General features: G+C 43.5%; 1 protein-coding gene across 10 annotated transcripts; it reads right to left on the reverse strand.

Moving 5' to 3' along the window:
* Positions 1-16999: 16999 nt before the first annotated feature.
* On the reverse strand, positions 17000-59105 carry LOC139267156 (serine-rich adhesin for platelets-like). 10 transcript variants are annotated; one of them, XM_070885031.1, is made up of 5 exons: positions 46246-46331; positions 40192-40274; positions 28332-34457; positions 20241-20345; positions 17000-19124 (listed from the first exon to the last, which is right to left on the reverse strand). In XM_070885031.1, the coding sequence occupies exons 3-5, from the start codon at positions 34447-34449 to the stop codon at positions 19006-19008; spliced, it is 6342 nt and encodes a 2113-aa protein (XP_070741132.1). In that variant the 5' UTR covers positions 34450-34457; positions 40192-40274; positions 46246-46331; the 3' UTR covers positions 17000-19005. The 10 variants fall into 10 exon arrangements, 9 of the variants coding, with proteins under 9 accessions (XP_070741132.1, XP_070741127.1, XP_070741128.1 ...); XM_070885026.1 differs by having other exon boundaries at positions 28332-34488; XM_070885027.1 differs by having other exon boundaries at positions 28332-34488; positions 45827-46293.
* Positions 59106-72089: the final 12984 nt, after the last annotated feature.

The following is a 72089-nucleotide window of genomic DNA, read 5'->3' on the forward strand; positions in this document are numbered from 1 at the left end:
TGACATACCGCCGGGCAGTATGCACACTGCCCGCCCATGCAGACCACTGACATACCGCGCAAAAGTGCAATATTCATGACATACCACCAACACACTGCCGGAAATGCATACCATCTTGAAGAAGGTGCTTTTAAGTGGATCTTAAGCGGGCAGTATGTATACAGAGCTGACAGGTTTGTTTGATCTTTATAGTTCTCCACAGTTTGATATATTTTTTAATGGATTGTAGTATTTTCTACTGTTAGGCAATAATATAAATGGTCTAATAAAGCCTTATTTAGTCCTTTATTAATGAAGTATAATAAAAATTTTATTAGTCTCTCTCACCCCCAGTCTATCCTATTGTGTATGTAGGCACATTTGGTAATGACTCCACGAGGCAGGGTATGGTACTTAAACTGTGTAGACTGTAGTCCTTTATTTGCAGCTCCTCGAGTGAGGATACCTGGAGGTGAGCTACCTTTTATCCTGGGTTACCTGCAGTGTGCAGTGTGCAGGTAACCCTTAGGTCTTCAGCAGCAGCACCCTCTGGTGTACAGGTAAGGTACAGACATCATATAACAATACAAGCATGCATACATAACACTCCCCCCGAAGCATTTTTCAAGTCCTTGTTGTCATGACCTGGGGAGGTGATCAATAGTAGGCTATGGGAGGTTGTGGTGAGGATTGTGTGGGTGCCAGGTGTGATCCCTGTACTTGAGGCTGGCCTCATACATTCCTCCCACCCCCCCCCCCCCCACCGCCTCCCCTGCTCACACACAGACCATTTGGGTGTCACTGTTGTGGGATCACTCAGTGGGGTAGCCATTGCAGCAGTGGGTAGGGTGCATACTCTGTGATGTAGTTAATTGTGTGGTGGGCAGGGCCACAGGACTGTGTGGACCAGTGCCCTGTGGCTTCCTCCACAGCGCCAGCACCCTCTGGTGTACAGGTAAGGTGTGTACAGTGTAAGGGTACATTCAATGTTACAAACATCATATAACAATACAAGCATGCATACATAACATCTCCCATACCCCAGTCTCTCCCACACCCCTGTCTCTCTCTCTCTCACCCCCATCCCCCCAGTCTCTTCCCTCCCCCCCTCCACAGCGATCTCCGCCCCCACCCCTCCTCAATACAGTTTGCTTAGAAGATGTGTGTGCCCAGCAATGTCCTTCCTATGTGTCCAAAACCAAAAAATTGTCAATTCATAAATATACATCACGTAATAGAGAATAATGGATAAAATCCTGCATGGTAGGATACAATAACCTCTATATATCCATCAGACATTGCTCATCACCAAACTCCAAAAGATTATTTTGGACCCACAAAAAGTCCCTATGAGCGATAATGTTGGTATAATTTTCATCTCAATTATATATCGCTTGTTGCATATTAATATTTCCAAGCTACTGGTAGGCATTAGGAAATATTTTGAGAGAAAAAAATGTATTCCTCTTATTACCAGACAAGGTGAACACCATCAAAATGAACGCAAGACCCAAATATTGGGTAGAAATTAAATTAATGTCATATGAATGCGTAATGTACTTGTACCTAGTTCGCCCTTCTGCTATTTTAATGGAGACATTAACCCATTTATTTTAAAGGGAAAATATTAATATTTGCATAATGTGCACACCGGACTATGCTAGCAATTGTTATGAGTTACAAACCTCTGCCTTTGTGATGTTCTATAATGGCCACTGGTCTACCTGAATGACTGAACGTCTCAATCTAACATCGATGAACAACCCATTCTGATGATAGTTTCTTGGTTTATTACTTCAGCCACAAGCAACTCATGAGAACTTGGTCACATTATTATAATCGATTTCTATGAAAATCAACTTGCACTGGTTTCCAGCACAAAATGGATGGTGTGATAATACCACACGTCTGAAGACATCAGCCTGAGGCCTGTTCAAGATTGGGCCTTGGACTTTATCTGTATGAAACCAGTGAGCTGCAAATGGCAATTAGGCATCCTGAATCAGAATTTCATTCAGATCCAAAGCCAGGTTTGCCCACGATCCTGTTTCGTCTGGCTCCTTAGAAATGAAACTGTTAAAAGTGCCCTTACCTTTTATTGGATGGCCACCAGTGGTCCCTTTAAGGACCATTGGTTAGGCCACCAACGACGCTGAGCAACCGGGTGGAGCATGTGCTGCGTATGGTACACCCATTTTTTCACCAATTTTGTATTGCCAGCATTAGGATCCCTGTTTCAGGCAGGCACCCTGCACACTTGGGAATCACCGAATACCAATTTGGCATCTGCACTAATCCAGGAGAGATTGGGTAGGATTGATCACAACATGAAATTCATCCCTCCAGGTCTAATTTTTCACCCAGAAAATCAATGAAACAAGGTTGAATTTACCCCCCATCATGATGCACTCGAGCGCATATACCTATAAAGAGAAAGTTTGACGTTTAGTTATGAAAGGGTAAAAAGGAATACTTTCTTTTGATGGAAGGAGTGTATTATAAGGTTGTCTTTGATGTTGACAAGAAGACCACACAGGAAGGCTGAGTTTGGATCTTAACTTACTGTAAACTTTTTATCATGCGGTCAGGGAGCGGGGGACCTGCATTTTGGACTTCAAAACTCAAGCTGCTGGGTGTTTGAGTTTGCCCTTCCTAGTGCTGTGAGTAGCTAAATCAGTGATGCTTTGATACAAGGTTTGTGTGTAAATGCACAGGTTTGCTATCATGCATAACTATCTAATTGGCATGTCAAATTCATTATGGTTTATGATAGTTATATTTTATTATATATAGTGAATTAATGCAGTTATGCATATTCAGATAGAATACTTACAAACTGAAATCCTTCATCGGCAGATCATTATTCAAATTATTTTCAGGATACATTGGTATCTATAATTCCTGAAATCTACATTAAGAACAAGGAGACAGCACTGCGTTCATCAATATTTGTATATCAAACACTGCTTTCAGACAAGACTGATAGTTGGTTCTACAGTGGCTCTAACTAATTTAAACTTATAACTTATGTGTTATGGTTAACTGACTGAGTCATGAGGTAATTGTCCCCATGAGAATATACATATTTTTCTGTTCTCCATAATACACTCTATTTATATCTCAAGCTTCTGATTAGATCTAGTCAAATTAGAAAATGTTCATATGAATTTCATGGTTTTATTTTAATTTTTCTTGATTACTTAAGTAACAACTGAGTAGTGGCCTGGTACCATAATAGCATTATCTGGAATGAGACTGTCAAGTAGAATATAAGGTATTATTCATAACATTCTTAAAGAAATTTGTCAACATAACTTGCTTCTTCCTTATTATGAAACAAAGGATTTGTTTTTATTTATTCACAGGATGTGAACGTCACTAATTGCCTCAAGAAGGTGGTGGCGAGCCGCCTTCTTGAATGCAACTAAGTGGCTTGCTAGGCCATTACAGAGGGCAGTTAAGAGATAACCACATCGCTGTGGGTCTGGAGTCACATATAGGCCAGACCAGGTAAGGATGGCAGATTTTCTTACCTAAAGGACATTAGTGAACCAGATGGGTTTTCACAACAATCCGGTAGTTTCATGATACTAGCTTTTTAATCCAGATTTACTGAATTAACAGAATTTAGCTGCCTTGGTGCGATTTGAACTCATTTCTCCGGATGATTAGTCTAGGTTTCTGAATTATTAGTCCAATAACATAACTACTATGCTACCGTGTCCTTAGGTATAAAATTGCATTTATATAACATCTTTCACGACCCAAAGCACTTTACAGCCATGAAGTGCTTTTGAAGTGTAGTCACTGTTGTAATATAGGACACACAGCAGCCAATTTTTGCACAGCAAGGTCCCACAAACAGCAATGTGATAATGACCAGATAATCTGTTATTAGGAATTAATTGAGGAATAAATATTGGCCAGGACACCGAGGGAAACTCCCCATCTCTTCTTTGAATAGTGCCATGGGATCTTTTATGTCCACTTGAGACAGCAGTTGATTTAAGTACTCATCCGAAAGATGGCACCTCAGACAGTGCAGCACACCCTCAGTACTGGCAGTGGGAATGCCAGCCTTGATTATGCGCTCAAGTCTCTGGAGTGGGACTTGAACCCACGACCCTTCTGACTCCAGAGGTGAGATTGCGACCAACCAACCATGGCTGACAAACGAACATCAATCGTTACCTTTTTCAACTATACTTATTCTCTTTTAGGCTTTCCATATACCGTATTAGTACTTACATAAATATAAAATATGCAGATATTACATTTTCTCATCCTTGATCCCTTTCCAGGAATGTAAGCGTAGGCTCATTGGATGTGAAGTTCTTTGAGACATCCTTAGGACGTAATGAGGCACTCTGTAAATGCAAGTTCATTCTTTCTTACAGATTTGACAGCTGAGTACAGGCCCAGGTAGCACTTATAGTGCCTGGCAGTGTGTCATCTACTGACCCAGCATCATCATCATTATCATAGGCCCCTCAAAATGAGGATGACTTGCTTCCACGCCAAAAAAGGATGAGTTCACAGGTGTTTCAATGAAGGACCCGAACTACATTCTTAAGGATGGAAGATACCTGTGCATGGATTTTTTTAACATGTGGTGGTCGTTGTACACCAGCCACCACATGGGCTTGCCAGAACTAGGTCTTGGTCCAGTTGCAAGGATTACCCAAGACGACTGGAGACCAGCTCTGCTGCACGGACCTAGTGCGCACACATATCGCAGTGTGGGCTGGCCCGTGCTGCCCCTGGGCCCCTGGCCCCGAACTCATGCTTCTCCTGGGCCCCAATCACATCCCTCTACAGTCTCTCACTGCTCCTGCTGTATCTGCCCACGCTCTAATCACTGACCTGGACCTTGATGATGTCACTCTTTGCTGCTGTCGCCCTCCTGCACCTGCTCGCGCTGCTCCCTAGAATAGTATGCCTCCATGCCACTCCTTTTATGGCCCCGACCTGCCGCTGGTGTTCTCACACAAGTTGGGACCTCCACGCTGCTCCCCAAGGCTTCCACGCCACTCCTTTTATGACACCGATCTGCCGCTGGTATTCTCACGCAGGTCGGGGCTTCCACGCTGCTCTATCTGTAATAGTGTACATCAGTAACAGTCAGCATAAGGAGGGATTGTACCATCCTATTCCTAGATGCAGCCATTGAAATGCCAGCTCACTTCCTCTTCTCGTGTAAGGAAACACTTAGAAGATGCACATAGTTCGGAAACATAGTTAAGACGTACATCATACACTGTCACAAAGGGGAAGGAACAGTCCCCGGCATCCAGGTAAGTTGGAAAGGTGGGAGAGCCTGGAGCAGGAGAGACCTAAGTTTGCCTTAAAAGAAAAGCAAAATACTGCAGATGCTGGAAATCTGAAATAAAAACTGAAAATGGTGGAAATACTCAGCAGGTCAGGCAGCATCTTTGGAGAGAGAAACAGAGTTAATATTTCAGGTAGATGACCCTTTGTCAGAACTGGAAACAGATTTTAAGCAAGTGTGGGGGCAGGGAAAGGTGGGGAGGGGAGGAAAGAACAAAATGGAAGGTCTGTGATAGGGTGGAAGGCAGGAGTGATTAAATGACAAAAGGTATGATTGTACAAAGCAAAAGCAGATGGTAATGGGACAAGTTAAGAAACAAAAGCTGGGTCTAGAAAAGGAATGGGAATGGCAGAATCATCAACAGCTGCCATCAGAAAAAATTGGGGCAGAGGTTATGGACTGAAATTGTGGAACTCGCTGTTGTGTCCAGAAGGCTCGAAAGTGTGGAAGATGAGGTACTTTTCCTCGAGCTTACATTGAGCTTCATTTTGCTTTGTTTGTTGGATGAAAATGAAGCAATCAGAAGGAACTTTTTGACAACCCCTAACTTGACTTTTGATTTAGCTTATCAGATAGCTATATCGATGGATATGGCCGACCAATACTCCTAAGAATTTTGCAACATTTCCAGTCATCAGACAACCGAGGTGAATTGCCTGCAGGTTAAAAGTAAAAGGCAGTTGGGCCCCAAGGCCTCAGCAACTGGCCAAGGCAACAGTACATTTAAGTCATGCTATCGGTGCCTGGGATAACACATTGCTCAGAGCTGTCCATATGTGAAGGCAGAATGTTTCTACTGCAAGAAAACTGGGCATTTTGCGAAGGCATGCCGACTAAAGAGTAAACTGATTTTCAATGCTATAAGCAGAAATCGCCAGAGAATACATAGCACTGAAGAGAAGCAACAGGACAAGGAAGTTCTGGAGATATATGACATCAGGAGCATGAGGGTATCTATTAGCAATTCGCGATAAAGATAGACATTGCAGGAACTAGGATACCCATGGAAATCGACACTGGTGCATCCGTGAGTATAATACCAGAATCATTGTATCTCAACAAGTTGAGTGATTTTCGACTAGAGAAATCGAAGATAGAGTTGTGAGGCTACACAGGAGAGCAAATCTCTGTTGTAGGAAGTATCACCATATCGGTGAAATAAAATAATCAGTTTCCGAGCTTGCCTCTCATAGTAATGGCAGGAGACAAGCCTGCCTTGACAGGTAGAAATTGGTTGGAATCACTGAAGCTGGATTGGAATTAGATTTTTCGTGTGGAAATGAAATTTGAATCGAAAGGTGACATTATCAAGCAATATCTAAAGGTATTCCGCAAACAGGCAGTCCGATCCAAGACTTCAAGGCGAGTGTCAGAGTACAGAAGAACGCTAGACCAGTTTACTGCAAGCAGCGTCCGATATCATACACACTCAAGGAGAAATTTGAGTAAGAACACAAAAGACTAGAGGCTGAAAACATTATCTCGAAGGTAGATCTAAGTAATTGGGCTATGCCCATTGTTGTTGTACCTAAGTCAGATGGTAAGGTAAGGTTGTGTGGTGATTATAAAGTAACCATAAACCTGGTTCTAGAGGGTAATCTCCCCAATACATTGCCAAATTTAAGAGATTTGTTCACAACACTGACAGGTGGCCAGATCTTCTCGAAGTTAGATCTGACAAATGCCTACTTACAACTTGAGCTAGATGAGGAGTCCAAGTAATGCTTGACTATAAATACTCACCTAGGCCCAGATCGGTTTAATAAGCTACTATTTAGAATGTCTATCGCCCCCACAATATTCCAAGAGTTGATGAACCAGATTTTGCAAGGTCTTGAATAGGTGATATGTTATTTAGATGACATACGTATATCAGCACCAAACAGGCAAATCCATAATAACGTATTGAATGACGTGCTCAAACGATTGGAGAAGCACAGAGTATGAGTGACTGTTCACAAGTATGAGTTATGTCAAAATTCAGTGGAGTGCTTAAGGCACAGAGTGTACAAAGATAGTTTACATCCAACCAAGGGAAAATTTGGATGCAATCAGAAATGCACCCATTCCTAAGAATGTCACTGAACTTCGATCATGTTTTGGTCTTTTGAACTATTATGGGAAGTTCCTACCAAATCTGTCTACAGTGTTACATCCACTGATTGAGCTGTTGAAAAAACAGGTCCTCTGGAAGTAGTCAGAAGAATGCGATGCAGCATTCAAGGAGTGTAAAAGCCTGTTGGTAAAGAGTACCATGTTAGTTCACTATGACGTACCTAAGGAGATCAAGCTAGCATGTGATGCCTCTCCATATAGAGTTGGGGCAGTGATCTTTCATGTACTAGTTAGTGGGGAAGAGAGACCAATTGTTTTTGCTTCATGCACTTTCAGTGCCAGTGAGCATAATTATATGCAGATCAAAAGAGAAGCTTTAGCATTGATTTTTGGGGTCAAGAAGTTCCACAAATACTTGTATGGTCATAAGTTTACCATTGCTTCTGGCCATAAGTCCCTGACAGCAACCCTCCATCCAAAGTCCCCAGTTCCAACCTTAGCTACAGCCTGAATGCAGAGATGGGCTTTGATTTTGTCAGCATGTACGCATGACATTGAGTACAGATGTTCAGCTGATTACAGTAATGCTGATGCTATATCCAGGTTGCCATCCCCAACACAAGTTACATCCAATAGAGAAGAAATGTTCTATTTTTTATACATTGATGAGCTGCCAGTCACAGCTGAAGAGATTGGTAAAGCAACCAAACGTGCCCCAGTTATGTCAAAGGTGTATGATTACATAGCAAATGGATGGCCAAACCAGGAATCAGAGGAAGATATTCATCCATACTTCGTTCGTAGGAATGAATTGTTCGTGGATAAAGATTGTATCATGTGGCGTGCAAGAGTGGTTATTCCAAATAAATTCAGGTCCAAATTATTAGAAGATCTTCATGACCAGCACCTGGGCTTGACCAAGAGTTTGCACGCAGTTACTAATGGTGGTCAGGTTTAGATAAAGATATAGAGTACATTGTTAGTCAGTGTACAACATGTCAATCGGTAAGCAAGAAACCACCATCAGTACCATTATAGCCATGGAAATGGCCTCCCAGGGTGTGGCAAAGGTTACATTTATATTTTTCTGAGTTAGAAGGACAACAGTTGTTGATAGTAATTTGAAGTGAGTAGAGAATTTTCCGATGTGGTAAATAACAAGTAAAACACTTGACATTTTGCGAAAATTCTTTTCTTCCTATGGTCTCCCAAAAGAAATCGTGGCTGATAATGGGGCGCAATTTTGTTCAGAATAATTTACACAGTTCACAAGCAGAAATGGTGTGAAATATACCAAGGTTCCACTGTACCACCCTGCTTCAAATGCAGCAGAGTGCACAGTACACATTGTAAACCATGCTCTCATCAAGCAAATGTTGGATCCAACTCCAAGGAAACGGCAGTTATTGTTGAACCACAACTAGCAAACTTTCTGATTACTTATCGTAATACTCTTCATACAACTACTGGTAGAACATTGGCAGAGTTGTTTCTCAAACGACAGCCATGAACCAGGTTCTCAGTGTTACAGGTGAACACATGCAATTAGTTACTCATAGGAGGTAGTCTTCTACAGATCTCACAGCTGACAACTGCAGAGAAGGAAGCGCTGGAGATCAGTGGTGTTTCAGTGTCCCTGACCATCGAAGATGGAGAGTTGGGAACTTCCCAGCTACCTGGTAACAGAATTAAATATAATCGACCCACATGTCATACAACACTCAATTATGTTCACTTGCTTTTAGCAGCGAATGAAATATGATCACCTTCGTAAGGCAAAGTTATAACATTCTTACCTTGCCAATACTAATTCAAAACTTTTCTCTGCCAGGGCCTTCACACATATAGCAGTAGTCCGTGGACCTTATAGATGATGAATCATCACAGGAGCGTATTCCTTCTGAAGGTGCACCATCACTGAACTCATGTTTACCATGTACCAGCATAGATACTCGCACTAGGGTGCATCCAGTTAGACAGATAAATGGCTTTTGACTCAGTGAATCACAGTTCACAAATGAATGAGAGCAGACCATTGCAGCAGGTAACAGCTGTGGAAAGTCCATGTCGGAGGTTGCAGCCTTTTCCAAGATCTGCTCAGCTGGACACAGATAATGTAACCCAGGGGCCATTGATGATAAGGATAATCATTGAGGGCCAGCAGAAAATCTGTGACATACTGACAGGCTTTCCAAGCACACTGTCCATGATTGCAGAGAGAATGGAGGAGTCTACCTCAAGCATGCATAGGTTGGTGTCACCGAGCATTGCGAGGATATCTTCTTCCATGGATAGAGTGGCCAACTCCATGGAACATCAATCACAACAATCAAATTAGTCCATGTAGGACTTGGCCATGGCCATGCAGACTGTGGATGCCGGTGTCTGGCGCCTTAAATAGAATAACAGACACCTTAGACTTGGCCTTACAGTGCGTCACTGATCTGTCCCAAGCTGCGCTTCAGCAGAATATTAGGAGTGAAGAGCAGCTATGAGGGATAATGGTGAAAGGGGACATGGAAGTGGGAACTCTGAGCAATAATCTGAGCAGCCTGCCTCCCGGCTCACGCCACAGGGGTCGCACCATGTAGGAGCATTAGGAAAAGGAAGAGTAAAGCTTTGTAGTGGCACAAGTGTATGCACACGGGTGTTTGAGAAAATGTTATGTTGTTAAGCTTCCGTTCTTTAGTCGAAAATGTATTACATTGCAACACTTTCCCATGTTACCCTTTCTTGGTTGCTGGGTGGCAACTCATCTTTTCAGTTGTTTGTTGATGAATGGGAAGACATGAATTGATGGGGACCAATGGAGAGGATGTGCAATGGGTAGATTGTTGATAGCAGGACTGCTTGGTGCTAGTGGGATTGGTAGGGAGGGGGGGTGGTGAGGGGAGTGGGATGGTGAGGGGAGTGGGATGAGAGTGGCCATTGGATTTGGTTGTTATATGTGTCCAGTGGTAGTTACAAACTGAACCTTACAGATATAAAGGAATCCCTGGCATCCCAGGCAACAATGCCAATGGCTGGTGCTCCACTGGGGTTGCCGTCTTCCTCCTCCTCCTCCTTGAATTTGTCTGCAGACTATATGTGCTCAGTACCTTGTTCCTCCTGCAGCTTCAATCCGTGCTACTGTGCAATATTGTGCAGAGTGCAGCACACCACAATCATTCTGAAGACCCTGGCTGGTGAGTACTGAAGGGCACCTCCAGATCTGTCCAGAAGGTGCATTGCTTGCTCAATGACACATCTGGATATCATATGGCTTCCATTCTACCGCTCTGGGGCTTCATTGGTTGGATATCTTACAGATGTCATCAGAGAGCTGCTCGTGTATTTGAGCACCTTACTGACCCTAGAGAGATGAAAATCAGCCAGCTGGAGCTAGGTCAGCCATTTAAGGATTGCTGGTCAAGCCACTCAATGCCCAGTACCAATGGGAGGAATGTCCGCATTCTCTGCCTATTAGTACACAAAAAGGCATGGTAATCTCTTGGGTTCCTACAACTGACATAGGACCCTGATTTAAAGATTGAAATAAGGCTTCGAGCAGAAACGCTGGCTATCCATTTCAAGGCTTGTTCAAAATCAGTGGCAGCTGGGCACTGGGCAACTAATGGGCAAGAGATTCTTGAAAAATAAATTTAATCTGTTGCCACGCCGATTTTGAGCATGAACAAGGGAGTAGGCAGATGAAAATCTCTCCCATCTTTGCTAGGAGCATGGTAAAAAGATAAGGCAGCTGTATCTTTCACTGCCATTCACATAAATTGAATTAACTGAAACAGTGTGTGTGTACACACAATCTATGTGATCACCTTGCTCTTGAATCCAAATCTCTGAGGCACTTTCTTTCTAAAGATTAGTCATTTGTCTAGCTCATTAACTTTCTTCCTCCATCATCACTGAATTTGCTGCACCACATGTTCTTCCTCAGACAAAACAATTGCAGCTATCTCAATCAAAGATATGTTCTTCAAAGGCAGATACACAGCAGACATTATGTGTGGATATAAAACCTATTGAATAGTTATAAATTTCACAGATTAAAAGAGCTTTAGTACTGGTGGATGATCACATCAGTTTCTGGGTAGATTTTGTGCATTTTTACTAAATAGCTAAATGGATTGTGGGATAAACATTATACCCATTTTAATGCAAGGTCCAGAATTTGAACTCATCTGATGGAAACAGGCAGGGCATTTATTAACTTCCGGAACATCAACTTGATAATAAATTCTATTGTATTCTTGAAACATTAGGGGTGATTTTAACCCTGCCCACCTGGCAAAAAATGGGCGAGTAGGCAATTAAAAATGATTGGGAGACTTACCTGCTGAGCTCCCGTCCCCTTACCATATTTCAATTTTAACCTGTTCTTCTGAGCTGGTGGCAACGACAGCTGCTGAAAACTGGTGGGGTCTTTTTTTAAATATGCAGATCGAACTCCGATGTAATCGGGGCACCACTGCTATTTTAACCAGTAGCCTGAGTGGGGAAGCCATTGTGACTTTCCTGTTAGGTAAAGATAGTGCGAAGAGCTGGGATAAGAAGAAGCCCAACGAGCTAAGTTTTCACTTGTTTTTTCACTTTGCTTGTGGGGCCAGGAGTAGGAATGGTCCTCCGGGCACAAGATAAGCTTAGGAAATAAAAACCTCTTCTACACTCAACTTTTGTTTCTTTACCTGTTCCATTACCATCTCTTTTTGCATTGTACAATCATACCTTTTGTCATTTAATCACTCCTGCCTGCCACCCTGTCACAGAATTTCCTTTTTGCTCTTTCCTCCCCTCCCCCTTTTCCTGCCTCAGCACTTGCTTAAAATGTTACATCTCTAACTTTTTCCAGTTTTGACAAAAGGTCATCGACCTGAAATGTTAACTCTGTTTCTCTCTCCGCAGATGCTGCCTGACCTGCTGAGTATTTCCACCATTTTCTGTTTTTATTGCAGATTTCCCAGCTTCCGCAGTATTTTGCTTTTTCATTTTCTGCCTTGGTGCCAAACCTGAAAACCCCTGCAAGTTCCATTTTTGGACTGACCCTTTAAATGCTCCAATTGAGATTGTGTCATGCAGGTCCGCACTGAGAAGTGCAGAGGAATAGAGGGACCTTGGAGTGCATGTCCACAAATCCCTGAATGTAGCAGGACAGGTCAATAAAGTGGTTAAGAAGGCATGTAGGATACTTGCCTTTATTAGCCGATGCACAGAATATAAGAGCATGAAGGTTATGCTTGAACTGTATAAAACACTAGTCAGGCCACAGCTAGAATACTGTGTGCAGTTCTGGTCATCACGTTACAGGAAAGATGTGATTGCATTTGAGAAGGTACATAGGATATTTACGAGGATGTTGCCTGGACTGGAGAACTTTAGCCATGAGGAAAGATTGGATAGGCTGGGGTTACATAAGAAATAGGAGCAGGAGTAGGCCATTTGGCCCTCAAGCCTGCTCCGCCATTCAATAAGATCATGGCTGATCTGATCTTGGCCTCAACTCCACTTTCCTGTCTGTTCCTCATAGCCCTTGACTCCACTGTAGTTCAAAAATCTGTCTATCTCCGCCTTGAATATATTCAATGATGCAGCCTCCACAGCTCTCTGGGGTAGAGAATTCATAAGATTCATTACCCTCTGAGAGAAGAAATTCCTCATCTCCGTCTTAAATGGGTGACTCCTTATTCTGAAACTATGCCCCCTAGTTCTAGATTCCCCCACGAGAGAAAACATCCTCTCAGCATCTATCCTGTTAAGCTTCCTCAGAATCTTATATGTTTCAATAAGATTAAATGTTAACTCTGTTTCGCTCTCCAAGGATGCTACTTGACCTGCTGAGTATTTCTAGTATTTTCTGTTTTTATTTCAGATTTCTAGCATCTGCAGTATTTTACTTTTGTATTAAGGCAAGCTTAGGTCTCTCCTGCTTCAGGCTCTCCCACCTTCCCGACTTGCCTGAATGCCGGGGATTGTTCCTTCTGGCCTCATATCTTCTGACATCCTGCTCCTGCCTGTTGGCCAGCTGCTGCTTTCCCGCTGGTATTGGGTAATCAAATTACCAGGGGCATGCAGAAATGGGGGGAGGGGGAGCGGGGAGGGTAGGGGAGGAGGGTTGTCACTTGCCTGAATCATGCCCAGAGTTAAATTCAGGCCTAAATTTTTTTTTCATTAATTTTATATGCACTGTTTTTCCAGTGATACACATGATCTCTTCTTAATTGCAGATTCCAAAACGATCAGATTTATTAATGTTCACCAGTAAGACCCCCATGGCATTGCTTACGGTGAGTCAGATTACTAGGGGCACTACTGAGGAATGGAAATGAAGAAGGGGCACACAGCCGCCATGAAAAAAATTAAGTGCATAAATTCTGCTTCTGTATACTCAGGACTTGTCGGAAGTGTATATTGTGAAATTGCATTCCCACCAGCCTGTAATTTTTTTTAATCCATTAATTTTAATGAACAGTATATTATAGCTGGGTTGTGTAATGTTCTGTTATGTGTTTCCTGCATACACCATGAGTACAGAAGTAGAATCTTTACCCAATAGAAATAAGTTTTTAAGAGTTATATCCAGACAATGAAGTTGGTACTTTTGATTGGTTCTTACAAGCTGCACAAACAAGTGACATCTACTACTGACCCCTGGAAATTGGCCCATTGCTGCCAGATAGGAGGGATTATCTGTTCCCAACAGAAAACAATCAACATTTCCCCCCTTTGTCATTCTTTTTAAAGGTGCTGCATCAACAAATATCTTTAAAACTTTCTTCAAAGGTCCAGGCCATGATTCAGGCCTGTTTTCACTGGGTATAGTGGCAGCTAAGGATCCACTGGGCCTTTGCAAGACCAGAGCTGCAGGACCTCGAAGGCTTAAGAGTCCTTGTATGCTGGATCAATTGCATTGTTTGAGATAGCAGAGGCATCTCCACCAACAAAGGCCATGGGAAACTCCCGGGCAAAGGTTGGAACCTGACATATCTGGGTTCCGACCTAGTTTGAAGGAACTCAGGATCATATTTGATCTTCATTAGCCGTGTTTAATCTTTCCTCAGATATATTGCAGAAAGTTAGATCTATGGATATTGGGGAAACACATTGTTCAAGTTCATCAATTTGTTGTTTAATCCGGGCTTTGCTTGTACCACAATAAGACTTCAACACCATGCTAAAGGCTTGGTCCTCAAGGTGGCCTTTCAGCAAGCATAGGAATATGGCTCTAACATATCTTAGCATCATTGAAAAAGTATGAAGCAGATTAAAATATAAAATAAAGTTGTGAATAGAATATGCTTACCTTTAGAACTAAGGAATCTTCTAATCAGTGATATTTTCAAGAATTATTGGCCCGTAATTTGAGGTCAGCGGCAAAGCAAAGGCACTTGCCACTGGCCCTGAAGAAAGCTGCCTACAGTGATCTTGTGATCTCTGTGGTGAAAACTTGAGGTTTCCCAATGTGTAATTGATTACAGCGCTGTGAATAGGGGATTCCTTGAGCGATGCAGCAGTGATGTCATCAAGCTGTCTAAGCAGCCAATCATGTTGCAGAATTCTCAGAGACAGGAAACCAGGAAATAACAAGTTGTTTTAACCCGGGGGGCACAGTGCAGCCATGACTGACCGCAACTTTAGAATTTCCACATTTAGATGCCCATGCGCTAAATCTTGAAACTGCGGTCAGTTTTAGAGGGTCAATGTCGGCGAACACTGGTAGTTCGCCGTCATTACCCACCATACATTCTGGGCCAATATGATGTGACAATGTTTTACTTTACTTATTGCTTGGCAAATAAATTTTTAAAACCTGACTAGATTCTATTTTACTTGCCAAAAACTTAAGCTCAACTGTAACGAGTGAAAATTAATCAAAAAAAAGAAAAATGTACTGTGTGTAATCAAAGAGCTTAGTCAATGAGGTAGGGAAGAACTTTGACTGTCTGCAAAGGACTCCCGGTGGCACGGTTTTGTATCAGTAGAACAATTTGTAAAATTAACCCTCAATTTTCTACTTACCTATTTTTCTTTCTGTTTTTTTCTAGTCAAGATCAAGAATGGTTGTGCTGGAAAATAAATGCTTTTCCACTTTTGCAACTAGTTCCACCATCAATCACCCTTGCATCAGCTAGCTACAACATGCCCAGATGAAAAATAAAGCCCTTTCTAAACACATTCAGCATATTTTAAACCTATGGTAACTTCACTTAGTCCATTCCTTATTATTTCCACAACACTTTTCTCATTGTCAGCTATTATATGGATGAATTGGTCCCATTCTCACACCTGACCAGCATTTCTGTGGCCATCTCATTTTTGTCTCTTTCTATTCTGTATTAAAACAATAGTGTAAGAATCACTGCTCACAAAATCCTGAATATATTAGTATTAAAATACTGAAACACATTTTTTATGTGATAGCTGTTTAGCTAGTAAATAAGAAATATTTCAATCAATTTCAAAACAGGTTTATTTTAATTTTGCTGAAAATCTGGAATTTAACCAGAACAACATTTTATTGCCCAATATTAACTACATATATAAAGCATGACATGCACTATTGATGCTGTTGTCCACATTAACTTTAAGATACAACTGTTGGTTGCAACTTTTTTAAATATCGCAATATATTGTATAAATAAATATATAAATTACACTGCTGATGAATTTCAATTACAAGTTAAATTGAGTGTGGATCACAGGTAAAATAATTATATAATAGTCACTGGCTATTGTAAAATCCCAGTTCATGCACTCAGAACATTAAATTCAAATTCCAATTATGCTTTCCACATGTTTTCCTGAAGCGGTTTGCTTTTTAAAAATATTTTTTCAATATAAACATATTTTCTTGTGTAAATTGAATCAATTTGCAACCTTATGGCAGAAATGAAATTCAGGATGTATGCATGCTAGCCTAGATTTCGAGGTATGCATAATGGCCAGGATTTTGCGGTCATCACTGAACAAACGGTGCTAGTCATTCACTAGACATACCCACAAGCTTTCTGTGGGCTTTTGCACTGTGACTTGTGGTAATTAGAGAAACATTGCGGCACCCTCTGCAAGAGATCAGGGATTTGTGTGAAAGCAACGGTGTGTCTCCTTAACCAATCAGATTGAAGAATCCTTACTGAATCATGCAGGGCTGGAAATTCCCCTTTGCTCCGATTGAGGGCAGTAACCTTCCGGGACATCCTGCACCCAGCCTAGAGGTCCCGCCCCCGAATTGGGCCGTGTACCCCTCAAAGGAAGCGGAGCGCTGTCAATTAAAGGGGAGGGCCACTGCGCACTCTGCAGACCCTTTGGTGGCCACCCAAAGCGGAGTGCCGGGCTGCACTATGGCGGCCCAGTCGATGCAAAGCCGCCATTGTCGGGCTGACTCAAGAGTCGGACGACAAATAAAAATGGCGGCCCGGAGTGGGAAAGTCCTCCCCTTTAAGGGGTGCACCGGCGGCGGCAATTTTCCCCGCGGGGTGCAGAGGGGTTGGCGTAGGGTCAGCACACACGCCGATGACGTAATCGCCATTTGCGTGCCAGCCCGAGGCGCTAATCACAATGCTGCCAGGACAGCACGCGCCCCCCCCACCCCCCAAACCTCTGTGACAATTTCCCCGAAGGGCGTGGATCCCCCCTCCCCGGGATAAAACGCCATTGCACCCCATTAGCGACCCTGGAGGCGCTAACAGGACTATAAAAGGGGGTAATTTTGGCCTCGCAGAGTCTAAACCAGGAAGTGCAAGTTAGAATATTTAATTTAATGCCAAATTATGTACAGAAAGAGAAATAAAGAGAGGGAAAGAAAGATGGGACTAAGAGAGAAAGATAAAAGAGACAGGAAGAAAATGTAAAGACACTTTTAAAAATTATTTTAAATAATAAAAATGTGCAGGAATGAGACTCCACACTTTTAAAAGTAAATTTTCAGTCACAGAGAGAGTGTTTGGCAGTAATGAATACTTATCACAACGTTAAAGTTCACTTACAAGCCCTGATGTTTTCTGGCGTTTTTAGTGGGTATCTATCACGTAAGTACCACAAATGCACGGCCTTCCATGTATTTGAATGCTGAGTCTCTAAGCGAGATACTGTAATAGAGAAGCTTCGGGAGGAGCAGGGCATTTCAGACACTAATTTCCTGATTTCCGTGTTTAACTACGCATATGCGGAAGCCGTAAATTGCAGTCCGATTTACTCCCTAATAATGGTGAGCGCCGATAGCCTCACCATTATTTTCACAGCAAAATCTGGGCCATTATTCTTTTTTTAATCTTGCTAGTAATTGCTAAGCACTAAGTTTTGTGTTCTGCTAAAATTATCATCGATATATGCATAATGCACACATTGTCATTCATTACTGCCCAACTTAAATGTATTTATTTTCTAGACTATTATAGTTATTTTAATACCTACAAACCAATCAAACAGCACTACAAAAATAATTAAAAATATCTGAAGAGCCATCCTGAAAAAACATTTTAGAAGAATGGTCTATTTCTTTATTTCAGATTTTCTTCCCTAACCTCCTCAAGAACCTGATCTCTGCCATACAGTATTCTCCGCCTGGGCAAAGTTAGGTAGTATGGGCCACAGACTTCTCCATGAACAGTATCAAAACTGGTTTGTGATTGGCTGTTAAAGAGTAACATTTGCCAAAAGCTAGGAGATCACTTTTTTTTTTCTTCACTTTAGTTGTATATTGTGATTCTGTCCCTAGCGAATCTGAAAAAAATCTCATACTCTCAGTAGTGGTAGATGGATTGATGTAACAATCAACCTCAGGTATCTCATCTGCATTAGGAAGCAAATATTCTGCTGTCTGTGATACAGGTGCAGTGTCGAGAATCCGGAACCTTTGGGACCTAGGCCGTCTGGATTCTGGGGTTTCGATCGTCTTTCTGACATCACGAATCTGGAAACACCCGAGCCCAGGTTCAGGTATTTCCAGATTTCGGAACGCCAGAAAGGGGAGAAGATGTTCGGGTCGCCGGCTCTATCAATTAGGTCGTCAGGCGGGGCCCCCCTCCAAGGAGGTGTTCGGGCAGGCCCCGCCGTGGTGGAGCTGTTCGGGCAGGCCCCGCTGCCAAGAAGGTGTTCGGGCGGGCGCCGCTGTGGGAGCTGTTCGGGCGGGGCCCCGCCGTGGAGGAGATGTTCGGTCGGGCCCCGCCATGGAGGTGTTCGGGTGGGCCCCGCTGTGGAGGTGTTCGGGCGGGGCCCCACCAAAGAGGAGGTGTTCGGGCGGGAACCCGGCATTAAGGAGCTGTTCGGCTGGGCCCCACTGTGGTGGAGCTGTTCGGGGGCGAGGAGGCCTCGAGGTAAGGACAGCGACGGCGAGCAGGGCAAGACAAGGACGGTGAGGCGAGGCCCGAGGTCGGGCAACAGTGGGACCCTAAGGTCGGCAGGGTCGGTGGGTCCAGATTTCGGAACATTTTACGAATTCCGGACGACCCGGCCTCCGATCGTTCCGGAGTCCAGATTCCGGATTCCGGATTTTCGACACTGCACCTGTACTACATTACCATAAACATACAAATAGGAAAGAAGTATGATTAACAATAATTTTTAAATTTTGATATAACACAAAATTAACAAAACATATTTACATCACTCAGTGCCCAAACACTCAGATAGTTCCAAACAACATATTAATTTCATCTTAAATATGGATGTAGATGTTTGGCTTTGATCCTTTTAGACAAACCGATCCTTATGGGACCAGAACAAGTTTTAAGAGGTTCAATTCTCTGCAATCCACTTGACAAATAAGGTCCTGAATATGAAACAAAAGGAATGTAGTCATAATTCTTCCAGGAAAGAATGTAAGATTCTGTATAATATACACTAAATATCTATTTTTTTTAATGTTCCATTGCCCAATCATTGGTAAGATTACATTTAGCAACCAATTTGCAGACAAAGAAACTTGAGCCTAAATAATGTAAATATTCACCAAACATTAATCAGCCATGTGACACAATAGGGGAGAAATTCATCATCGTTTTGCTCAATTTTTAGGGTGCAAATTGAAGAATTTCAGGTTGTGGTGTCCCACATCCAATCTCCCCCGGAAGTGATCCAGCCGTCAATTTGGAAGCTGGTGACTTTTAGGTATCTTGGGTGCCTGCCTGAAACAGTGGTTAGGCACCTTACATATGTACCTCGGGATCCAAATATTGGTTGCAGGACCCCGATTGAAACTCATGAACAAATGGGTGGAGCCTGCACCGTGCAAGCTCCATTTACTTGTATAAGGTCTTGAGTGACCGAACCAGCATTCTGTGTAGTCAGCAGTCCTTAAAAGAACTGCTGCCAGCTGCTCAAGAAATGGGCATAAAACTTTTACAAAGTTTAATATCTGTGGAGCCAGGAAGAGCAGGAGTGATTTTCCTGCTTCCACAAAATACTGGCCCCAATATTAATGGGGAGGTGGGGAGGGGCCCGGTGGTGGGAGAAGAGCCCAGCAAGGCTGGGGACGTGCAGGTCATGCTGATCATAATGGCCAGACTTCATTTAAAAAATCACTGCAGATTCCCGTCTAACAGCTGGTCAGATTAACAGCCTGGCCAGCAGGTGGGAGCAGAAATTAGCGACAAGTGGTTGCAGCCAGGGATCCTGGGGAAAAGCTCAAGTCAACTAAAAAAACTCTAAACCACTGTTATACTCCTACCAAGTGATTGAGACCATCACTTGCAAGCACCTGGAGGGGTAGTTCTCTCCTGAGAAGGAAAAGGGGCATTCATCAACCTTATGGGAACTGCAAGAAAAAGATTGCATTTCAATTTAATAGACAACTAATAGTTCTAAATGTATATAAAGGGAAATTAGTCATCAGGCTTCATTGTTGTATAAGGACATGTGTTGTAGTATTAATAATGCTAATTGTTACCTGTTTTACTCTGTATACTATCAGCCACAGTTTTTTCATAGTTTATCTGGAAATTAAATGCTGATGACCAGGTTTTAGCTTCCCTGGACTCCTGGCTATCCTGTTCTGTTAAAATGACAAAGCATGCTTCTCATTAAAACAACAATGAAAAGAAAACAAATTATTTTGTTTCATTAATTTTCTCTGTGAGCTCCATAATTGTTCAAATTAATTGTATAATATTGTTACAAAAGATGCATTACTAAGCTTCACTTCAGGAAAAGTATTCCAATTTTAGTCTCTCAACAGAAAACACCTTGAGGGAAATGTTTAAAAATGTCAAAAGGAAATAGAATCACCTCATTGATATGGATTTCGATCGAGAGTCAGCAGCACCAAATAGAGAACTTGATTTGCTTTTGTAATCTACTTCAACCCTATTGCAGACCTCCACAGAGATTGCCAATGATTTTAGCTATAAACGGACTAAAGGGGCCAGATTAAGTCTGCCCCAAAATATCTACTGGGTAAACAGAACAGGAACAGTTATATATGAGAACTCAGTTTCAAGAATACAGCTGAATGGCTTTTAGCAGAATAACAGAAGGAAAGCATAGAGGAAATAGTTCCTTCAGGAGCGATACACGGGGGAGGAATTTTAACCCCCAGAACAGGTGGAAGATTCAAATATTTGATTTTCAGAGCAGAAACAGAACTCGGCTCCAACATGCCCATTTCCGGGTTTAACAAAGGTTCAGTTTCCTTGACCTCTCAGAAGAGCAGTGTTTCTGCAGGCTGAGGTTGTCACATCAGGTGGAGGCAGACATCTGCAGCCTCCTAGAGTAACACCTGCTCCCTACTGGACATGGTGGTCATGCATTAGCAGGGTGCTATTAGAGACATAACCAGGAGCTCCCAGTCGGTTGCACATAAATGCATAAGGCAGGTCACTGATGATTTGTTTGCCAGGGCTGACAATTATGTAAATTTCTCATGATGACAATAGCCAGAGTGAACATGCTCTTGGATTTGCATCTTTGGTCAGATTTCCACAGGTACAAGGTGCCATCAACAGCACAAACATGGCAATCCGAGCACTGCCACAGCAACCAAGAGTTTTCATAAACTGCAAGGGATATTTGTCCATTCATGCGTCGCTGGTGTGCAACCACAAGAAGAGGTACATGGAGGTCTGTGCTGGATGCTTTGGGAGCTGTCATGATGTAGTCATTCTGTGGCAGTCCAACATACCAGACCTTTTTGTTCCAAGAAGCAAACTTAAGGGCTGTCTCTTGGGGACAAGGGATATCTCCTTCAAACTTCCCTCATCACACCTGTGAGGAACCCTACCAATCAGGCACAGGTTACAATGAGAGCCACAAGACCACTAGGTGTGTCACTGAGCAAGCCATTGGAATGTTGAAGATGCGCTCCAGGTGCCTCGATAGATCTGGAGGCACCCTTCAATACTCACCAGCGAGGGTGTCCAGAGTAATAATGGTGTGCTGTGTCCTGCACAACATTGCACAGCAGAGAGGATTGCAGGTGGAGGATGACGAAGGGACTCATCAATCATCTTCAGATGAGAACATAGGAGGAAGAGGAAGATGGGGCACTCATTGCCAGATTATCTGCTTACATTGCTGCCCTGGATTCACCTTTTGCAAAACATAAGAAATGAAATCCTGAAGTCTGCTCCAATCACCTGGACCAACCTTGGCTGGGGAGTCTAGAACCAGGGGTCACAAGCTCAGAATAAGGGGTCGCCCATTTAGAATTGAGATGAGGAGAAATTTCTTCACTCAGGGGGATGTGAATCTTTGGAATTCTCTACCCAAGAGGGCTGTGAACCTCAGTCACTGAGTATATTAAAGATAGAGATCGATAGATTTTTGGATATTAAGGGAATCAAGGGATATGGTGATAGTGCAGGCAAGCAAAGTTGAGGTAGAAGATCAGCCATGATCTCATTGAATGGCGGAGCAGGCTCGAGGGGCCAAATGGCCTACTCCTGCTCCTATTCTTATATTCTTATGTTAAACCCCCACCTCCCTCCCTTTGCACTAAACAGTCCTTCAATCATCCACCTAATGGATACAGTCATGTATTGACATTCATCCTGAAACAAGTGAAAGGACGAGTTGACATTCAGGAGGAGCAAGATGTGGAAGTGGTGCTAATCAATAAATTTTGTGTGGAATTATAAAAAAAGGATTCTTAACAATGTAACATTTTGTCAAACACCCCTGTGCATACCCTTGGTGAATTACAATTACGGTTCCTAATGCTTCTCTGTGATGCATCTTGTGTGGCTTCAGCAGAGGTAGAGGCAGGCTGCTCAGATCCCTGCCCTGACTGCTATGCCCTCTGGGTTTCAGAGCCCCTGAGGGCCCCACCAAAGACTATTCCACCTGCATCTGTGCAGCGGCAGACTCAGCTATCAGGAGAAAAGGCAGCAGGTCGGGTACTGGCTGAAGGGCCTGGGGAGGTGGGGGTGGGGGGCAACGGGTGAGAAGTGGGAACGCTTTGATTGGAGTATCCACTTCCATGTCCCCTTTCGTCATCATCTCTCTCCTGGGCCGGCGCCACATCACTCCTACCACTCTGCTACACACCAGCTTGATGGAGATCAGTGAAGCATTGTAAAAACACAGATATCTATCATCCTGTTTAAGGTGGCAGCCAAGTTGACATCCAAAGTCTGCACGGCCGTGGTCATGCCTGTATGAACTCATTTGAGAGCCGTGCTTGAAGCTTCACGGAGGCGGCTACTCTCTCCATGGCAGACATTCTAGCAATTCCCTGTGCCACCAATCCACTAGTGATCGAATTGGACTCCTCCACCCTCTCCGCTATTGTGGAGAATGTGAGTGGCACGTCTGTCAGTACCTGGCTACGTGCCGATGAGAGGGAATCTCATAGAAACTTACAAGATTCTGATGGGATTGGACAGGTTAGATGCGGGAAGAATGTGCCCGATGATGGGGAAGTCCAGAACCAGGGGACACAGTCTTAGGATAAGGGGTAGGCCATTTAGGACTGAGATGAGGAGAAACTTCTTCACTCAGAGAGTTGTTAACCTGTGGAATTTCCTACCGCAGAGAGTTGTTGATACCAGTTCATTGGATATGTTCAAGAGGGAGTTAGATATGGCCCTAACGGCTAAAGGGATCAAGGGGTATGGAGAGAAAGCAGGAAAGGGGTACTGAGGGAATGATCAGCCATGATCTTATTGAATGGTGGTGCAGGCTCGAAGGGCTGAATGGCCTACTCCTGCACCTATTTTCTATGTTTCTATGCACCTCTAGCATTCTCCTTCTAAACGATAGCCCCAGGGTTCAGCATCTGTGTCCAGCTGAGCAGAGCTTGGAGAGGTCTGCACCCCAAACACAGACTCTCCACAGCTGTCCCTGCCACCAGTGTCTGATCATGCTCACTTGTGAGGTGTGAATCACCAATGTCTAAGTGGATCCACCGAAGTACAAGTAACTGCGCTGGTGCATGGCTGTACGTCCTGTAATGGTGTACTCTCAGATGGAATGAGGTCTTCTCCGAGGAATCGTTCTCAGGGATGTCCTGTGACACTTGCTGTCGGCCCTGGAAGACAAAAGGGATACGATTTAGTTGCGGCATAGTCACAATCTTGACGATCACCTTATTCAGTCTTTTTATAGTTCAGTCATTGATGAAATAAAGTCAGCATATGTTTGTCAGAGATAGTTGTAATTCTGTCACCAGCTATCTGAGAGCACCCGGTCTCTCCATCTCCAACTGAGAGTGGCGCAGAAATGGCACTTATCTCCAGGGCGTCTTCCTCTGCATCGTGCGCTGGACCATTTGTGGTGGCCCACCTCTAGGCCTCTCCCTCTCCCTTGTGTTTTGTGCTCTTTTCTCCTACAAGGGGAGAAAAAATAAACCGGTGAGTGATTGAAGGTGAGGTATTCAGCCGACAGATTCAGTGCATTTGGTGAGGGTGACTGTGAGATAGATGCACCGCATTGCATAAGGATTGGGGTGAGTGACAATGGTGGGTGGATAAATGGGGAGGTGATGGAGTGCACAGATAGTGGAGGGTGCTGCTGAGAGTAGAGTGAGTGTGAGGAGTGATGTGATGGAGAAACCTTTGGAAGACAGATTGAAAGGTGGGGGCTTAAAGCACAGGAATCAGCAAATGTACTCACTTTTCCTGGTCATTAAAACACTTTCTACATTGCATCCAAGACCTAAGCATCACTATCCTGATGCCCACCTCCTCAGCTACCTCCAACCATGCTTTCTTGGCAAGAGCTGCAAGTTACTTCCTCCCATTGGTGGGAAAAATTATGCCCTCCTGCTCCTGACTGCCTGCAATAGTAATCCCAGCGATGCATCATTGAATCTATATCCACCATTCATATTGAACGCCTCCAATCTCCATATGTGCACTGTCCTTTTAAATACAGCTCAGATCACATCATGCAGGTGCGCATCACACACAATGAGCAGCTTGGAAACGCGAAACCCGGGAATCCAAATTCATTGGTACAATTGAGTTGACATTACAGATTCAGACCCGCTCATTTGACTTCTGGGTTTCGCCCATGAAGCTACCTTCATATTAATATCGGGGCCATATTGTCTAGTAAACAATTCCTGTGATTCCTGAATCAGAAGTGGGTAACTTCATATTTGTGCAATTTACAAATAGGTCCGTTTGTGGATAACTCATCGTTCGAATGATGATCAACAATTTCCAACTACAGGGATTGCTCAAAAGGTTGAACTGAGCTTTGATTCAGGGTTTGAAATATAGAAACATAGAAAATAGGTGCAGGAGTAGGCCATTCAGCCCTTCGAGCCTACACCACCATTCAATAAGATCATGGCTGACCTCAGTACCCCTTTCCTGCTTTCTCTCCACACCCCTTGATCCCTTTAGCCGTAAGAGCCATATCTAACTCCCTCTTGAATATATCCAATGAACTGGCATCAACAACTCTCTGCGGCAGATAATTCCACAGGTTAACAACTCTCTGAGTGAAGAAGTTTCTCCTCATCTCAGTCCTAAATGGCTTACCTCGCATCCTTAGACTATGTCCCCTGGTTCTGGACTTCCCCAACATCAGGAACATTCTTCCTACATCTAACCTGTCCAGTCCCGTCAGAATTTTAAATGTTTCTATGAGATCCCCTCTCATCCTTCTAAATTCCAGTGAATATAGGCCCAGCCGATCCAGTCTCTCCTCATATGTCAGTCCTGCCATCCCAGGAATCAGTCTGGTGAACCTTCGCTGCACTCCCTCAATAGCAAGGTTAGGAGACCAAAACTGAACAGAATATTCCAGGTGAGGCCTCACTAAGGCCCTGTACAACTGCAGTAAGATCTCCCTACTCCTACTGCCACAGTATGTTCCCAATAGATGTTGAGCAGAAATATTTCAGAGACCAATTTGTAGAGTGCAGGATCTGCAACCAGATCCCACTCTGCTTGTTTGCAAAAGCATTTATTTCCTTTGCAAAAACAGACCAATTGGTAGAATTTTATGAACAGCAAACATCTTTCTCTGAACTATTTTCAAATCAAACTAGTTGAAATGCAGGGTCGACTTCTCTGAAATCTCTGTGCCCTATGTTCAGTCATCTTTTAAACAAGCGTTCAATATCACAGTGATGTATCAGTTGCTAAGGAAATTAAATAGAAGTGCTTTACTTTGTGTACTTCAAAACATTAATGCTACTCCAACTCCACCATTACTTTCTGAAGTTCCTGTGGAAAGCCACCTCTGGTTCTGGACCAAAAGAAGGTGGCATCAGAAGTCAGAAGGAGCTTCTGTTCTAAAGGGTCATAATGCCTCAAACTGAGAGCAGCAATGTTCAACAAATTCATGCCACCACTTTACACACACATGATAAAGGAGACCATTTTATAAAAGCGGTCACTTTTATTTTGAGTACTTTGTTGCACCCAGGGAGCTTCACTCTTAATCTGTGCAAAATGGAACATTTCAGGATGGTATCCCTCTTACTGACTTAATGGGAGTAATTTGCAATTTCTCTTTAACTGAACACCCTGTTATGGTGATGCTGTTATTTTGTCTGTCTTTGACCTTCAGAACTTTAATGGTGGCCTTTAAAAAGCATTACTTCAATAAGTGTAACACTTTTGTTGAAGTTGAAATCAGAGGCACTTCTGATGGCTACGTGAATGTCTGCACTCTTTGGGGGTGAAATTCCCCATCGCCCCGTTTGGGGACCATAACCCAGTCGGGGAGGGAATTCCTGCGCCTGGCGAGGAAGTCCTGGCCCGGTCGCGAAATTGGGTTTGCCTCACCTCACAGGAAGTGGAGCGCAACATCGCGCACTCCATTTCCTGTTGAGGTGGTATCCAGGGTGCTACTCGGGCTAGATCAGCAGTGCTACACGGCTTCTCCACATAGCGCTTATGCGTTTCAACACCCCTACCCTTCCATTAAAGGGGAGGGCCGCTGCACACTCTGCAGGGCCTCTGATGGCTTCCACTGGGCAACCAGGGCGGCGTGGTGCTTAGCCGCAGCTCGGCACACAAACGGAATGCTAGGCTGAACGATGGTGACCCAGATCATGCCACGGAAACTCAAGATGATCCGACCGGTGAGTCGGCCAAAACGAGAAAATGGCGGCGTATGGCGCAGCGCACCTCCCCTTTAACTTCCGCCCAGTGTGTGGATGTCAGCCCAGTTCGCGACCCGCGAGGCTGGCGCTGACACCGCTTGCAACATTTAATGTCATGAGCCCTCTGAAATTCAAGATTTAGCACATGCACATCTAAACTCGGAATCCTTAAGTTGTGTTCAGTCATTCACTGCTCCGATGCAGGCTGTGCTGTGGACTGCTCCTATGCTCCTATAGCTGGCAATCAGTTAAATCAGAGGAACTGACGAAAACTTGAGCTTTCCGCGTTAATATCGCTGTTAAATACCCAATGAAATGTAAGTCTTATTGGAGTTAGTGTAACTGGGGTTTTAATAGCGCGTTGACTACTAAATAACCATTCTGGCCCTGAAAAACTAATTTTTATAATTGTGGAATGTCAAATTTCTCCATGATGATAAATATTACAATTAAAAAAAACAAATGTAACGCTTGTTCATGATATTTCAGCTTCTACCTTAACCCTATGCATATGTCTCAATCATTATCTCGCTCTCTGTTACATTTTTTTTAAAGTGAGGATAAATGCTGCTTATTATTTCCTGGTTTTCTCTCTGAGAATTCTTCAATGTGACTGGCTGCTTAGACAGCTTGATGACATCACTGCTGCATTATGCTCGGAATCCCCTATTCACAGCACTACAATCAATTACAGATCAAGAAAGCTAAAGCTTTTACGATCACTGCCACATTGCCGCTGACTGCAAATTACGGGCCTATGTCTCACTCGGCCCCTAAACACACATCAGGGATGTCCCCGATTCCACAATCTGTCCCTCACAACCAAACCAGCACATCTACAGTTAAGCATGATTACTTATTCCAATGGGATTCCTGTCATGAGGGAAACACAAATGGCAACAAATAGAAACACAAACATTTGGTGATAAATTAATGGAAATCAGTGAATTGTTTTAAATGATATGAATGTGGGAGACAAGCAGATGACTGCAATTCCAATATTTAGGACCCCTCAACTAAAGTGGGTGTACATAAAGTTTCTTAACCCTATCATCCTCTCTGAGCACAGATACTTCAATTTGTCCACATCTTCAACTGTAGCAAGAAATAGTTTGGCAGTGAAATCTAGATGTATATCCCAGGCACTTAAATTGCTATTTAAAAATATCGTAACAAAAATTGGAGGCATAGAATTTGCAAACAATCCCACCCTTACATCTTTCTCCCATTTTGGGTCTAACTGTATCATACAAGAAAACAAGTAAAATGAGTAGAACAGGGTGGTACTCCCTAATCCATACTGAGATAGGATATATATTAGTCCCCTCACTATATTTAGCCTTCAGTTTTCAATTTATTTACATTCGAAAATGCAGGAATTCTTTCAGTGTTAAAAAATTCAGAGTACCAAATCTTAAACAGAGATTTGCCTTTGATTTCTTCACGTCATACTTGAATACTAGGCTATACAAACTTTCTTACCTGAGACTTCATGTGGAGTATACATTGATTCCTCCCTTTCTGTTTCTGATACATCAATTGCCATTGGTACCTCCTGCTCTCCTTTAATGACCGACACCTTCTTAGCAAACACAGGACATGTATGTTGTAAAGCATCTTGTCCTATTAAGTGGTCATGATCTTTTTGACTTAAAGCATCTTTCCCATGTGGAAGAATAGAATGCTGTAAATCATCATGCATTAGAAGCATATGTAAATTGTTCATTTTATCAAGTCTACCTGGCAATTCATTCAAATCTTTTGTGTTGTTGACAATCTCAGTTACATTTTCTTCAGACACACTGTCAGACCATTCTGATTGTCTGCTGATTTCATGAAACAGACGAAGCTCCTCTAGCACAGCATTAAACTGCTCCTTCATTTCAAAATTTGCAATATTGTTCTTTGAATGTATAAACTGTTTCTTGGATTGTCTCACATCAACATTAAGCACTGTTGATCCTGTAGCAGAATTAATTTGTTCAAGGGAATCATTTCTTTGATGACCAATTGTGCTGTCAGGTCTCTCTATTTGGTGATCTGAAGAGTCTTGTGACATTAAACAAGTAGATGTTTCATACTCACTGGATTCCTTCGTATATGAATCATACATAGTTTTTCTCTGACAAGGTAAAGGGTCTTGAGTCTTTATTGTAGTGGAAACAACTTGCTTAAGTTCCTGCTTCGGAGTAAAATTCGGTTTGAGAGGTTTCATATCTTCTTCCAAATTATGTCTACAGACAGCAGGAACATCATTTGTAAGGGACGATCCTTGAAGGATTCTTGCTGGATCTACACTCAGACCAACCGATGTACTGGCCTTTTCACTTGTCTTCTGCTTCTGTCCCTTTTGGTCCATTTCGACCAATACTGTATCTGCACAAGAAAAATGTACTAAAGACTGCAATAATTCCTCTTTCTGAGTATTGTGCAAAGATGTCAGATCATTCTGAACAGTATTAAGTATATCATATGATAATTCCTTACTTTCTTCCTTATTCTCATACCTACTGGATTCTGTGTAGACTTGCTGATGGTCCACTTTGTGTTGCTGTAATTGATCTGCTGCACTGCCCAATTTATAATTTGTAACTAAAGGCTGAGAAGTTTGAACATAGCATATATTGTTTACTTCCTTAATTCTACTTTGTAGCATGTCAGGTAATCTTAAATGAAAATATTCCTTTTTATCTTTTTCACGAACAATCACACTCTTGGTTTCTTCAGCAGAGTTATTTATGTTACTCTGATGGCCTTCCACTGAACTGGATTTAATGCTTGACATTTGAGATAACCAAACCTTGTTTGATTTAATATTATCATAAATAATCTGTTTTGTCACGCTCTCATTCTCATTATACATTTCCTTGTTGCAGCAGTTAATCTCTCCAATAAGTCTAACTGTATCTAGTTCTTCAGTATCAGTATTGAGGGTAATTTTTTCAAAATTGTCAAAAGCAGATCCATAAGATGAAATTGTTTCAGAAAAGCTGTTAATTTTTATTCCTGGCTGTTTGCTTTCTTCTTCTTTCACTAACATAATTGATTTTTTATTCCCTTCAATTTCTGATACAGTAAATGCAGCCTTTTCATTTACAGCAGCATCAGTGCTAAATGTAACAGCAACTGTTTCATTGCTATTGCATCCTTCCAGCTCTTCTTTCATTTCACAATCCTGTGGAGTATTTATAGTACTATTCAAGCCTGAACAATCTTTCAGCAAATTACAAATATTGGAACACCGTACTGTTTTATCAGTACACTTCATCTGAGCCATATGCCTATTGCTAGCCTCAAATTGAGGAGTTTCATGAAATACATTGACTAAATGTGTAGGCACATCATCACTGCCATTTATAAGACAACTAGGGTCATTCACATGTTCGGCATAATTTTCTGAAGAATCATTTACAGTAGTATCTTCAATCATCATGTTACAAGTGACTGGTGTTTGAATATTTGCATGCGTTGAAGAACAAATTGTGGTGTTTTCTTCAATATTGTTCTCAACATCTAATACAGTACTAAGCATTTTACCACCCTGATGTTCTTCCAATATTTCATTCTCATGACTAAGGGGTGAAGTACTTACAGGGCTACTCAATGCCATAGTATCTTTGCTTGAATTGCTGAAAAATGAAAATTGTGCTCGTTTATATGAATAATCAGTCTGAGATTCATGTGTATTTTCAATATCAAAGTGAGGCACTGTATGTAACATATTTACTTTTGCTGAAAGATCATTATCTGAATGTTTAATATAATTACAGCTACTTGTATATTTCTGCAGACACTCCATTTCCTTTTTGGAAATGTAATTCAATCCAGTCCTTGTATAACTCAACAAAGATGGTTTTTGTCTGCCTAAATTTTCTGGAAAAACAATCTTTGTCGCTTCTGAACTATTCTCAGCACTAAGCACAACAGTAGAAGCACAATGCTCATCCAGTAGCTTATTTTGATGATAAAGTAATATATTAGCAGTGCATGCTAATGATGCATTGTCTTTTGTCAAATTGCAAACACTAGAGAATTGTACTGTTTCATTTGCATACCTAATTTCAGTCATCTTCCCACTGTCATTCTCTAACCAAGGGACTGGATGTAACACATTGACTGCTACACTGCCCACATTACTGGTAGTGCTTTTTAGCCACTCAGGTCTGGTTAGATATTTAAATTGGCATTCTGCTTTATTTTCTGAACAATTATTTGTTCCAGTGTCTTTAGTCATATTATAGGCAACTGATGTTTGAAGACTTCCATTTTCTGAAACTCCTACTATGATCTCATTATCAGTACTATTCTCGGTAGTGCTAAGCATTTTACTGCAGTGATGTTCATTCAATACTTCTTTCCCATTATTGAAATGTGGAGCATTTTCAGGTATACTCAATGCTGAATGTTCTGTTGTTGACATGCCCAAAATGAAAGATTGTGCTAATTTGTCTGACCATTCAGATTGAGACCCACGCCTACTCTCAGTATCAAAGTGAGGAATTCCATATAATACATCTAGTCCTTTGTGACAATCACTATTTGTATGTTTCACACAGCTTGACTTACTCACATATTTCTGCTGATACACTCCTTCCCTTGCAGAAATATTATTCACTTCAATCTTTTTAGAACCTTCCAAAAATGTGTGTCTGTCTGTATTCTCTGAAAAAACAATTCTGGTCTCTTCTGTACCATTCTCAATACTAAGTACAACAGAAGTAGCTTGTTGTTCACGTAGTCCCTCGTTTTGATGACAAGGTGGCATGTTGGCAGTACAACTCAATAAGTTATCTTTTGTCAAACTGCACACTTTGTTCACACATTCAGTTTCAGACTTCTGACCTTTGTCACCATGCAACCACAGGGTTGCTTGTAATACATTGACTACTGCACAGTGAATATCACTATCGGTACTTTTGAGGTAATTAGGAGATTTAAGCTGGCATTCTGCTTCTTTTATTGAAAAATCATTTACTTCAGTGTTTTTAATCACATTACAAGCAACTGATGTTTGAATGCTTGTGTTTTCTGAAACACAAATTGTGATCTCTTTAGTACTATTCTCTGTATTATATGTGGTGCTGAGCATTCTACTAACATGATGCTCCCCCAATATTTCTGGCTTCTGACTAAGTAGTAAAGTATTTACATTGGTACTCAACTGTACTCTATCAGTCACTGAATTGCTAGAAGTGGAAAACTGCTGTAATTTATTTGTACAATCATTCTGCATCCTATATGTACTGTCGGTATCAAAGTAATGGATTATACTTTGTGTGTGAAAGTTACAATCTCTATCTTTCACATAATGAGGGCTGCTCAGATATTTCGGCTGACATTCTGCTTCATTTTCAGAAATATTTATTCCAGTTTCTTGAGGCCATTCCACAATAGAATCTGATTGTTGTCTATCTGTATTCTCTGAAATTATTTTGGTTGTCCCAGAACTGTTCTCTGCACTACTCTTAGCACTAAATGCAGAAGCAGGAATTTCTGTTGCATAACTGCTTTCATGGGAGAGCAGTGAGACATCATTGATGTTAATCAAATCCACACTATCCTGTGATGAACTGTTAAAACTGGAAGATTGTTCTATTTTGTCTGCACATTCAATTTTCAGCACATTCCCATAATGATCCTCGTAATGGGGTACGCTATCATTGTTTTTCTCAAGGAGAAAATCAGGTCTAGGTGCACACGTCAGTTCATGTTCTCCCTCATTTTCTGAGGTGCCATTCTTGTCACTGTCTACACAATAGGCATTCAAATTTTCAGATGGCTCATATATTGAAATCATCTGTGACTTTTGTTCAAATGCTTCACTAGAATCGATCAAAAGACATCTAGATCGACATTCATGGTTATTTGAATGTATTGCATCCCAAGAGGTCAAATCTACTGTTGGTACTGTTGAGAAGTCATCAGTTTCAGCATTACTATGACTACGCAAATACTGCAGTATGTCACAAACTGGCTCATCATCTTTTTCTAAATATTTTTTTTCAGTCAATGAAGTAGCTTCCAATATTTCTAATTTTATCTCTACTTGAGAACTGCCAAGGTTTTCATTTTCACTTGAACTGGTAATCTCCCTTATATGTCTGTTTTTACTGTTTGAAATTTCTGGCACTTTTTGCATCAATTCTGCTTGTTTTTCTTCTGGTAACTGCAACTGGGCTATCAAAGCTGCTTTTTCATCTTGCTTGCCATATACAGATTGGTTCTTTTTATCAGGACTTTTAGAAATGCCTTCATGAATCAGTTCTACCACTTCTTTAGAGGCATCTACGCTGTTGCATTTGACATTTAAAATTCCACTTGTTCCAATAAATTTGTTGACATACAGAGGGTTGTTTATCTTCCGTGTCTCATCAACATCTATACAAGTTCCACCACTGTTATAAATTTGGTTTATAACAGTGGATTCCTTATTAGCAGTAATATCATTATCTCCATGGTAATACATGTTGACTATTGCAGTCTTTTCATTCTCTAATATTGCATGAATCTTTTCTATGAAAAGCCCAGAGCTATTCTCAGAAGAGGTGTATTTCAAAGGTACATCTACCATTTTCTGAGTGTCCATTTCATAAGCAGTTTCATTCAAGCTAGAACTATTAAGTGAGTATGAACTTTGTACATTTACTGGTTTTATATCAATACCCATATCAACAGCAGGTGCCTCAGTCTGATTAAACGTCCTCGTGTCTTTTTGGATCTCAGTGTCCTTTATTGTAAATGGAACTACCAAAACTGCCTCTGTATGATTCACAGTTTCATTTTTAGTACTTGCAACTGATATGGAATTCAACTGTGTTTTTTGTCTGCATTCTTGTTCCTCATGTTTTATGTTGCACATTTCCCTCCTTTCATCCTGTGGTCCACATACTTTTACAGATTCAACGCATATCTCACTTGCCTCATTATCATCTGATTTAACCGATTCACAATTCAGCAAATTGTCAATCTTGTTTTCATGGCAAACAGATTTGCTGCACATGTCTTTTTGGCTTCTCTTATCTTTGGTAATAGTAATGCCACTTGAAATCATTATTTTATCCCAAATCTGTTCATGTTTCATTGTTGTACTATATGGCATTTTATTATCCTGAACATCAGTTTTATAGCCAAGCAACAGTATGTCAGTTTTAGAAGCCTTGCTCTCAGCAACACCTGGAGTTAACACACCCTGAGACCTTTTATGCTTCATTTTTTCAATGGGTTTTTCCATTTGTAAAGGGACCATTAAATCTGTTATCCCTAAATTGTGATCTTCACAATTTGTAGAATGGTTTTCAAATCCATATTCATTATTTGTATATCTCTCTGGTGCAATAGCACTACTACCGATGTTTCTTTTCTCATCTGTAGCCTTTGGCTCTGTATTTGAATCAATGAAACACCCTTTTTGTTGTGTAAATTCATTTCTATGTTTCAACAAATCCTTACTATTTGCACAGGACAGATTTTTTTCAATTGACTCTTCAATTGTATTGCAGGGACCACTAAAAAGTTTCACTCGCTTTGAAGCTGGATGTTCCATGTCATTCTCAGAAACGTTGTTTGTAGAAAATAACTGTTGTACAATAATATCCTCCATCTGAAGACCTTTCAACAGAAATTTGGGTTATGGAATAAGCTAAAACAAAAAGCAGAATGTAAAGTTTAGCATAGTCAATTTGAACTGTTTCAGTTTTTAAATATCCATACTGTTTTTTTAAAGTTTTGTAAATATCAACTAAAATAACAGTGTACAGTAAGTTACATATATAGACCCCACCACTTACACCGTCCCCGTTTATCCTGTAGACAAATGGTACCAACCATCTAGAGAAAATAGCCCAAGCCTTTTCAATCTTTCCTGATATTTGTACTCTCTCAGTTCTGGTATCATCCTTGTAAATCTTTCTGCACTTTCTCCAGTGTTCTCCATTAACGGTGAGTAGACTATTTTCTGCCTCATACTGAAGGAGGTTTGAAAGTCACAAGTTGCAAAATGTGCATATTGATTGGACAAATCAAATTGGTCAGGGTAGCCTTGAGGAGTTGTTCATAGAATGCGTAAGGGATGGGTTCCTTGAACAGTACGTAACAGAACCAACCAGGGGCAGGCTATCTTAGATCTGGTCCTGTGTAATGAGACAGGATTAATAAACAATCTCTTAGTCAAGGATCTCCTCGGAATGAGTGATCATAACATGATTGGTTTTCAAATTCAGATGGAGGGTGAGAAAGTTGGATCTCTAACCAGCGTACTAAGCTTAAACAGAGGAGACTATGAAGGTATGAGGGCAGAGTTGGGTAAAGTGGACTGGGAAAATAGATTAAAGTGTAGGATGGTTGATGAACAGTGGTGTACATTTAAGGAGATATTTCACAACTCTCAGGAAAAACATATTCCAGTGAGGAGAAAGGGTATAAGAGAAAAGATAGCCATCTATGGCTAATGAAGGAAATAAAGGATGGTATCTAAATAAAAATAAGGGCGTACAAAGTGGCCAAAACTAGTGGGAGGACAGAAGACTGAGAAGCTTTTAAAAGCCAGCAAAGAATGACTAAAAAAATGATTAAGAAAGGGAAGCTAGACTATGAAAGTAAATTAGCGCAAAATATAAAAACAGATAGCAAGAGTTTCTATAGGTATATAAAAAGGAAAAGAGTGGCTAAAGTAAATGTTGGTCCCTTAGAGGACGAGACCAGGGAACTAGTAATGGGGAACATGGAGATGGCAGAAACTCTGAACAAATATTTTGTATCAGTCTTTACAGTAGAGGACACGAACAATATTCTGACAGTGGATAGTCTAAGGGGGGGCGGGGGGTGCGGGGGGAGGAAATTAACACAATCACAAAGGAGATGGTACTCAGTAAGATAATAGGACTAAAGGCAGATAAATCCCCTGGACCTGATGGCTTGCATCCTAGGGTCTTAAGAGAAGTAGCGGCAGGGGTTGTGGATGCATTGGTTGTAATTTACCAACATTCTCTGGATTCTGGGGAGGTCCCAGCAGATTGGAAAACTGCAAATGTAGCGCCCCTATTTAAAAAAGGAGGCAGACAAAAAGCAGGAAACTATAGACCAGTTAGCCTAACGTCTGTGGTTGGGAAAATGTTGGAGTCCATTATTAAAGAAGCAGTAGCAGGACATTTGGAAAAGCAAAATTCGGTCAGGCAGAGTCAGCATGGATTTATGAAGGGGAAGTCATGTTTGACAAATTTTCTGGAGTTCTTTGAGGATGTAACGAACAGGATGGATAAAGGGGAACCAGTGGATGTGGTGTATTTGGACTTCCAGAAGGCATTTGACAAGGTGCCACATAAAAGATTACTGCACAAGATAAAAGTTCACGGGGTTGGGGATAATATATTAGCATGGATAGAGTATTGTCTAACTAACAGAAAACAGAGTCGGGATAAATAGTTCTAGAATGTTTTGAGGATGTAACGTAGGGCCCAAGTTTCCACACGATAAAAAACGGGCGCCTCTCCGAGCTGGGTGCCCATTTTTTGCGCCTAAAACGGCGCCTAAAAAAATCCTCGCAATTCTGGAGCGTTCTGCAGCTCCTTGTCTGCCTGGCGCGGCACCGAGGGGGGCGGAGCCTACACTCGCACCGATTTTGTAAGTGGGAGGGGGCGGGTACTATTTAAATTAGTTTTTTTTCCTGCCGGCAACGTTGCGCGTGCGCGTTGGAGCGTTCGCGCATACTCAGTGTGAAAAAAACATTGGCACTCGGCCATTTTTGTAGTTCTTTGTAGCTGTTTAATTTTTGAACATTTTTTTAATAAAAGCACATTAACACTTGCAGCCTTCTCACTGTCTCCTTCCCCCCTCCCCCGCGGGAACGAAATGGCTGTTCCCTTCCCCCCTCTCCCCTCCGCGGGAACGAAATGGCTGTTCCCTTCCCCCCTCTCCCCTCCGCGGGAACGAAGCGGCTGTTTAATTCCCCCCCCTCCCCTCCGCGGGAACGAAATGGCTGTTTAATTCCCCCCCTCCCCTCCGCGGGAACGAAACGGCTGTTTAATTCCCCCCCTCCCCTCCGCGGGAACGAAGCGGCTGTTCCCTTCTCCTCCCCCCCCCCCCCCCGCGGGAACGAACGCCTGCAGAATTCTCCGTGCCTGAAGCACTTTCACACAGGTAGGAAGATGGTTTATTTAATCTTTTCTTTGCTTATAAATGTTTATTCAGGTTGGATTTATTTGTATAATATTTGTAGAAGTATAAATAAGAATTTATTGTAAAATTTAATGACTTCCCTTTCCCCCCCCTCCCCCCCCCCACCTCATTCTGGACGCCTAATTTGTAACCTGCGCCTGATTTTTAATGTGTAGAACAGGTTTTTTCAGTTCAACAAAAATCTTCACTTGCTCCATTCTACTTTAGTTTGGAGTACGTTTTCACTGTGGAAACTTTGAAATCAGTCGTCAGTGGCCGGACACGCCCCCTTTTGAAGAAAAAAATTCTGTTCCAAAGTAGAACTGTTCTACCTGACTAGAACTACAAAAAAAAAAATATGGAGAATTACGATTTCTAAGATAGTCCGTTCTCCACCAGTTGCTCCTAAAAATCAGGCGCAAATCATGTGGAAACTTGGGCCCGTAGAGTGGACAAGGGAGAACCAATGGATGTGGTGTATTTGGACTTTCAAAAGTCTTTTGACAATGTCCCTCACAAGAGATTAATGTGCAAAATTAAAGCACATGGTATTGGGGGTAATGTATTGACGTGGATGAAGAACTGGTTGGCAGACAGGAAGCAGAGAGTTGGAATAAACGGGTCCTTTTCAGAACGGCAGGCAGTGATCAGTGGGGTGCCGCAGGATTCAGTGCTGGGACCCCAGCTATTTACAATATACATCAATGATTTAGATGAAGGAATTGAATGTAATATCTCCAAGTTTGCAGCTGACACTAAACTGGGTGGTGGTGTGAGCTGTGAGGAGGATGTTAAGAGGCTGCAGGGTGACTTGGATAGGTTAAGTGAATGGGCAAATGCATGGCAGATGCAGTATATTGTGGATAAATGTGCGGCTATCCACTTTGATGGCAAAAACATGAAGACAGAATATTATCTGAATGGTGACAGATTAGGAAAAGGGGAGGTGCAACGTGACCTGGGTGTCATGGTACATCAGTCATTGAAGTTTGGCATGCAGGTACAGCAGGCGGTGAAGAAGGCAAATGACATGTTGGCCTTCGTAGCTAGAGGATTTGAGTATAGGAGCAGGTAGGTCTTACTGCAGTTGCACAGAGCCTTGGTGAGGCCATACCTGGAATATTCAGTTTTGGTCTCCTAATCTCAGGAAGGACGTTCTTGCTATTGAGGGAGTACAGCGAAGGTTCACCAGATTGATTCCCGGGATGGCAGGACTGACATATGAGGAGAGATTGGATCAACTGGGCTTGTATCCACTAGAGTTTAGAAGAATGAGAGGGGATCTCATAGAAACATATAAAATTCTGACGGGATTGGACAGGTTAGAGGCAGGAAGAATGTTCCCGTTGCTGGGGATTTCCAGAACCAGTGGTCACAGTCTAAGGATAAGGGGTAAGCCATTCAGGACCGAGATGAGGAGAAACTTCTTCACTCAGAGTGGTTAACCTGTGGAATTCTCTACCGCAGAAAGTTGTTGAGGCCAGTTCGTTAGATATATTAAAAAGGGAGTTAGATATGGCCCTTACGGTCAAAGGGATCAAGGGGTATGGAGAGAAAGCAGGAAAGGGGTACTGAGGTTGAACGATCAGCCATGATCTTATTGAATGGTGGTGCAGGCTCGAAGGGCCGAATGGCCTGCTCCTGCACCTAATTTCTATGTTTCCATGTTTCATTCACTGGTTGGCAACCAATAACTAGTGAGGTGCCGCAGGGATCAGTGCTGGGACCCCAACTATTTACAATCTATATTAACGACATAGAAGAAGGGACTGAGTGTAACGTAGCCAAGTTTGCTGATGATACAAAGATGAGAGGAAAAGCAATGTGTGAGGAGGACACAAAAAATCTGCAAAAGGACATAGATAGACTAAATGAGTGGACAAAAATTTGGCAGATGGAGTATAATGTTGGAAAGGGTGAGGTAATGCACTTTGGCAGAAAAAAATCAAAGAGCAAGTTATTATTTAAATGGAGAGAGATTGCAAAGTACCGCAGTACAGCGGGACTTGGGGGTACTTGTGCATGAAACACAAAAGGATAGTATGCAGGTACAGCAAGTGATCAGGAAGGCCAATGGTATCTTGGCCTTTATTGCAAAGGGGATGGAGTATAAAAGCAGGGAAGTCTTACTACAGCTATATAAGGTATTGGTGAGGCCACAGCTGGAATACTGCAAGCAGTTTTGGTTTCCATATTTACGAAAGGATACACTTGCTTTGGAGGCAGTTCAGAGAAGGTTCACTAGGTTGATTCCAGGGATGAGGGTGTTGACTTATGAGGAAAGGTTGAGTAGGTTGGGCCTCTACTCATTGGAATTCAGAAGAATGAGAGGTGATCTTATCAAAACGTATAAGATTATGAGGGGGCTTGACAAGGTGGATGCAGAGAGGATGTTTCCACTGATGGAGGAGACTAGAACTAGAGGGCACGATCTTAGAATAAGGGGCCGCCCATTTAAAACAGAGATGAGGAAAAATTTCTTCTCTCAGAGGGTTGTAAATCTGTGGAATTCGCTGTCTCAGAGAGCTGTGGAAGCTGGGACATTGAATAAATTTTAAGACAGAAGTAGACAGTTTCTTAAACGATAAGCGGATAAGGGGTTATGGGGAGCAGGCGGGGAAGTGGAGCTGAGTCCATGATCGGATCAGCCATGATCGTATTGAATGGCGGAGCAGGCTCGAGGGGTGGTATGGTCTAATTCTGTTCCTATTTCTTATGTTTTTATATTCACCTACGACTCCCACATTTAGCAATGACTCTTTGGAAGTCTTGTTATGGGAGGTGCGGTGAAGAAGGGTAGCACTCTTTACTGCCAGGAGCAAGCTGCTGGTGCGAGTGTTTGAAATCAGTATCTAAGCTCACTATTCCCGAAGCAAAAGGTTCAGTGACAGCAGGAGTGCCAAGGTAAGGGTACACACCTTTTTACACATACTTACTCTTTGTCTATAAAAGCATCTTCAGGAAAATGATATGCAGAGAAAGCATTTATGAATTTTATACAACACAAGCTGTAAGGGCCCAATTGTAGTGGGGCACAATAATATCTTTCACATTGCAGTTCAAATGATTACTGCCAACAGAAACACCATGAAAGCTTATTTGTAAAGTCCTGCCACTGGAATATCCTTCTTATAGTGGCTCACTTGCTTAATCTTCACTGCATCAGCTACACTTGCAATGTGTTACTCACAGAACGTATTATATTATCTCTCATTGAAGGCTTTGTCTTGGAGGCGTGCGGTAAACCTTCTTCCTTTTCTCTTCCTGTAGGGTCTTCACAAGATGAGATCAGAGCAAATGTCAGCATAGATCTTAGCACATCACAGCTACCTACATTCCCCCGCTCTCTACATTAGCACAGCTACGAGAACCCAGAGAAAGCAGAGCGTGAGCCTGTAGATGTATTGTGATTCACAACTAACAAGTGGGGAGGAGTAAGTGGAGGTGGCAGGAGAGGAACAAGAAACACTTGGTCAGACCCCGAGCCTTCCAAGTATGTCTACTCCATGGGTAAAGAGTTGGTATCCTATTGAATCTACCTTCAGAAGGGAGTTAATACAGGAGCAAGTTGCAATTTTCCACATCCTATGATTCTGCTGTGAGCAGCTTTCAGCAGCTGGTGGAAAATGTGAGACACTATACCTCTGACATCACTACAGACCTGTATAAGGAATTCTAGAAATGCAATGCCAGAAAATGAGTTGCAGATTCATAACCATCTGCAGGGAGGCCTCAAAACACAAAGGAATCAAGTCCGAACAACAATCTTCCACAAATGAGGATGCTGCCTGGAATAGAGAATCTTAGCTATGAGGACAGCTTGGATAGGCTGGGTTTGTTCTCCTTGGAACAGAGGAGGCTGAGAGGAGACTTCATTGGGATATTTAAAATTTTGAGGGGGCCTGGATATAGTCGATAGCAAGGGCCTATTTCCGTTGGTGGAGGGGTCATTACGAGGGGTCATAATTTTAAAGTGGTTGGTGGAAGGTTTAGAGGTGATTTGAGGGGAAGCTTCTTCACACAGAGGGCTGTGGGGGTCTGGAACTCACTGCCTAGAAGGGTGGTAGAGGCAGAAACCCTCACCACATTTTAAAGGTGCTTGGATGGGCACTTGAAGTGTACGGACCGAGAGCTGGTAAGTGAGATTAGATTGGATAACGTCTTACTGGCTGTCGCAGATACATAGAAAACATAGAAAATAGGTGCAGGAGTTGGCCATTTGGCCCTTCGAGCCTGCACCATCATTCAATATGATCATGGCTGATCATGCAACTTCAGTACCCTATTCCTGCTTTCTCTCCATATCCCTTGATCACTTTAGCCTTCAGGGCCACATCTAACTCGCTTTTGAATATATATAACGAACTGGCCTCAACAACTTTCTGTGGTAGAGAATTCCACAGGTTCACAATTCTCTGAGTGAAGAAGTTTCTCCTCATCTCGGTCCTAAATGACTTACCCCTTATCCTTAGACTGTGACCCCTGGTTCTGGACTTCCTCAACATCGGGAACATTCTTGCTGCATTTAACCTGTCCAATCCCGTCAGAAGTTTATGTTTCTATGAGATCCTCTCTCATTCTTCTAAATTCCAGTGACTATTAGCCTAGTCGATCCAGTCTTTCTTCATATCTCAGTCCTGCCATCCCGGGAATCAGTCTGGTGAACCTTCGCTGCACTCCCGCAAGAGCAAGAATGTCCTTCCTCAGATTAGGAGACCAAAACTTACACAATATTCAAGGTGTGGCTTCACCAAGACCCTGTACAACTGCAGTAAGACCTCCCTGCTCCTATACTCAAATCCTCTCGCTATGAAGGCCAACATGCCATTTGCCTTCTTCACCGCCTGCTGTACCGGCATGCCAACTTTCAATGACTGATGTACCATGACACACAGGTCTTGTTGCACCTCCTCTTTTCCTAATCTGTCACCATTCAGATAATACGATGGTAAGTACTTCAGGGAATCAATACAGCGAGAGTGATCTCCTGGACTAGTTTTGATCGCCTGGATGAGTCGGAGAGGAATTTTCCCAGATTTTTTTGCCGCAATTGGCCTGGGTTTTTATCTGTTTTTTGCCTCTCCCAGGAGATTGCATGGCTCCAGTTGGGGTGGAGTGTAAAATGTTGCGATGCATGGGGTATCGCAGTTATGTGGGGCGGACTGGTTGAACCGGATGCTCTTTACTTTTCCACCATTGTTCATAGGTTTATATGTAACTTTCAGGGCTGCTGACTGAGAGTCGTGTGGCTCTTTGTCGGCCGGCACAGACACAATGGGCCGAAATGGCCTCCTTTTTACTGTTGATTTCTAGGTTTTTTAATTATGTGATTGCTGCTATTGAGACTTTCGCCATCCACTTACAGGAATCTGTTGGATTTGACAGACCGAGTGATTGCTTAAAATGAATAGTGAGTAAAACCTTTAGCTAGATTGGAGGCACCCTACAGAATTGTGTCATGAAGAACATGGGTCACCCAGCACTGAAGGTGTGGCAGGAAAAGGGTGCAATGAAGCAGCTTCCTTTCAAGGTTGCCACTTATCCTTTCACTGCAGCCCGGCCTCTCAAAGGATTGATGAAATGGCAGTGGACAGATACTGGCAACCATTGTGTCATTGGACATGGCTCCAGCTGTTGTAGGGATAACATATTACTAAGAGGTTCAAGGCCAGTCATTACAACAGGACCACACCTCCCAAAAGCACAATTGCTCCCCCTTTTACAAGAGCTTTTAAACATAGCATCGGTTGTTATGATTCCATTTTTAATTTCAGCCAGAATAAGGTTAACTCACCTTTTTCGCACATAATGGGGTTTACTACTCTGTTTGTCATTTTTAATTATAGGATTGCAACTATTAATGTGTCTCTTAATGTTTGAGGGCTGCAATGATCTGTCAAGAATTAGAAGGTGCTTGCTTTTTTCAGCAAGGATACTTACTTATCCCTGTTAGAACATATGAAGCTTTATCAGGGCTGGATGGAATTTTCCCTTTATCCCTCTTGCTCAAGACTCAGCAGTAGCGATGTTGATTCATAAAAAAATATTATTGGAAGTTGCCACGACTACTATAGATGAGCAGGGTCATTAGAATCTGGTCCTAACCCAATTAGTTGGAAGGTTTTTATCCATGTTTTTAATTTATGGTTCAAACACTGACTTGTCATCTTTTATTTTGATGTTTCTTATTCTGGCTCCGTGGTTATGTCCCACTACTATTGGAGGGGGTAAATTCAAACGAGTCCTCAATCCCCAAGTGGGCAAGCTTCCTTCCAGTTCAGCTCTTTTTTCAGGTATGACTTTGAATTGTAAGTATTTATTGTTGGTGGGTAAATGATTCAAATGTAAGCGGTCATTCCCAGATTACATTTTCTGCTCCAATCCCTATAAGTCTTATTCTAGGATTAATGACAAGAAACTTAATTGGACCAGCCACATAAATACTGTGGCTACAAGAACAGGTCAGAGGCTGGGTATTTTACAACAAATGACTCACCACCCGACTCCCCAAAACCTTTCCACCATCTACAAGGCACAAGTCAGGAGTGCCATGGAATACTCTCCACTTGCCTGGATGAGTGCAGCTCCAACAACATTCAAGAAGCTCGACCCCACACCATCCGGGACAAAGTAACCCACTTGATTGGCACCCCATCCATTGCCTTAAACATTCACTCCCTCCATTACTGGTGCACCATGTCTGCAGTGTATACCATCTACAAGATGCACTGCAGTTACTCGCCAAGGCTTCTTCGACAGCACCTCCCATACCCACAACATCTACCACCTAGGACAAGGGCAGCAGGCGCATGGGAACACCATCACCTCCGAGTTCCAAGACACCATCCTGACTTGGAAATATATCGCTGTTCCTTCATCATCGCTGGATCAAAATCCTGGAACTCCCTCCGAACAGCACTGTGGGAGTACCTTCACCACATAGACTGAAGCTGTTCAAGAAGGTGGCACATCACCACCTTCTCAAGGGCAATTAGGGATGGGCAATAAATGCTGGCATTGCCAGCGACTCCCACATCCCATGAATGAATAGTAAAAAAAAATTGTTTCTCATCCCTGAAAATATTGAGTTCTTCTGTCCAATTCCATTGAATTGGACTGTCAGTCCATGCTCTGTTTGTTCTTTTGCTGGTTTTCCACGGAGATCAAGCAGATGGTGCTTCAGTCTCTCTCTTCTGGAAGATCCACAATTTCTCTCTGGATCCTTTAGTAGGTTTTATGGAACACAATAATACAATAGGTATTTTGCCATTCTTGATGTGGGAAATAGCCAAAGCTGCATTGTCTGGCAATGTTATTTCGACAACTATTTTAAGTTGCACCTGTAAATCAAGTGCCCCCTGATTAAAGGCGGCCACTAAAACCAACACATTGAACAAATTAAACTTTTGAAGGTAATCTTAAATCAAATTAAAATTTGGTTGCCGGGGATGATGATGCACTCCAGTCCCTCCGGTGCCCACCACGAGCATACCGGTGGATGTTATTTCCACAGCTCCAATAATAAGGCTGCTGCTTCTCAGCAACTGAAAAATTAGATTTGTATGTGAATTGGAGTGGGTGACATGTCATTTGCCCTCAGGAGATTAACCATTAATTTATTCTGACCTCATTCAAAATCCAGGATTGTTCCTAAGGCTATTTACAGTAGAGATCACAGTAACCTATCTATTTCCCCTCAGTATATCTGGATAGCGACTGAATGCAAAAGTGACTATGGTGGAATTGCTTCAGGGCATCTGGAATTGGCCCGTATTTAAAACATTGCATCATATTGCTAGTTCTGGCTCAATTTCTGACATTTCTGAGAAGCATCAACCTCCTTGAAAAAAACTGTGAAAAGCCCTGAGGGTAAGTGACAAGTCAAGCACTATAGATCCATCTCCCTTCTTAACTGTGATTCAGTTAACTAAAATTCCAGCTAACCACCTGATTAGGTTGGTCCCAAATTGGCCCACCCTTGATACGTGGGCTTTATCTGTTACACATTGGTATTATAAAGGCTGATGGTTTTTTTAAATTTCTTTTGCAAGCTTCAGCATGTCTTCTCCCTTGGCACTGAGAAGGCTTTCGACCAAGTAAAGTGCTTTTTCCCCCTTATGAATGGTGCTGCAGCTTTTCCTCGGTGGATCTCTTAAATGTTTTCTCAGTTTTGATCTCTGGTAGTCAGTAATGAGACTGCATGATTCTTTTCTGACTTGTTCAGGGGACTCATCTGGGAGGGGGGAACTGGTCCGTGCGTCAAATCCTTAACTACACGTAAAGAAAGAAAATAACAATTTGCATTTATATAGCACCTTTCACTACCACCGGATATCCAAAGTGCTTTTCAGCCAATCTTAGAATAAGGGCCCCCCCCCCTCATTTAAAACAAAGATAAGGAGAAATTTCTTCTCAAGGTTGTAAATCTGTGGAATTCTATGCCTCAAGAGAGCTGTGGAAGCTGGGACAGTGAATAAATTTAAGACAGAGATAGACAGTTTCTTAACCGATAAGGGAATAAGGGGTTATGGGGAGTGGGCAGGGAAGTGGAGCTGAGTCCATGATCGGATCAGCCATGATTGTATTAAATGGAGGAGCAGGCTCGAGGGGCCGAATGGCCTACTCCTGCTTCTTATGTTCTGCAAGTACTTTTTGAAGTATAGTCACTGTCTTAATGTAGGAAACACGGCAGCGAGCTCAAATGTGACAATGTCCAGATAACCTGTTTCAATGATGTTGGTTGAGAGATAAATATTGGCCCAGGACACTGCGGATAACTCCCTTTTTCTTCTTTGGAATAGTGCCATGGGATCTTTTATGCTCACCCGTCGCAAAGTCGGCTCCTCTAACAGTGGAGCACTCCCTCAGCACTGCACTGGAATTTCAGCCTACATTATAGGCTCAAGTCTCTGGAGTGGGGCTTGAACCCACAACCTTCAGACTCAGAGGCGAGGGCACTACCCACTGAGCCACTAGCTGGCACACTACATAGCGCCCAGTGTTCATGGTAGTGAGGAAAATGTGCCCCTTTGTGTCTCCTCCTGCTGTTGCTGTTGTCTGGCGAGAGAAACATCTTTCCACATGTCTTCCTGCAATCACAAAAAAAACTCGATTTCCTTCCAATTGGAATAATCTGCACGTTTCCAGGGGGCCTGGCCGGTCACCAGACGCTGCCCCCCCACCTTGTTTGTCTCTTCACCGTCACCAAGCCGCAACTACCGCGGAAGGCAGTACCTGCACTTACCCGGGTGACGCTGCTCGCTCGCTCGCTCCCTCCCTCGCGGGCCGGGGCCGGACTCCTCCGTCTCTGCGCGCCCCACACTGCAGCGGCCGTTTGAAATCTGGCGCCTCCCCCGCGCGCTACACGCGCCCTCGCTTCTCAACTGCTTCTGGCTTGGCGCGCGCGCCCCGTCCCGCCTGAGCGGAGGGAAGACTGCGGGGAAAGGCAGCTGCGCGTGCGGAACTATTGCGGGAGGGCTATTTGCAAATTAGCTCTTGGCCTGTTTTGCAAAGTTTCATGTCTTCATACACACATCCACCCATGCATGCATGCATATCTATATGTGGAATTTATCCTGTGTTAATGGTAATATTAATGTTAATGGTAACTGCTAACACTGGATAAATTCCAGTTGTGAGGTTTACAGTTGCAAGCCTTTACCCAGGCTGTCACCTCATGCCTCCCACCCCCACTCTCACTCAACAAGAACCAGAAAAGTTGATAAAAGCAGTAGGCTGAAGCTACAGCATCCCTCACATGGGTCTGTCACATCCCAGAGTTGAACTGTGCCAAGCCAACTTGCATTATTTTATCTTAGTTTATCCTATCTTATTCACTGTCTTTCTCTTGGTCTTCATTAGAAACATTCTCACATACGTATGAAATGGGCTAGTGCGCCTTCCCTGGCCTCTTCTTGTGGAGAAAAATGTGTCTTTATATATAATCCCTTTCCCCTGATCTCCTGATTACAGCAAACTGATGAAGATTAAGCTGGAAATGCTATATTGCCCTTGGGATTAGGCTGGATAGCTCTTTGTCGGCTGGCACTGACACAATGGGCCAATTGGCCTGTGCTGTAAATGTATATGATCTTTGCAGATCCTGGTTCTACATCCTAGAGTTGAGTTGTGTCTTGTCAATCTCATTCCCCACAGGAGAGATTATCTGTCACTCTGATCCAATGAGTTTCAACTTGATTGATTCACTGTTGGGAGGAGACACCTTCTGAGTTCACACGATCCCCTTCTTCAGTCATGGCCAATCTCTGGCCTCTGGAAAAATGTCTACTAACAGATTTTAAAGCATCAAATGGAAAACATTTCTCAACCAATCTGAACCAATGATACTTCTATCCTTGAACATCTACAACACATTCTTAATTAGAATCATCCATGGTGCTATAGCAGCTATTACAGACTTATGTCACCCGGCTCCAAAGGACTTTCTTGATGAACAACCCCATCATTTCTCATTTTATATTTCTGTCCACATTTGGGCGAAAGAAGCAGGGGCTAAGCTGGTTCTTTGGGGTCAAAGTAGCTCCAAGATGACGCGCCTGACAGTGAAAGTTCAGAATTGAGTCAACTTTCTGTGGCAAACTCTAATGTGATACCTAAATCTGGCAGATCCCTCAGTACTTCAAGGCACTGGTGATGACTGACCAGCCAGTCGTTCTTACAAATGACTTGCTCGTCAATTAGCCAGGTTACTGCACAAGATAAAAGTTCGCGGGGTTGGGGGTAATATATTAGCATGGATAGAGGATTGGCTAACTAACAGAAAACAGAGAGTCGGGATAAATAGTTCATTCTCTGGTTGGCAACCAGTGACTAGTGGGGTGGTGCAGGGAACAGTGCTGGGACCGCAACTATTCACAATCTATATTAACGACTTGGAAGAAGGGACTGAGTGTAAAGTAGCCAAGTTTGCTGACGATACAAAGATGGGAGGAAAATAATGTGTGAGGAGGACACAAAAAATCCGCAAAAGGACATAGACAGGCTAAGTGAATGGGCAAAAATTTGGCAGATGGAGTATAATGTTGGAAAGTGTGAGGTAATGCACTTTGGCAGAAAAAAAAATTAAAGAACAAGTTATTATTTAAATGGAGAAAGATTGCAAAGTACTGCAGTAAAGCGGGACCTGGGGGTACTTGTGCATGAGACACAAAAGGATAGTATGCAGATACAGCAAGTGATCAAGAAGGCCAATGGTATCTTGGCCTTTATTGCAAAGGGGATGGAGTATAAAAGCAGGGAAGTCTTACTACAGCTATATAAGGTATTGGTGTGGCCACACCTGGAATACTGCGTGCAGTTTTGGTTTCCATATTTACGAAAGGATATACTTGCTTTGGAGGCAATTCAGAGAAGGTTCACTCGGTTGATTCCGGGGATGAGAGGGTTGACTTATGAGGAAAGGTTGAGTAGGTTGGGCCTCTATTGGAATTCAGAAAAATGAGAGGTGATCTTATCGAAACGTTTAAGATTATGAGGGGGCTTGACAAGGTGGATGCAGAGAGGATGTTTCCACTGATGGGGGGAGACTAAAACTAGAGGGCACGATCTTAGAATAAGGGGTCGTCCATTTAAAACAGAGATGAGGAGAAATTTCTTCTCTCAGAGGGTTGTAAATCTGTAGAATTCGATGTCTCAGAGAGCTTTGGAAGCTGGGACATTGAATAAATTTAAGACAGAAATAGACAGTTTCTTAAACGATAAGGGGATAAGGGGTTATGGGGAGTGGGCGGGGAAGTGGAGCTGAGTCCATGATCGGATCAGCCATGATCTTATTGAATGGCGGAGCAGGCTCGAGGGGCCGTATGGCCTACTCCTATTCCTATTTCTTATGTTCTTATTGTCATGTATCTCACACTACTGTACATAACTGTATCTTACCATGCTATACATGGCTGTAACTAGAGATGACCTGTAACCACAAGCTTACCTTACCAGCAGGGGTGCACTTGCAGGAGACACTGGATACCTGTCCCAGACAGGTATATAAGGACAGGTCTCAGGCAAGTGTGGCATTCGAGAGCTGTGTAATAAAGGTGCAGGTCCTGAGTGACCTTGACTTCAGTATATGCCTCATGTGAATCTGTACTGCAGGGACAGGACTTTACAGTGGCGACGAGTTACGGGATTACAGATTCCACAGAATGGCGACCAACGGCTCAGATGAAAAATACAATGCTGGCGATAATTGGGAGGACTTTATAGAAAGGCTCCAGCAAAGCTTTGTAACCAATGACTGGTTAGGCGACGATAAGGCAGACAAGAGAAGAGCCCATCTCTTGACCAGCTGTGGCTCGAAAACATAAGCCTTAATGAAGGACCTGCTGGCACCCGAGAAACCAGCAAGCAAGTCGTTTGAAGAGTTGAGCACACTGGTAAGAGACCACCTGAAGCCAGCGAGCAGCCTACACATGGCCAGACATAGGTTCTACAACTACAGACGCTGTGTGGGCCAGAGCATACCCGACTTCGTGGCGGAACTTCGGAGGTTGGCTAGCTTATGTGAGTTCTCCGATGAACTAAGGAGAGAAGTACTGAGAGACTTTTTTATTGAGGAATAGGCCACGCAGGCATATTCCGAAAGCTCATAGAGACCAAGAACTTGACCCTAGAGGCAGCAGCACTGGTTGCACAGACATTCTTAGCAGGAGAAGAAGAAACGAGGTTGATCTACACTGCGGGCACGACAACTAACGAAATATCGGAACAAGGGGTTCACAGCGTGAAACAAGCCGCTACCCCCACACACAGACAAAGGCAGGAGAGCAGGCCCTCAACAGCAGGCAGTGGCGCCAGAAGCCATCAAGGGCCACATGAACGGCCGTTCACACCTCATCAACCCACAATGCGAGCAATCAACTACAAACTGAGAGAAGCTCAAGTGATCAGCCAGACGCAGCTCATCCTTTGGAAACAATGGAAGCGGTCTGTGCTGGAGATGTGGGGGAAGGCACTCATCAAGGGAGTGTCGATTTCAGCATGCTGTTTGCAGAAACTGCGACTATACAGGGCATCTGGCCTGCATGTGCAGAAAAACGGCAGCTCGGCTGGTATACGAATAGGAAGGGTCAGAACGCGGCCCAGAAGACGGTGGGGACAGTACCCGGGACACCGAGATACAGCGGGTCAACACGATCAATGGCCACTGCTCTTACAACAAGACGCCTCCAATAATGATGAAGGTCCTACTCAACATGGAGCTGGATACGGGAGCGAGTCAATCTCTCATGAGCGCTCAACAATTTGAACAGCTGTGGCTGCACAAAAGAGACAGACCAAAACTCACAAGGGTCGACACCAAACTAAGGACCTATACCAAAGAAATCGTATCAGTCCTTGGCAGCGCCATGCTCTCAGTCACACACAAAGGGACAGTGAACCGACTTCCCCTGTGGATTGTCCCCGGAGATCTCCCAGCACTGCTGGGGAGAAGCTGGCTGGCAAAACTAAACTGGAAATGGGATGATGTTCACGCCATGTCGTCAGAGGAATGGACCTCCTGCTCAACAGTTCTAAGTCGATTTGAATATCTCTTTCAGCCAGGTGTGGGCACCTTCAAAGGGGCTAAAGTCATCGAGGCCTTTTCATGTACAATCGATGCCCATTCGGCATCAGGTCGGCAGCTGCCATATTCCAGTGCAACATGGAGAGTCTGCTTAAGTCCATCCCGGGGACGGTTGTATTTCAAGATGACATACTTATCACGGGCAGGGACACCGACTCCCATCTCTGCAATTTGGAGGAAGTACTAAAGCAGTTGGATCGGGTAGGCCTAAGAGTTAAGAAATCCAAATGGCTGTTTCTCGCGCCCGAGGTTGAATTTTTGGGCAGAAGGATTGCCGCTGATGGAATCCGCCCAACAGAGTCCAAAACCGAAGCAATTCGCCTGGCACCCAGGCCCCGGAATGTCTCAGAACTGCGCGCCTTTCTCGGGCTACTCAATTACTTTGGGAACTTTATGCAGAACACAAAGCATGCTGCTGGAGCATCTCCACGTGCTACTCATAAAGGGGTGCGATTGGTTTTGCGGAACGCCCAGGAACACGCCTTCAATAAGACACGTGACCTTCTGTGTTCCAACAGTGTTTTGGCTTTCTTTGATCCAGGTAAAAAGAGAGTTCTTACATATGGTGCGTTTTACAACATGTCAATAGTGCGGGTAAATTACAACCCATAGCTTATGCCTCCAGGTCACTTTCGCGGGTGGAGCGCGGGTACGGAATGGTGGAGAAGGAGGCGTTCGCATGCGTGTACGGTGTCAAAAAGATGCACCAATACCTTTTCGGGGCCAAATTCGCGTTAGAAACCGACCACAAGCCCCTCACGTACCTACTATCCGAGAGCAAGGCAATGAACGCCAACGCCTCGGCGCGCATTCAACGGTGGGCACTCATGCTGGCGTCTTACGATTACACCATAAGGCACAGACCAGGCACAGATAACTGTGCCGACGTGCTTAGCAGACTACCCCTGGCGACCACGGAAGGGTCTGACAAACAGGACTGTGAGATAGTCATGGCAATCAATGCCTTTGAGTCCACAGGTTCGCCCATGACGGCTCACCAAATCAGAGCCTGGACGACCAGCGACCCCACGTTATCCCTCGTAAAAAGATGTGTCCTAACTGGTGACTGGGCAGAGGCTCGCGATGCCTGCCTTGAGGAGATCAAACCTTTCCATAGGCGCATGCATAAGCTGTCACTACAAGCAGACTGCCTGATGTGGGGCAGCCGAGTAGTTATGCCTCTGCGAGTCTGAGAGGCATTTGTCCGGGAGCTCCACCGCAAGCACCCGGGGATCATTCTCATGAAGGCCATAGCCAGATCCCACGTCTGGTGGCATGGCATTGACGCAGACTTGGAGCTCTGCGTCCGAAGGTGCACCATTTGTGCCCAACTCAGTAATGCCCCCAGGGAGGCCCCCCTGAGCCCCTGGCCCTGGCCCACCAAACCGTGGTTGCGGGTGCACGTAGGCTATGCAGGCCCATTCATGGGAAAAATGTTCCTCGTAGTTGTAGATGCATTTTCTAAGTGGATCGAATGAACCGTTTTAAACTCGAGCACCACCTCCACCACTGTGGAGAGCCTTGGAACCATGTTCACAACGCACGGCATTCCTGACATATTGGTCAGTGATAATGGTCCGTGCTTCACCAGTGCAGAATGCCAAGATTTTATGAGTGACCATGGCATAAATCACGTTAAGACGGCGCCGTTCAAGCCGGCCTCCAATGGCCAGGTGGAGCGAGCAGTGCAGATCATTAAATAAGGCATGCTCAAAATCCAAGGTCCCACGCTGCAGGACCGCCTGTCGCGACTGCTGCTGGCATACAGATCTCGTCCGCATTCATTGACTGGAGTTCCCCCGCGCAACTATTGATGAAACGGACCTTAAAGACAAGGCTCTCATTAATCCTCCCAGACATACATGAAATCGTTGAGGCAAAGTGCCGTAAGCTAACTGAGTACCATGACCGAAATTCGAGGGAGAAGTGGAATGAGATAGGGGACAAAGTGTTTGTGCTAAACTATGGCAGGGGTCCCAAATGGCTTGCAGGGACAGTAACAGGCAAGGAAGGAAACAGGCTACTAGTGATACAAATGGACAATGGCCAAACCTGCCGGAGGCATGTAGACCAAGTCAAAAGTAGATTTACCAACAACACTGCTGAACCAGAAGCAGACTACAATGTGGAACTCACACCACACCTGGTGGACAGACAGAGGGAACAACCTGAGGAAAGGGCAATCCCAACAGACAGCCCAGGCGAGACACCACCAATCACACCGAAAGAAAAACAGGCACCAAGGCAAACAACTGAACCACAACTAAGACGCTCCACGTGAGAACGTAGACCACCTGAGAGACTGAACCTATAAAGACAATAAGACCTTGGGGGAAGGGTGATCTCATGTATCTCACACTACTGTACATAACTGTATCTTACCATGCTATACATGACTGTAACTAGAGATGACCTGTAACCACAAGTTTACCTTACCGCCAGGGGTATACTAGCAGGAGACACTGGATACCTGTCCCTGACAGGTATATGAGGACAGGTCTCAGGCAAGTGTGGCATTCGAGAGCTGTGTATTAAAGGTGCAGGTCCTGAGTGACCTTGACTTCAGTATGTGCCTCGTGTGAATCTGTACTGCAGGGACAGGACTTTACACTTATGTTCTTATGTTCTTAGGCAGTCCCCCGGAGTCGAGGATGACTTGCTTACACACTAAAATGAGTTCTGATGAGACCAATGCAGGATCTACAGTTTCTGTCACAGATGGGGCAGGTGGTGGTCGGAGGGACGGGTGGGTGGGGTGCTTGGTTTGTCGTATGCTCCTTCCGCTGTTTGTGCTTGGCCTCTGCGTGCTCCCGGCCAAGAGACTCAAAGTGTCCGGCGCCCTCTCAGATGATTCTCCTCCACTTTGAGCAGTCTTGGGCCAGGGATAACCAAGAGTTGATGGAAATGTTAAATTTTTTCAAGGAGGCTTTGAGGGTGTCCTTGAAGCGTTTTCTCTGCCCTCCCGGGACTCGCTTGCCATGGCAGAGCTTGGAGTAGAGTGCTTATTTCGGGAGTCTAGCATTGGGCATGCAGAAAATGTGACCCGTCCATTGGAGCTGATCGAGTATGGTCATTGCTTCTATGCTGAGGATGTTGGCCTGAGAGACAACGCTGACGTCAGTGCGCCTAACCTGCCAATGGATTTGCAAGATTTTGCGGAGGCAGCATTGGTTGTACTTCTCCAGTGCTTTGAGGTACCTACTGTACATAGCCCATGTCTCTGAAGCATATAGGAGGGCGGGCATCAGCACTACTACTCTGTAGACCATGAGCTTGGTGCCGGGTTTGAGATCCCAGTCTTTGAACACTCATTTCCTCAGGTGATCGAAGGCTGCACTAGAAAACTGAAGGCAATGTTGGACTTTTTCATCGATGTCTGTCCTTGCTGACAATAGGCTCTCTAGGTATGGAAGGTAGTCCACATTGTCCAAGGTCTCGTCATGGATCTTGACAATCGGGTTGGCTGTGTGATGGGGGACTCTCATATGCTTTGGTGAAGGTGTCAGCAATGGTTTGAAGTTCGGCCTCTGAGTGTGCACAAATGTTCAGTCAACGCCTCACAGCCAACCGGAGCGACTTCCAATGAAGCGGAACCTCAGAGTGCCCATAGTGCATGATTTGCCCTCAAGTCCACCATAATTAGCACCTGTGTAGAGACTTTTGGTTACTCTAGCAGAAAACATCAAGAATGGTTCGATGAGAACGACCAGGAGATCCAGGAGCTAATAAACCGCAAACGCAAGGCATTCTTGAATTGGAAACAACATCGCAATTCGAGAGAATGAAACAAGATCTACAGACAACTGAAGGCCGAGGTCCAACAAAAAAACCGTGACCTAAAGAACAGATGGTGGGTGGAAAAATGCAGGAGAGCCAGCAACTAGCTGACAATCACCACGTGCATGGATTTTTTTAGTGCGGTTAAGACCACCTGCGGCCTAAGCAATCAAGGTCCTATCTCACTGAGAGCTAAGAACGGAGGGGTGCTCATCAAGGACAGAGAGGCAGTCAGTGCCCGCTGGAAGGACACTTCGAAGATCTCCTTAACCAAGACTCTGTCTTTGACGTGAGTGTCCTTGACTCCATCCCGCAGCATGCTATTCTCTACCACCTTGGCATAATCCCAGCCCGGCATGAGGTTGAAAAGGCCATCTGACAACTGAAAAACAACAAGGCCTCAGGAGCTGATGGATTCCCCGCCGAAGTACTAAAGCATGGCGAATAAGTACTCTTAGCACAAATCCATGATCTCGTCTTTCTTATCTGAAAGGAGGAGAGCGGGCTGGTGGATCTCAGAGACGCCGTAATCATGACCATCTTCAAGAAAGGTGACAAGTCCGATTGCGGTAATTACAGAGCAGTTTCCCTGCTGTCTGCCACAGGGTAAATTATCACAAGAATCCTCCTCAATCGTCTTCTCCCAGTGGCTGAAGAGCTGTCCCCCAAAATCGCATTGCGGATTCCGCCCACTAAGGGGCACAACGGACATGATCTTCACTGCGCATCAAATTCAAGAAAAATGTAGGGAGCAGCATCAACCTCTATGCATGACCTTCTTTGATGTCACAAAGGCCTTCGACTCTGTCAACCGTGAGGGATTATGGAGTGTCCTTCGCAAATTCAGCTATGCTCAAAAATTTGTCACCATCCTCTGCCTGCTTCACAATGATATGCAAGCCGTGATACTTACCAACGATTCCACCACAGACCCAATACAAGTGCAGACTGGTGTCAAGCAAGTCTGTGTCATCGCACCAATGCTTTTCTCAATCTTCCTCACTGCAATGCTTCATCTTATCTTTAACAAGCTACCCGTTGGAGTGGAGTTCATCTACAGGACAAACAGGAAACTGTTCAACCTCCGTCGCCTCCAGTCCAGATCCAAGGTTGTTCCAACCTCTGTCATTGAACTACAGAAGCAGACGACGCTTGCGTTTGAGCCTTATTTACTCTGACGTACATGCACGCCCTAATTTTCTGCCTAAGATAGTTTCATATTTTTCCTTTAATTTGAAGACCATTGCTTCTTTTATCTGTTATCCTATAACTTCACATTTTTACCTTAATCCATAGATAGCTATCCCTTTTAACCAACTGCCTCATAAATCAGATTTGGTACATAATACTCATTTTATTAATGTACTTAAGGCTTTAGCATAACATTTTGGCCATTCAGAAGCTTATTTCACTCCAGCAATTGTTTGTTTCAAACAGCCTGGAAAGCATTGTTAAATTGGTATCAAAACAACATCTAACCAGGTTCAATATATTCTCCATCATTATCTCCTTGCTGGTAGAAAAATAAATGACTTGGAAGAGATTACTTATTGTAATATCAAATTTGCTAATGATGCCAAGCTATGGGAATGAATAACATATGAGGGAAATAAATAGCATCCAAAGAGATCTGAACTAATAATTCAGATGGCCTAACAAACAGCAGGTGCTTGTTAGTGCAAGCAACTTGAAGGATATTGCATGCTTGATGAAGAAACATGAAACATACACATAATGAAGGGGTGTCCATTAGCAAAGTAGGAGAAGATTTGAGGGTAAATATTAATCATCGATTAAAATTTTCCAGACATTGCAATGGTATTAACAACAAATTTGATCAAATACTATATGTATATAGACTGTAAATCAAAATGGGTTATTTGAACATTGAATAAATCCCTGGTAAGGTCACCTTTGGAAAATTGGCACTTTTCGGCATTCCATCTTAAAAGGGACTCTGCTATGTTGGAGAGATATCAGAGAGTAGACAATGATATTTCTGGTACTTGAGGCTCTCAGCTATTCGGAAAGATTCAAAGAACCAAACTTTTTATTACTGGGAAAAAGAAGACTGGGGAGACTGGCGGAGAGATGTGGACCATTCCCAGCTGCATAAAATTGATGGGACACAGGGAATATAGATGCAAGTAGGCTGTTTGACAAAAGCTTGGAATTAATACAGCTCAAGCAAGGCTAAAGATTGAAGAAATCTTCCCTCATAGAGTAGTGGATATGTATAACATGATGATGTGTTGATTATAGTCTTATAAAAAATGATGCACAAATGTTGGCAACAGGATTGGATTTTAAAGGGATAGGTGCAGCCTGAGATGTTCAAATGGGAAGTACTGCTGTTCATGCTGCTGGGGCCAGAGAAGGATTGGAATGGCATGTGGAGGGTAGCAGGCCAAGGTTGACAGTTGAAATATAGGATGGATTAATAATATGGCATTTTGTTTGATCATTCGGGGTCAGAAAGGATTCTCACAGAACTTTTCCTCAAGAGAGGTAGAATCTAGAACAGGGTAGATTGTATATGGTTTGTGGAAGGAGAAAAATTGTTGAGCCAAATGGCCTATTCTTGGACCATACTTTGTGACACAATAGATAATGCTAATTCCTTTTTACAACTGTCAAGTTTTAAATTGGGCCATTTTAGCAACCTGGACATATTCCTTAACTGGAGAACTATTCATCCAATTTGATAAAATCTTTACTCTCAAACTTTTCCTATGTCAGTGATTGTCACCTCAGTAAATAATTCCTCTTAACTAATCATTGCTTTTTTCCTTGTAATGTAATATATCCAGCTCCTGCAGGAAGATTTTCAGCAAAAACCGCGGTGGATGAGATCTCCTGATTTACAAACTAGGAAATCCTACCACTACAGCACTCACTAGAGTACCTTGCTACAGAAGCTGAAGGGATAGGTGTAGCCTGAGATGTTCAAATTACAAGCAACCAAAGGGACACATTCCTCACCAATGAAATAGGCAGGCATGGGACATTTCTTTTTTTTTTAAATATGGTTTATTGTATATTTAGGTTTGACATATTCTAATACAATAAATAAATAATTCATTATTTATAATGGAGAAAACAAGTAAAATAGATCATTCTGTGATCCTGGAAAGAGAAATAGATACGTTATAAGAACATAAGAAATAGAAGCAGAAGTAGGCCATACAGCCCATCGAGCCTGCTCCGCCATTTAATAAGATCATGGCTGAACTTCTGCATAAACTTCACTTCCCCGTTCTATCCACATATTCCTTGATTCCCTTAGTGCCCAAAAATCTATCTTGAACTCATTGTCTGAGGATACATAGCCATCTGGAGCAGAGAATTCCAAAGATTCACAACCTCTGAGTGAAGAAATTTCTTCTCATCTCAGTCCTAAATGGCTGATCCCTTATCCTGAGACTATGACCCCTAGTTCTCGACTCTTCAACCAGGTGAAACAACCTCTCAGCATCTATCCTGTCAAGCCCTCTAAGAATGATACATTTCAATGAGATCATCTCATTCTTCTAAACTCCAGAGAATATAGGTCCATTCGACTTAATCTCTCCTCGGGACAACCCTCTCATCCCAGGAATCAATCTAGTGAATGTTCGTTGTATCTCCTCTAAGGCAAGTACATCCTTTTTTTTAGATAAGGAGACCAAAACTGTACACAAATCAATAATATAAGCAGATGCAGAGACAATTTCTCTTTTTGTTTCCTACATTACAACAGTGATTACATTTCAAAAGTACTTCATTGGCTGTAAAATGCTTTGAGACATCTGGTGGCCTTACATAAATCTAAGTCTTTCTTTCTTTCTTGATCAGAATTGTAATTACAAACTGTCCAGCTAACATGAAGATCTGGGATTGGAATTGGAGAAATTCTTTACATTATGAATGTGACATGGCAATATATCAAAGAACAAGATGTGTCTCATAAGTCTCTTAAGACAATAGACCCAATACATAAATCACTTTCAACCTGAGGTTTTCTTTTCTACTTAATTCTCCAATTAAATTTTACAGATATGTGTTAACAGGAATTTAATTCAATCAGTGCACTAACTTAATTTGTCTTGTTTCAGATCTCTGTTCCCTATTAAATTTTAAGGTTATCTCCAAAATAACAGTTGCTCTTCAAGTTTCATCTCCTTTCTGAAAAGCCATGCCATGTCTCTCTTTAGCTTTCTTCTTTCATGCTTTCCCTCACACTCAATAATTATTACTACAGAAAAGACAAAAAATCAATAACTCTTTGTCCCTTTATTATAGGATCTACTTTAGTTTCAATACCAATAGTTTCAATACCAATCTTAATTGCTTCATCGTGTAAATCTACACTGATCACAACCCTTCAATAAAACCTTACATCAAAAATATAAAAAGCTCTGATATCACCATCTGCATCTTGCTTCCTGCCACTGTATTGGCATATTTGCCAGCTGCTACAATTTATAAAAATATTTTTTTCTAACATCATCTACATGGATATGGCAAGTGAATGCTTTCTTCATCGTGTTTTTAAAATGTTATTAATCCTTCCCCAATACATCTCTGTCTTCTTTCTCAGTTCTCATTTTACTTCATGTAACATTTGCCATTCATTTCTTTCTTTATTCTTAATAGAGTTTGATTCCGTGTAATTTAGCTATTAATTTAAAATGGCAGTATAATTATACATACCTCCTCTGTTCCACAGCAATTAATCACAGTTCATTTCGTTCTCAATGTTGACCTCTAAAAAATGATGGCTTGCTCCTTTTTCAAAGGTTAAAAATTGTAAGGGTGTCAAAATAAAATAAAAAATTAGCTTATAATCTGCTGCACATGCACCACATTTATGCAATTTTTATGTCATGCAAATCTAGCAATCCAAATTAGAACTGGTACAGTTCATGTTTTGCCATCTACAATTAATGTTTTCACTGTACAATGGCCTGTTGTAATGAAAGTACCGACTGGGATCAACTAAGATGGAGCCACATGTATGAATTTCTGGAAAGCAAATTAGCATGCAACCATAAATAATGAAGTTGGGGTCCAGGGCCTTCCACCCTTCCTCCTGGGTAGAACTGCAAATTGTGTGGCCGACTCTGGTTGGACATACACCTGGAGATTTCATTGCATGACCTCCTGCCTCCAAACACCCTGCCCAGTCAAATAACATGTCCCCCCCCCCCCCCATCTCCAATATTTTTATAACTAATAAATGAAAATGTTAAAAGAAAATTTAAAACTCACAATTATTTTAATGTCCCTATGATTTTTCTGCTGGATTTCTCGCAGTGGTGCCCAAGATATGAATCATTAATTCCTCGGGACTCCCAGGAAACGCTGGAAGGCTGGTGGCAGAAAATTGGAAGGAAATATCGTACTCCACCACTCCCCTATCTACTTTCTTGTTGATCGGATTTCTCACCAGTGAACTGTCAGAATAAACACTAAAATCAGTGGTAATAGCTAACTTTTTCTAGACCCTCTAGAACATTCCCATCAACGAATAACAAAACCAATACAAGAGAAGTGTAATTGTTACCATGTGCTTACTCCCATCAGGAGTCATCTAGTGTTCAGTTAACAATATGCAAGTACATTGCATATCACTTTCACCCCTCAGAATTACCAGGTGAAAATAATCATCTCCAAGAAAGCCTGGTTATCAGTTAAAATATATTAAGTAAAGAAATTCAGCAATTACATCTAAGAATAACGTGATAAAAAAAACCATGACACTCTTGCAGTAATATGCAAGAAAGATGGGTTATGCTAACATTAGAATCATAATAAAAACCAACTCACTCACGTCCATCTACAGTCCAAACAATGTTGAGGTTTCTTGCTCTTTAAGGATATCTTTGAGTAGGATTGACAATAGATGATCTGTGATGAATAACAAATGCAGTCGGTGGTAACTTTTCAAGTTTGGTTTCAAAACTGTCAGGTTTACAACTTTCTTCAGTGACCGTCCTTGAGAGTTCACACCAGAATCAGGAGCATGAACAACATCCTAGGAGGTGTTTGATTTATTACACATAAAACATCTGAAAGCTTTCTGAGGAGCTGTAACAACTATTTCCTTAGATGGAAAAGGCATTAGAGATAGGTAATATGCCACTCTATAATTGAGTTTGGTGAACAATTCTTCAGCCTTGGGCAGAGGATATACATGAACATCCAAAGTAGGGTTCACATTTATTCAATAGTTATCACAAATTCTTATACCACGATCAGATTTTATTACAGGTACAATCAGTCTTACCCAGTCACTGTGGTACATTTCTCAATTATGCCTTCACATTCCATGCAATCTAATTTCATTGATATCCATTGTGGAAACATTGGTGGGCGCATATCCGCAGCATAACTAAAATCGCCTATTTCCATCTCCGTAACATCGCCCGTCTCCGCCCCTGCCTCAGCTCATCTGCTGCCGAAACCTTCGTCCATGCCTTTGTAATCTCTAGACTCGAATACTCCAACGCACACCTGGCTGGCCTCCCACATTCTACCCTACGTAAACTTGAGATCATCCAAAACTCAACAGCACATATCCTAACTCTCACCAAGTCCTGCTCAGCCTGTGCTCCTGCTTTAAGACGCTCCTTAAAACTTACCTCTTTGACCAAGCTGTTGATAAATCTGCCGTCATTTCTTCTTATGTGGCTCGGTGTCAAATGTATTTGTTTTGGTTTATAACAGTGCTCTACTCGGAGCTACTTCATGGCAAACGAGCCAAAGGTGGGTAGCGGAAATGCTACAAGGACACCCTCAAAGCCTCCCTGATAAAGTGCGACATCCCCACTAACACCTGGGAGTCCCTGGCCCAAGACCGCCCTAAGTGCATCCGAGAGGGCGCTGAGCACCTCGAGTCTCCACGCCGAGAGCATGCAGAAATCAAGCGCAGGCAGTGGAAAGAGCGTGTGGCAAACCAGTCCCACCCACCCCTCCCCTCAATGACTATCTGTCACACCTATGACAGAGTCTGTGGCCCTCATATTGGACTGTTCAGCCACCAAAGAACTCACTTCAGGAGTGGAAACAAGTCTTCCTCGATTCCGAAGGACTGCCTATGATGATAACTATATAAATACAGGTTGTTGTTGTTGGAAATTAAAATTGGTCGGTTTCTATAATGCGTGGCCGATCTGCAATACCAATTTTACACCTGGGCAGCCAATTGAAAATCTACCTCTCTGTGTCGACAAATAAAAAACAATGGGCTCAATTTTCCCTGGTGATTTGCGCCATTTTTTTTGGAATAGGCTGCTTTTTTTGGCATATTGAGTTAAATTTTTGGCATTTTTTTTTCCAAACTTTCCCCCTGCGATCTGCACCGGTGTAACGGACTTGGTTACGATTTTTCTAGGCCAGTTTTTTTTCACCTCAGAGGCGTTCCCTCATGTTTGCGCCGGTTTTTTCAATTGTTTGCAGTTTGGCCAACATTTTTCTCCATTACGTTGGCGTATCTGGCCACTCCCAAAAAACCTTCTGGTGAGTTAAGAAACTAGCGCACATTCACAAATCTGCGCTGAAAAGACGCCATTGTTTTTAAATTGAAGAATTTGGAGGGAGTCAAGAACACTGTCAAAATCAATAATAAAGTTCAACTTTTTATTAATCTGTCAACGTAGAAGTGTAAATTTGTTGGATTTCACAAGTTTTCCCATTTTTTAAACTCATTCACATGCCACCACCAAACATTACAAACACTAATTACTTGACCAAGGTCTTACCATTTCTTTTTACACTGGCTTCCAGATCTCATGGTGTTCACCATTGCGCAGTAATCTTCTGCAACTTGGTTCCAGCGTTTCTTCATTTCTTTGGGTTTTATGTGACCTCTGCTGGTATCCAGCTCCTGCCATCTGTTCTCAATCACAGTAACTAGTGCCTCCACTTCTTCCAGCAAGAAATTCTTGGTCCTTGGTCCGCGTTGTATCTTGTACTGCTCCAGCTGTGATTTTTCCAATGCTCTCACACAGCACTCTTTCTCACACACACACACACAACTGGCTCCTTAAAAATGGACGATTGCCAAATCCGAGCATGAGCGTCCTTTGGAACGACGTCAAAAATGTAGTTTTTTTTTCTGCGCATGCGCAGAAGGTGTGGCTTCATTTTTTGGCACAGACAGCAGGCTCCATCCCCTGAGGAGACTGGGCATGCTGCACGGTGCCCAATTCGAATAATACATTGGGGAAAGTTTGGCAAAATATTTCTGCTGCAATTCTGGCCTAGAAAACCCAGTGTAACTCTGGCAATATGCCAGAAAACGGGCTTCGGGAAAATTGAATCGAAGGAGACAAAATGGTGTTCGTCTACCTTAACGTCAGAATTTTTGGTCACGTTTTTAGGTCAGCATTTTACAATGTTAAATAATGTAATCAACATTTATATTCACAATTTTCCTATGTAAACCGACCTGTCATGGTGTCCATCCACACTTTGGTTGCGTAGATTACACTGTTGTGCCTCCCAATGTCATCACCCATTTACTGTTCAAAACAAATTATGCTGCCTATATTCCTTTCTGTCCAACCACTTCATAGGAATTTTAGCCCTGCACTGACAGAGATTTTTCCCTGCTACTGCCCATTTCACATCCCATGGTGGCCGCCTTCTTCTTTCTTGATTCTGCTTCTTTGCCATTCCTGTCCCATCTATCTCAATCCCCAAGTGCCTGCTCCTGGGCCATACTCCATTCTGGCTTTTTCTCACCCGGCCTGCCCCAGGCTGCACTTGAAAAGCCCATTCCTGACCTTAAGCAGGAAATGTTTTTTTTTAAGTTTGGAGACAGGACTTCCCAATTTCCCATGACTTTGGGGAAGCTTATTTTTTCAAAAAGCTGGCTTCTGGTCTTAACCCGCTTTTGAACTACAGAGAGAGAATTCCCGAATGGACTTGTCCATAACTTTCCCTCCTACTACAAGCCAATCCATACATTTGGCCCTCATCCCACTTCCCCCTCCTATACGCTACCACCCTGAGCTGGGTTCTTCCCTGACTGCACCTCATGCACGCCACCTGAAAATGAAGCCTGTGTCCCAGATCTCCACCTTCACCCATGACCTGTAGTCCATAAACCATACAGTCAGATTGCTCCAATACCCCACAGCCAGCACCAAAAAATGATTCCTTCCCACACCACACCACTTCGCATTTGAATAGACAGGAGAGAGAGAGAAGCTTAAGAAAACAGAACAGAACGAAAGGAGCAGAAAATTCTGAGAGAAAGGAATAGAGAATCAGAAGATGATTGGAAGCAGAATAGGGGGAAAAGAGAGAACATTACAGGGAAAGGTGAGAGAAAGAACTTATCCTCCAACTGAGCAATTCCATGGGAGATCACCAGTTTATAACATATTAAAGATCCTAGCCTAGAAATTTGATGGTGAGGAAACCATTTTCCATGGAGAAAAACAGATGCATAAGCATCCAATATGGGGAGCGGGGGGGGGGGGGGGGGGGGGGGGTGGCGAGGTGCACATGCTCATTATGCACCAGAGGTGAGCAGCGCCCCATATTAATGAAGGCAGAAAAAAAAGTATACAGAGCCCATGTCTGAACCAGGCTTTAGGACCTTTGCATATACAAATATGGGGCACATTTGAGACCTCCTATGCATAAGTGGACTGGCCAAAACACAGCTGGAGCCGGGACAACTTTGTTTAGGACCAGGTGGTCTACATGCAGGCTTACCAGAGGTCCTTAAAGGGACTGTTAGAGGCCACCCCCAAAAAGGTTAGTTTTTTAAAAATGCATTTACCTGAATACGGTGCCAGGAGGTGATCATCCTGGCTTCACTGCAGTGCCGACCACTGCACTATAATCCCCCTCTTTTGAAGCCCAATCACTCCCTTCTGATATCTTGCCAGGACCTATCTGAGGACCACTGCTGGCAATGCAGTGGTCTGAAATTGAAATCCTATATGCCAGTGAACTGACTGGTGATGCCCAGCAGACGTCTGCAGCTTGCCAGTCTCATGTAAATGAGATCCAAGGCCCAATATTGAACTGCTGTAATTGGGGGAGAGTGCAAGAAAGCAAAGGAAGGAGTACTGGGGTTACAGGTGGTGCAGGGCTCAGCAGAGAGTAACATTTATGAGTCTCATCTTAGCAGTCCTGATCAGGTCACTAAACTTCTTCCTACATTGCAGCCAAGTCCTCAATGCAATGCTCCTGGTATTGGCATGTTCATTCACCTCTTGTTTTGAGGCTACTTGTCCAAATTTATCCAAATTTGAGTGACCCAGGTGAGATGGCAGGAGTACTTTAGTGCTTAAAAACAATTGTAATATTTATTTTTATTTAAATGTTTGGTAAATTGGCAATTCTATTACCAACAGTGGCGATTAATCTATCCCTAAAACAGATGATTTGATCATTATCTCATTACTATTTGTGGGAGCATGCTATGTACAAATTGGCTGCTGCATTTCCAACATTACAATAATGACTACACTAATTGGCTGTAAAGCGCTTTGAGACATCTTGAGGCCATGAAAGGTGCTATATAAATGCAAGGTGTTTCTTTATTTCTTTCTTTGTCTGCAGATGCTTCTTCCTCTATCGAGAAGATCACCATGCTCCTCGTACTGAACTCCTCTACAAGAATCTCCAGTGCGGCGTCAGAGAACCTGGGAGCCCTGCAGCGTCAGCTGCTGCTGCCATTTTTAATGTTCACAACAGGATTGAAGTTGCCTGCAGCCAAAGTGCACCTCCACTTTGAGATGCAGACAGACTGCAAATTTTGTGACTGATGCCCGATATCTGGCTGCCCTATTGAACGAGCTGCTAATAAACAGCACGAGTAGCACTGGCAGCTTGTCTGTTTTAATCAAACGAGGCACAAGCGCTAATATTGCTCATGCCTCTTGGGCATTCCATGCACTTCCCAACCAACTACAGGCCAAAACAAATTTCTTCCCCGTCTCTTCAACTTACTGGAATTTTTGTATCCAGAAGGGGTCTCAGTTCAGGGAGAAAAGGCTTCTGGAACTTAACCAGGGAACGGTAACATAGTGGTTAGGTTACTGGACTAGTAATCCAGAGGCCTGGACCAATGATCCAGAGACATTTCAAGGCAGCTGTGCAATTTAAATTCTGTTAATTAAATAAATCTGGAATAAAAAGCTAGTATCCGTAAACGTGATGATGAAACTACCCAATTGTTGTAAAAAAGGCATCTGGTTCACTTATGTACTTTACGGAAGGAAATCTGCCACCCTTAACCAGTGTGGCCCATACGTGACACCAGACTCTTAACTGCCCTTTGAAATGGCCTAACAAGCCACGCAGTTGAATCAAACAGCTAGCAAAAAACAATAATAAGCACGTCACTTCACAAACTATGGCGGTTCAAGAAGGTGGCTCACCACTACCTTCTCAAGGGCAATTAAGGATGGGCAATAAATGGTGGCTTTGCCAGCGATGAGTAAAAAAACGAGGAAGCCATCAAATCTAAATTCTTTCTCAGGTTTGGGAGTGGCGCTGGATGTTGTTCACGCCTGACGCGAAATTCAGTGAGTATTTTTTAAGAGCATTAAAACATTACGTCCCACCATGCAAATCATGACGTCGGTATGCGTGCAACGCCTCCTTGGCGTCCTTCTCACCACATTCACATTTGCCGCCTCACTTAATGGCTGGTATCGATGACACCTAAAAAGGTTGGACTGCACAATGCAGAGAAACTAATCCGGGGCGTTAATTAAAGGGAGTTGCAGCCAGAGCTCAGAGGTCTCGGTCAGTGCTACGTTTGATGCTCACACAGAGAGTAGGGTGTTGGCTTCGTACTGCTGTTGACTCGTCAGATTTACTACTAGTATCTGGGATACATTGTTGGGTTCCATATCAGAAAAATATGCAAGTAGGATTTCGCTGTGACCTATGCCAAGTTATGGGGGCATTGATGGCACACTGCATCGTCCTGCAGCGCCGACTTGAAAGGCGCCGGCTGCAGAGACAGCTTATCGCAAATGTGGATCCTCCCCAGAAGAGACACCCCAGATGGCGGGGCAGGAGGCCATACACACGCAGGGTTCACCGCATGCATTATTCTTATCTTGAGATGGCCGACGAGCAATGCTGAGATTCCACAAGGAGGTGGTGGCAGAGCTTTGCAACCTTCTACAGACATACCTAGCAGCTGACATCGGCACCAGGACCTCGTTATCAGTGGCAGTGAAAGTGACAGTAGTACTGAACTTCTATGCTATCAGCACCTTCCTGTTGGCAATATATACAACATCTCGCAGTTTGCAGTACATTGCTGCATTCGCCAGGTGACCAACGCTCTCTACGGCAAATTAATGGACTAAATCAAGTTCAGCATGTCAAGGGAAGACCAGGATGAGCACACCCATGGCTTTGCCAGGATAGCGGGTTTCCCTGGGGTTCAAGGAGCATGTGGTATTGAGGAACCCACCTCACAATGGAGAGATTGTTCAGAATCGCAAGGGATTCCACTCCCTCCACGTACAGCTGGTCTGATATCACAGACAGATGATCCTCACTGTCAATGCCCGATATCCTGGCAGCTGCCACGATGCCTACATCCTGCAGAAGACCAGTGTGCCACGACTCTTCAAGCCACCGCATGAAGGCCGTGGCTGGCTCCTGGGCGACAAAGGATATGGTGGGGCCCCCTGGCTGATGACACCCCTCTGTAATCCCACCACCCCTGCCGAGCAACACTACAACACCAGCCACACCACAACCCGAGCCATTGTCGAACAAACTATCGGGGTTCTGAAGCAGTATTTCCGCTGCCTTGACCGCTCTGGAGGGGCTTTGCAGTACGCACCTGATAACATCTCCATGATCACCGTTATGTGCTTCATGCTTCATAGGAATGTGGGAAGGGAGGACCTTGAGATGATCACTATCACTAGGGAGGTAGTGCTGGACAGACTAATGGGACTGAAGGTAGACAAGTCCCCTGGTCCTGATGAAATGCATCCCAGGGTATTAAAAGAGATGGCGGAAGTTATAGCAGATGCATTTGTTATAATCTACCAAAATTCTCTCGACTCTGGGGAGGTACCAGCGGATTGGAGAGCAGCTAATGTAACGCCTCTGTTTAAAAAAGGGGGCAGGCAAAAGGCAGGTAACTATAGGCCGGTTAGTTTAACATCTGTAATGGGGAAAATGCTTGAAACTATCATTAAGGAAGAAATAGCGGGACATCTGGATAGGAATAGTGCAATCAAGCAGACGCAGCATGGATTCATGAAAGGGAAATCATGTTTAACTAACTTACTGGAATTCTTTGAGTATATAACGAGCATGATGGATAGAGGTGTACCGATGGATGTGGTGTATTTAGATTTCCAAAAGGCATTCAATAAGGTGCCACACAAAAGGTTACTGCAGAAGATAAAGGTACACGGAGTCAGAGGAAATGTATTAGCATGGATAGAGAATTGGCTGGCGAACAGAAAGCAGAGAGTCGGGATAAATGGGTCCTTTTCCGGTTGGAAATCAGTGGTTAGTGGTGTGCCACAGGGATCAGTACTGGGACCACAACTGTTTACAATATACATAGATGACCTAGAAGAGGGGACAGAGTGTAGTGCAACAACATTTGCAGATGACACTAAGATTAGTGGGAAAGCGGGTTGTGTAGAGGAGTCAGAGAGGCTGCAAGGAGATTTGGATAGGTTAAGCGAATGGGCTAAGGTTTGGCAGATGAAATACAATGTCGGAAAGTGTGAGGTCATCCACCTTGGGAAAAAAAACAGTAAAAGGGAATATTATTTGAATGGGGAGAAATTACAACATGCTGCGGTGCAGAGGGACCTGGGGGTCCTTGTGCATGAATCCCAAAAGGTTAGTTTCCAGATGCAGCAGGTAATCAGGAAGGCAAATGGAATGTTGGCCTTCATTGCGAAAGGGATGGAGTACAAAAGCAGGGAGGTGTTGCTGCAACTGTATAAGGTATTGGTAAGGCCGCACCTGGAGTACTGAGTGCAGTTTTGGTCACCTTACTTAAGGAAGGATATACTAGCTTTGGAAGGGGTACAGAGACGATTCACTAGGCTGATTCGAGAAATGAGGGGGTTATCTTATGATGATAGATTGAGTAGACTGGGTCTTTACTCCTTGGAGTTCAGAAGGATGAGGGTGATCTTATAGAAACATTTAAAATCATGAAAGGGATAGACAAGATAGAGGCAGAGAGGTTGTTTCCACTGGTCGGGGAGACTAGAACTAGGGGGCACAGCCTCAAAATACGGAGGAGCCAATTTAAAACCGAGTTGAGAAAGAATTTCTTCTTCCAGAGGGTTGTGAATCTGTGGAATTCTCTGCCCAAGGAAGCAGTTGAGGCTGGCTCATTGAATGTTTTCAAGTCAAAGATAGATAGATTTTTAAGCAATAAGGGAATTAAGGGTTTCGGGGAGAGGGCTTTGTTCTTATGTTCTTATGCTGCACAACCTGGCCATTATGAGGGGCCGGCCATTACCACTAGCGATCTACCTCAGAAGGAGGATGACGATGAGGAGGAAGACGAGGATCCTCACCGCAGGAGGAGGCAGCATGATACTGCTGTGGCTGGAATGAATCTTGATGTGCTGAATGGCCAGGCTATACACGTGGGCATCAACTCAACACATCGCTTCACACCCTGCAGCCCTCCAACTTTAATAATCAGTGCCTCATCATGTGAAAAATCCAAACTTGCTTTATTGCAAACATAAATCACGTGTGGGAGTTAGAGACCTTCTATCACTGTGTCCCAAGTGCTTTACATACTTTAATACATGCTACTCTATGAGAGTCTTCACAGTTCGATTTTTAGCACAGCTCGATGGAACTACCATTCGCTATATGGACTTGCCGTAGCAATGCTTGAATTAGGGGGCCAGGAACTAACAGTAACAAGAGGCTACCATCTTGGAGATGCATATGAAGACTGAGGAGTTAGCAACATGAGGGGTGGGTCTGCAGAACCGAGTAGCAAGGTTAACAGCGCATGTAGGCTGCAAATGGGAACCTTGACTGTGACCTCACCCACTTCGAGCATGGATTCGGAAGCACGACATTGAGCAGAGAGTGCACAGTGAACTCAGAGCATAGCATACTGATGTTTGAAATTAAAGATACTCAGCCTCACTATCCAGGTCATTCCCCTTGTATCGGCATTGCATAGCTGTCCTTGGCATCATGTCACTCGCAGACACTCGCTCTGCTATTTCCCTCTATAGCCTTCGATACATTTTGGGGTTGGGGGTCTCCTTCCAGCCTTTGTTCTCAGCACTTGCTGACGCCTCTCCAGGGCATCAAGGAGTGCATCCACTGCGGCGTCCGTGAACTGGTGGCAGGCTGACGAGCTGCTGGTGCTAGGTCTACCACCCTAATGATCTGAGTGAGTGCGTAGGAAGCAAATATACCCACGAGGCATTGAGCGCCTCAATTCAATCCATGTGGCGCCACTATGTCTGTGGCGCAGCTCCAAATGCTGCCTAACTCCCGGATGCTGAGCCCACGCTTAACGGCCCACTTAGCACAGCATAGCACCTCTAGGTAAGTGTGCAACGCCACGATTTTATGCTGCTATCATCTCTTTGGGCGTCAACACTGAATTTCGCGTTTGGGGACCGCGCCTAAAGCGAAGTGTTAAAAATTTCTCTCAGGCGGTACCGAATATTGACCTCAAAGTGCTCAAACTCCTTTTTGATTTCACTCGTGTCTAAGGCTAGCTTGCTCTTAATGGATGCCACAGTCCTGTTCAATGCTTGGTGTTTGTTCGTAGCTTTCTTGGCCTGTCTCTCTGATTATAATAATTTACCCTAGTGTATTTGAGGAGCTTTTGTGATTCTGCTGATAACGGACTGTTTAATCAATCATTGGTCTATATTGAAGCTCAGTCATTGCTCTCCAACTGCATCTTTTATGCTGGACTTCACTACTTATTGTTCCAGATCTCACTGGATTTTAATTACTTGATACTTCTCAGCAGAAGGCTAGGCAATAACATGGTACTCCAAGAAGCAGCGTGTGGAGGTGCGTCGCTGAGTCGGGAGCAGCATCGATGAGGTGCGTGGAGAGGCGTGAGTTCCGGGGTCGGCGCGAGGCCTACAAAAGGCCCAACGCGGCGGCAGTCGGGAGGAGCGTGTGGAGGTGCGTCGCTGAGTCGGGAGCAGCGTCGGAGGTGCGTGGAGAGGCGGAGCCAGTGCAGCCACAGGGAGAAGGCAAAAAAGTAGAAAGAAACAGAAAGGTGACGTCACAGCCAAGGGGGTAAGTGATTGGCTGGTGATTGGTGAGTAGTTTTTCTTTTTTCTCTTCTATAGCAGTGAGTAAACTTTAGCATTGTTGTTGCCAATTTAAGTGTATCTAAGGGTTAAGTCATGGCAGGAGAGCTCGGGCACGTGATATGCTCCTCCTGTACAATGTGGGAACTCAGGGATGCCTCCAGTGTCCCTGACGACTATGTGCGCGGGAAGTGTATCCGCCTCCAGCTCCTGACAGACCGCGTTGTGGAATTGGAGCTGAGGGTGGATTCACTCTGGAGCATCCACGATGCTGAGAATGACATGAATAGCACGTTTAGTGAGTTGGTCTTACCGCAGGTGAAGGGTCCACAGCCAGCTAGGGAATGGAAGACCAGCAGGAAGAGCACTGCAAGGAAGGTAGTGCAGAGGCCTCCGCGGTCATCCCCCTGCAAAACAGATACACCGTTTTGAGTGCTGTTGAGGGGGATGACTCATCAGGGGAGGGCAGCAGCAGCCAAGTTCATGGCTCCGTGGCTGGCTCTGCTGCACAGGAGGGCAGGAAAAAGAATGGGAGAGTGATAGTGATAGGGGATTCGATTGTAAGGGGAATAGATAGGCGTTTCTGTGGCTGCAACCGAGACTCCAGGATGGTATGTTGCCTCCCTGGTGCAAGGGTCAAGGATGTCTCGGAGCGGGTGCAGGACATTCTGAAAAGGGAGGGTGAACAGCCAGTTGTCGTGGTGCACATTGGTACCAACGATATAGGTAAAAAAAGGGATGAGGTCCTATGAGACCAATTTAAGGAGCTAGGAGCTAAATTAAAATGTCGGACCTCAAAAGTAGTAATCTCAGGATTGCTACCAGTGCCACGTGCTAGTCAGAGTAGGAATCGCAGGATAGCTCAGATGAATACGTGGCTTGAGCAGTGGTGCAGCAGGGAGGAATTCAAATTCCTGAGGCATTGGAACCGGTTCTGGGGGAGGTGGGACCAGTACAAACTGGACGGTCTGCACCTAGGCAGGACCGGAACCAATGTCTGAGGGGGAGTGTTTGCTAGTGCTGTTGGGGAGGAGTTAAACTAATGTGGCAGGGGGATGGGAACCAATGTAGGGAGACAGAGGGAAACAAAAAGGAGAGAAAAACAAAAGACAGAAAGGAGATGAGTAAAAGTGGAGAGCAGAGAAACCCAAGGCAAAAAACAAAAAGGGCCACTGAATGTAAAGGGGCTGCAGGAGGGGTCAAAATTAAAAATCATGGTTTAAAAACTAGTATTAAAACACTCTACCTAAACGCATGCAGCATTCGAAATAAAGTAAATGAGTTGACGGCACAAATCATTACAAATGGGTATGATTTGGTGGCCATTACAGAAACGTAGTTGCAGGGTGGCCAAGACTGGGAATTAAACATACAGGGGTATCTGATGATTCGGAAAGATAGACAAGAAGGGAAAAGAGGTGGGGTAGCTCTGTTAATAAAGGATGATGTCAGGGCAGTTGTGAGAGA

The sequence above is a fragment of the Pristiophorus japonicus genome, chromosome 7 (genome assembly GCF_044704955.1).
Source record: "Pristiophorus japonicus isolate sPriJap1 chromosome 7, sPriJap1.hap1, whole genome shotgun sequence".
Lineage (NCBI taxonomy): Eukaryota > Metazoa > Chordata > Chondrichthyes > Pristiophoridae > Pristiophorus > Pristiophorus japonicus.

Coding starts and splice junctions, on each gene's coding strand:
- LOC139267156 (XM_070885032.1), bottom strand. CDS start 34,449: ATGGAGGATATTATTGTACAACAGTTATTTTCTACAAACAACGTTTCT. Junction 20,346..28,331: donor TACTCCACATGAAGTCTCAG/GTAAGAAAGTTT, acceptor TCATTTTAACAG/AACAGGATAGCCAGGAGTCC. Junction 19,125..20,240: donor TAGTATACAGAGTAAAACAG/GTAACAATTAGC, acceptor TTTCATATTCAG/GACCTTATTTGTCAAGTGGA.